The 72,089-nt window shown below is 44.6% G+C and overlaps 1 long non-coding RNA gene and 1 pseudogene across 1 annotated transcript; both read right to left on the bottom strand.

Moving 5' to 3' along the window:
• Positions 1-33,537: 33,537 nt before the first annotated feature.
• Positions 33,538-57,275, bottom strand: LOC125961651 (uncharacterized). The gene is made up of 3 exons (XR_007472626.1): positions 57,207-57,275; positions 53,000-53,101; positions 33,538-33,603 (listed from the first exon to the last, which is right to left on the bottom strand). It is a non-coding gene; the product is annotated as an uncharacterized LOC125961651 (long non-coding RNA).
• A 13,392-nt stretch (positions 57,276-70,667) lies between these two features.
• Positions 70,668-71,791, bottom strand: LOC101269724 (60S ribosomal protein L7a-like; annotated as a pseudogene).
• Between the last annotated feature and the right edge of the window lie 298 nt (positions 71,792-72,089).

The following is a 72,089-nucleotide window of genomic DNA, read 5'->3' as shown; positions in this document are numbered from 1 at the left end:
TGTGAGGAACGTGACCCCGATGACATGGTTGACACAGAGACGTGCTGCCCAGGTTCCCCTCAAGGAAGGATGTGCTGCCCAGCCGTGGGACTGTGGTCCAGCAAACGACATCCAGCTGTCAGCTCCTTCAAGGTGGGCCTCAGCTGCCTCACCCCAGGTCCTGCCCTTCCCAAGACAGCCTGAATCCAATGACTGCAGAAAGTAGGGATAGAAAGGCATAACCATTTTGGCCTAACGGGGGAAACCCTGACAAGCGGGACTGCTTCAGATTTTCCTGTTGGGTTGCCAAAGATTTTGCTGCACCGACGTCACAGTTAACTTCTTCCTCAACGCAATCCTGCTTCCTCTCACATCCTTTTACGGGAGTGGATCACTAATAACATCTTGCACCGCAAACTTCCAGAGACTCTAACCTGCAGCAGTGGTTGCAGGACTGGTCTCAGAAAGCAGGCAATAAAGTGAGGGTTTGGAAGTGGATCACACAACATCTGGCTAGCCATGAGGATCCCACAGCTGGTAGCAAATAGAGTCCAGATGCCAGTAGCACAGTGGCCACTGAACTGTTAAATCTTCTATGGGGAGTGATCTGGGCGTGTGTACCAGTAAGAGCAAATACACTAGCAGGTACAGTGTATCAGGTATCTGCAACTCTGAAGGAAAAGGTAGATGTAAGGATGACAAGATTGAGTAGCTATGGCTAAGTGCCACTGATGTGCTACAGACAGATAAGAAGCAGCTGGGGGTGAAAGCCACGTATGGAACCAATTGTGAAAGCCAGGAGGCTCATAGGATATACAAACATGCTCCTTTGGCCCTGCAATAGCAGGACAAAAAAAGGTTTGGACTTGCCCAGCCAAGATACTGAACTTCATAAAAAATCAAGGCAGCTTTGTGTCAAGGTCAGGGCCTAGGTTAGAAAAATCTTTAATCCTCACAGATGGAATGAAGACATCTTGGTGGATGTCCCCAGGTATTTCCACATCACAGGCTCTGAACTTCCTAAGCCAACAGCCACCCTCAGACTGGCATGCTGGGCACATGAATGGAGCGGCCATGGTGACAAGATGGACACTGCAGATACTTCCAACGGCACACGAGGGCAGTTCTTGCCTTGCACAGTAGAACAGGATGGTAAAAATGACCATGCACGCTGGGACCAGGTAAAGCAATCTTAGTAATCAGTGGGGAAAATTACAATTGCTCTGTGACTTTAAAAAAGTTTTGTCAAAATATTAAAAACAGTTTTAGTATAGGGAAATGAAAAACAGTTGTGCAACTGGTATTTGTTAGTACTTAAAATATTAGAAACACTGAAAATTAAAGTGGTTGATTTCTATCTAAGCACACTTAGCAAGAATAGTTTGGGCAGGGACTTCCCTGGTGGTGCAGTGGGTAAGATTCCGCCCTCCCAATGCAGGGGGCCCTGGTTCGATCCCTGGTCAGGGAACTAGATTTCACATGCATACCACAACTAAGAGTTCGCATGCCACAACTAAGGAGCCTGCGAGCCTTAGACCCTGTGCAACCAAATAAATAAATAAAAAGAATTGTTTGGACAGTGCTTATCTTCGTCTTGTTATTTATTTTTCATATGGAGAGAGCATCTTTTCTATGCCTCTAAGGAGAATTGTATACCTTACTAAGTCTGGATCAGCTTCCAGCATTTTATCCTTTGTACTTTCAATGTCATGAAAAATTTCCAAGAGTTGCTTCAACGTGAGATTTTTGCCAGATCCACCTCCTCTGGAACATCTTCATCTTTTTGCTACAACAATTTCTCAGTTACGTCGCTAAGTCTGCCTTCACTGAGTTCCTCTGCTGCCCATGTAGGGTCTCCCAAAGGGCGGCCATGTCCAAGTTCCCACAGTCAGCTGCTTTTTCTACTACTTTATTCCATTCAAATTTCACTTCCAGGTTGTTATCACTTTTTGGATTTTTTGCTGCACTTTCATCTTTGTTGGCCAATTCCTCTTTCTAATATTCATTCTTATAAACTGTGACATGGGTTTATTCATAGAGAAAGAGGCAACACAACTAGATGCTTGGCTGTGTGTGAGCTGAGCAAAGATGTGCTGTGACCAATCACCACCCGACTTTGAAAGAAGTGATGTGATTGGTTACTGATCATGACAGGATCTTCTATTTACATAGTGACTTGTGAACTAAAGAGCTAGCAATGAGGTTTGTACCCTATGCAGTTATGCATGGTTAATACAAGGTTGTAGCTGAAATTTGAACCACACTGTTAGGGGACTGGTATGATTTAACTAAATAATAGTAACTGAAGTTTGTGCATATTGGAACCGTGCAAAGCCAGGACTAAATGTTCTTTCAACACTTACCAAGACTGATCTAGCTACTGCTACTGTCCAATGTCCAATCTGTCTGCAACAGAGGCAATACCAGCCCCCGATGTGACACCGTTCCTCACCGAGACCAAGCAGCCCTTGATGGCAAGTTTGCCCCTTCCATTTTGGAAGGGTGAGCAGTTTGCTCCCACGTGTTTTGGGTAGAAGCTTTCTTTTCCTGCCTGTAGAGCCTCATCCAGCACCACTCTCTGAGGACTTAGAGGATGTGACTCAGCAGCACCAGATCCCATGTAACGTTGTGTCAGACCAGGGGGTTGACTAAACAGGAAAGGAGGTGTGGAAATGGACCATGACCACGGATTCCACGGATCACACTGCCCAGAAACTGCCAGCCTTATGGGCTTGGAACCACCTGCCGAAGACAGGCCTGGAGTGCCAACTCAGAGACTTTTCTCTGTGAGGATGTGGCCTCCGGAGTACAGCGTGTGCATTGAAACTAAGTCTTTAGATGGCTTTGTGTCCCCACTAGGAAGAATAAAGAAGCCCATATGACTTCACTTACTATTATTGTCAATGACCACTTCTGAGGGACTTTGTGTTTCCTGTCCCCACACTCCTGAGCTTTGTAGGCTTAGAAGTCCTTGACCTCAAAGAGGACTCGCTTTTGCCAGGGGACCCAGCAGGAGTGCATCAAATTATAAGCCTCAGTGGCTGCCCAAGCACTTCGGGCTTCTTGTGTTCAGGGACCAGCAGGCAAGAAGAGAAGTCACCATTTTGGCAGAGGTAATCGACCCTGGTCATCAGGAGGGGATAAGGCTATTATTGCACAATGGGCAGGAGAAATAGGTATAGAACTCAGGTGATCTCCTTGGGTATATCTCGGCATTCCTTTGCCCAATTATGACTGTAAATGGACAGGTACTAGAGCCTGGCCTGAGAAAGGGATAGTGACCAGGGCTCAGGCCCCTCAGTGACAAGAGTCTCGGTCAAGCCACCAGGTAAGACTCCAAGGCCAGAGGAGGTGGTAACCAAAGGAGAGGAGGATCTAGAATACATAGTGAAGGAGGGAAATTTATGTGGGTCAGTTGTAGGTGGAGACCAACGCCAGAGATGGGGGCAGAATTTGTCCCTCAAAAAGTATACCTTAAGAAGAGAGGCCACCAGAATCCCGGAGAAGCTACGTTCTCAATGCGCTTGGAGAATGAATCCAAGCAGCACAAGGGGTGGACTATGGCAGACATGACGGCACACAGCCCAGGACCTCCCTTTGAGAAAGGATGGACATGCTGCCCAGCTGCAGGGAGGGGGTCAACAAATAGCCTCTAGTTGTCAGGGTCGGTACAGCTGCAGAGAGACTCCTCACCTGAGTTCACACCTTTCTCTGGTGACCTAGTAAGGCAGGCGTATAAAGGCCAGCCCTATCAACCTGACGTGGAACACTGATGGGCAATATGCACTTTAGGGCTCCCGACACGGTTGAAGGCTTTGTGGTACTACATCAGATTTCATCTCCTTCTGCCCAATCTGCTTCCTCCCTTATGTTCTGATACCTGATAAATATCTTATACCCCAAATTCCATCTCAGTGTCTATTTCTGGAGAACCCGACCTCCAACAATATATGTCCACATCCTGAGACTTTGTTGAACTAAACCTATGTGTAGTCACCATATTTCAATTTTATTTTAGAAGTAGTTTAAAAAATTTTCATCCTGTGATGGTGAAGATGTTATCATTGCAAGAAAGCTGATAGTCCTCTAAATATAAGAACTCCAGTAACCCAGATTGCAAACATCACTATACTAAGTTGTGAAAGATAATGCTGTATATTTGTACAATGTGTCACAATTTACAAAGCACTTTTATATTTATGGGGTTACTCGTTCCAAACAGCTATTCCATGCACTAGGAAGATATTTGAATTCTCTCGTTAGAGAAAAGAAGTTAAGATGGACTGCAAAATATCTAGGCATAAATCCCAGAGAAAATTTCCCCCTTGTGCTCAAGGAGAAAATACAAAGTTATAAATACAAGACTTTTAATAGTGAAAAATTGCAATAGTGAAAAGTTGGAACAGCCTAATGCCCCTCAGTAGGGGATAAATAAAATGTGGTATAATAATAGATTACAATAGCATACAGTTAGTTAAGACAGATGCAATATAATGTAAAGTTTATAAAATATACCAAATCTCAATATAAATCTCTAAATATAATATCGAGTCACTGAATAGAAAGTTTCAGAATATATATACTGTGATATCACTTAGGTAAATTTTAAAATATTGAAATATAATTGACATACAATATTATGTTAGTTTCAGGTATACTACATAATGATTTAACATTTGCATACATTATGAGCTGATCACCACGATAAGTCTAGTAACCATCTGTCCCCATACAAAGTTATTACAATATTATTGACCATATTCCTTATGCTGTAAATTATATCCCTGTGACTTATTATATAGCTAAAGGTCTGTACCTCTTAAACTCTTTTACCAATTTCGCCCACCCCCTGACTCCCCTCCCTTCCGGCAACCACTCTTTTGTTCTCTGTATCTGTGAGTCTGTTTTTTTTTTTTTGGTTTTTGGTTTTTAAAGGCAGACTGCCACGTGCAGCGCCTCATTTGGATGTGTCTGGAGTCTTGGAAGCTTGACTACCCTACGTTCTTCTACAAATGGACCTTGAGAGCTTGTTTCGAGGTTCTAGCAGGGGAGCGCAGCTACTGGTATACCCTTGACCGAAGAACAGTCCTCCTTTATCGGGGAAGGTCGTCCTCTTTGACGGAGCGCGCAGCTTCGGGAGGGACGCACATGGGGTGGTGAGGGAGGAAGGGGACACCCGCCTAGCCAGCCAGATCACCTGAATCAATCCCGGTGATCAATGGGGTGACAGATGTCGCAGCCAGATCGCCCTCACATCCTATGAGTCTGTTTCAGTTTGGGTTTTTTTTGTTGTTTTGTCTTATTTTTTAGATTCCACGTATAAATGTAGTATTTATCTCTCTCTGCCTGACTTGTTTCACTAACCATAATATTCTCTAGATCCATCCATGTTGTTGCAAATGGCAAGATTTCAATTTTTTTATGGCTGAGTAACTTTACATACTTCTTTACCCATTCATATATCTATAGACACTTAGGTTGCTTCTGTATCTTGGCTATCATACATAGTGCTGAATGGGGCTTCCCTGGTGATGCAGTGGTTAAGAATCTGCTTGCCAGTTCAGGGGACATGGGTTCGAGCGCTGGTCCAGGAAGATCCCACATGCTGCGGAGCAGCTAAGCTTGTGCACCACAACTACGGAAGCCTGTGGGCCTAGAGCCTACGAGCCACAACTACTGAGCCTGTGCTCCACAACAAGAGAAGCCACCGCAATGAGAAGCCTGCACAACGCAACGAAGACCCAACACAGCCAAAATAAATAAATACATTTTATTAAAAAAAATAATAATGCTGCAATGAACATTGGAGGGCATATATCTTTTTGAATTAGTGTTTTTGTTTTCTTCAGGTTAAGTACCCAGAAGTGATACTGCTGGATCGTATAGTAGTTCTATTTTAAATTTTTTGAGGGACATCCATACTGTTTTCTATAGTAGCTGTGCCAATTTACATTCCCACCAACAGTGCACAAGAACTCCATTTTCTCTACATCCTCACCAGCATTTGTTATTTGTTGTCTTTTTTTAAAAATATTTACTTATTTATTAATTAATTTATTTTGGCTGTGCCGGGTCTTAGTTACGGCACGTGGGATCTGTACTCGCAGCATGAGAACTCTTAGTTGTAGCATGTGGGATCTAGTTCCCAATCAGGGATGGAACCCGGGCCCCCTGCATTGGGAGTTCGGAGTCCTACCCACTGGACCACCAGGGAAGTCCCTATTGTCTTTTTGATGATAGCCATTCAGACAGGTATGATGTGATAGCACGCTGGATTCTGATTTGCACTTCCCTGATGATTAGTGATGTTGAGCATCTTTTCATGTGTCTGTGGCCATCTATATGTCTTCATGGGGAAAATGTCTATTCAGGACCTCTGCTCATCTTTTAAATGGGTTGTTTGTTTTGCTGATGTTGAGTTGTATGAGTTTTTGTATATTTTGGATATTAATCCCTTATCAGATATATCATTTGCAAATATCTCTTCCATTCAAGAGGCTGCCTTTTCACTTTGTTGATAGTTTCCTCCACTGTGCAAAAGCTTTTTAGTTTGATGTAGTCCCATTTCTTTAGTTTTGCTTTTGTTTCCCTTGCCTGAAGAGACAGATCAAAAAAATATATTGCCAGGACAAATTGTCAAAGAGCATACTGCCTATATTTACTGTTAGGAATTTTGTGGTTTCAGGACTTATATTTAAGTCTTTAATACATTTTGAGTTTATTTTTGTATATGGTGTGAGAAAGTAGTCCAGTTTGACTCGTTTGCATGTAGTCGTCCAGTTTTCCCAACACCGTTTATTGAAAAGACTGTCTTTTCCCCATTGTATATTCTTGCCTCCTTTGTCATAGATTAATTGACCATACAAGTATGGGTTTATTTCTGGGCTCTCTATTCTGTTCCATTGATCTGTCTTTGTGCCAGTACCATACTGTTTTGATTACTGTAGCTTTGGGATATAGTTTGAAATCAGGCAGTGTGATGCCTCCAGCTTGGTCCTTTCTCAAGATTGTTTTGGCTATTTGGGGTCTTTTGTGTTCCCATAAAAATTTTAGAATTATTTGTTCTAGTTCTGTAAAAATTGCCATTGGTATTTTGATAGGAATTGTATTGAATCTATAGATTGCCTTGGATAGTATGGTCATCTTAACAATATTAATTATCTCAATCCATGAGCATGTATATATTTCCAACTGTTTCTGTCATCTTCAATTTCTTTCATCAATGTCTTGTAGTTTTCTAAGTACAGGTCATTTACCTCATTGGTTGGATTTGTTCCTAGGTATTTTATTCTTTTTGATGCAATTATAAATGGGATAATTTTCTTAATTTCTCTTTCTGATAGATTTCTGTATATTAATTTTAGATCCCATAATTAACGTAAAAACAATACTAAATATTTATACTTATATAGAACTTTTAAAGCATTTTAAACAGACTGATTAGTTACACCCTACAGTCCCTGCAACGATTTAGGTGAGAGTAAAGGCAGGGACGATCCCTTGCTTTGTAGACATTTTTCTTGGATTTAAGATATTTTAAGACTGTATTGGGAGCTGGCAAAGAAAGATCCCATTGAATCATGGTTGGTAAGTAAGCACAGCCTGATTTTTTAGCTTCCAGCTCTTTGCAGAGACCCGTGATCTTCATTTCCCTTTTTCCAGAGCTAACCCATTCTTCCCACGCTCAGATTTCTGATTCTGGAATACAACATGTGCTCTGTGAAAGTCTGGGGGAAAGGAATGCCCCTCACAGCCCTACCCTCCTAGCCCCTCTGCACCTCCCCATCCTCATCACAATGAGGTTTAGTCCTGAGGTTAAGCCCAGTGGCAGTGAGCACTGGGGCTCAGCCTGCCTCTCGGCACCTGGGGCAGGGATGCTCTGTCTGCCACCCCAGGACGGTATGAAGTGAACAGCTTAGTGGAAATCCACAGAATCTTTCTTATTGAATGGAGTTTAGTCAGAAAGGGAGGTCCACTGAAAACCAACCTGGTGAGGGAGGCTCGCGCAGGTTCGTGGCTCTCCATAGCACCTGACACCTGAGTTACTGCAGATATTCCTCCTTCCCTGTTCAGTGTGGGCAGAGTGCTGAGCTCAGGGAGGAGGAAGAAGGTACAAGAACCTCATCTTTTCCAGTTTGGGAAGGAAAGGAAAGACAGTCTCAGTGCCTCCTTAGGCATAAACTGCTGAGGCATGCTGCACTGTGGGAGTATCCAGAATCCATCCCAAACTCTCTAAGATTTGGCTTGATCTGATTTATCATTCCCAAATTCCACTTAACAGTATGTATTTCTTGATAATTTTATTAATTTTTTCACCCCTATCCTAACCGGAGTGCTTTTGAATTGCTTCTCTTCTCATAGGTTGAAACTATCAAGGCATCTAAGATCATCCCAGCTGTTAGAGTTTGCAGCCCAGGGAACAAAGAGAACAAAGGAATATTATGTCAAAATATTTTACATATTGAATTTTTTAAGCAATTATTTGAAGCTTTTGAGACACTAATGTATTCTTTACACCCAAAGGGGTCACAGAGAGCAGAAAAGATTTTTTTATTATTGAGAATAAAGATCAACTCTATTTCACAAGACTGAGACATCTGAGAATTAAGTGAGACAGGGTTTGCAAAGCCCTTGGTAGATGGCCTGGCTCTCAGCAGGTGTTTAATAAACTCAGTTGCCATTCTGTTTTGTGTGGGCCATATTAACTCTTCAGTCCAGTTTAGAAAGGTTCCCGCTCTCTTTAAAACAGTCCTTCTCACAGGTTATGTGCAAATAAATGACCTGAGGGTTTTGTTAAATTGCAGATTCAGACCCAGTGGGTCTGGGGAGAGGCATGACAGTTCAAATTTCCAACCAGCTCCCAGGTGTTGCTGATGCTGCTGGAATGAGATCCACACTTGGGGTATCAAGGTTCTGCCTCATGGATTGAAATTATCATTCCTACTCATTTCTACTCCTACAGTTGTGAGTATGTTGCTTTATCCCATGAATCTTCACCTGTTCACCCCCAATCACCTATTCAGATCCTACATAACTTTCAAAGTGTAGTTGGAGCCGCATTTTTTTATGAAACCTTCTTCCCCAATTTTTGCATTTCTAAAGGATTAATATCACCTGATACCCTGAATCAAATTTAGTTGAATCTTTTTTATTGATATTAATACTGGTGAGAGATTGGTTAGTTCACCTAAAAAGTTGGTGAAAGTGGGAATAACATAATTTAAACATACCTACTTTAAATGTTTAATAAAAACCTTTAAATGCACATTTGTTGCCCAATTTTTTGATGTGAGGCCTACTCCTTTTGTTCGAGTAGGTCTCCTTTGAGATGTGTTCTGCTTCTTCTTTCTTACACAAACCATCCCTATTCATATTGTTTAATTCATTTTTTCTGAAACTTTCACAGATTTCCTGGCCACCTAATCTGACCACATTTTTTTTTTGATTTTTTGGTATAAATTTATTTATTTTATTTTTGGCTGCATTGTGTCTTCGTTGCTGCAAACGGGCTTTCTCTAGTTGTGGCGAACGGTGGCTTCTCTTGTTGCAGAGCACGGGCTCTAGGCGCATGGGCTTCAGTAACTGTGGCTCGCGGGCTCTAGAGCTCAGGCTCAGTAGTTGTGGCGCACGGGCTTAGTTGCTCTGCGGCATGTGGGATCTTCCCGGACCAGGGCTTGAACCTGTATCCCCTCCATTGGCAGACGGATTCTTAACCACTGTGCCCCAGGGAAGCCCCTTGACCACATTTTTAAAATGACTTACCTTAGGTTATTTAACGTGTTTTCCACGGACACTGCAACTCTTTCTTTTTGCTCTCAAATTTCATTGGTTTCATAATTTTTAAATTGAATTAGGTAGTTAGAAGGACAAGCACAAAGACAGGTCTGGAAACAAACACAACCAACTGTTGGTAAGTGTACAGTTCACCTGTGGGAGGAGAAGTTGAGGGATGGGGCCGGGGGCAGGCAGAATAATGGCTCCCCAAAGATGTTCACGTCCTAGTCCAGAAACCTGTGAATATTACCCTATATGGCAAAAAGGATTTTGCAGGTGTGATTAAGGTAAGGACTTTTATTTATTTTTCAAGTTTTAAAAAAATTTTACTTATTTATTTTTGGCTGCGTTGGGTCTTCATTGCTGCACCTGGGCTTTCTCTAGTTGCGGCGAGCGGGGGCTACTCTTCTTTGCGGTGCGCGGGCTTCTCATTGCGGTGGCTTCTCTTGTTGTGGAGCACGGGCTCTAGGCATGCAGGCTTCAGTAGTTGTGGCACTCGGGCTCAGTAGTTGTGGCTTGCAGGCTCTAGAGCACAGGCTCAGTACTTGTGGTGCATGGGCTTAGTTGCTCCGCGGCATGTGGAATCTTCCCGGACCAGCGCTCGAACCCGTGTCCCCTGCACTGGCAGGCGGATTCTTAACCACTGTGCCACCAGGGAAGCACTTTTAGGATTAACTTTAATCCTAAAAGTTAAGAATTAACTTTAATCCTAAAAGTTAAGGATTTTTAGATGAGGGATTATCTGGATGAACTCAACATAATCACAAGTATCCTTACAAGAGAGACAAGAGAATCAGAGTCAGTAGTATATGTGACTATTGAAGCAAGAGGTCAGCGTGATGTGAACAAGGGGCCATGAATCAAGGAATATAGACAGCTTCTAGAAGCTGAAAAAGGCAAGAGAACAGATTCTCCCCTCAGAGCCTCCAGAAGGAACCAGCCTGGCCAATACCTTGACCTTGGCCCAGTGAGACTGATTTTGGACTTCTGACATCCAGAGCTGTAAGATAATAAATGTGTTGTTTTAAGCCATACGTTTGTGGTAATTTATTGCATTGGCCATAGGGAACTAACACAGGGCACAAGTGTACTGCTCTGAAGAGGTACTCAGAGTGCTGTGGGCAGAGTGGTACTGAGGGGATGTGTTGGCTTGTCTGGCAGGTGCAGTAAGTAAAGAGTAATCAAAAGCATTTCTACTGACATGAAAAGCTGCTCAACATCACTAATTATTAGAGAAATGCAAATCAAAACTACAATGAGGTATCACCTCATACCAGTCAGAATGGCCATCATTAAAAAGTCTACAAATAACAAATGCTGGAGAGGGTGTGGAGAAAAGGGAACCTTCCTACACCGTTGGTAGGAATGTAAGTTGGTGCAGCCACTATGGAAAACAGTATGGAGGTTCCTCAAAAAACTAAAAATAGAGTTGCAGTATGATCCAGCAATCCTACTCCTGGGCATATATCCAGACAAAACTGTAATTAAAAGAGAAACATTTACCCCTATGTTCATAGCAGCACTATTCACAATATCCAAGACATGGAAACAACCTAAATGTCCATCAACAGATGAGTGGATAAGGATGTGGTACATATATACAATGGAATATTACTCAGCCATAAAAAAGAATGAAATAATGCCATTTGCAGCAACATGGATGGACCTAGAGATTATCATACTAAGTGAAGTAAGTCAGAAAGAGAAGGACAAATACCATATAATGTCACTTACATGTGGAATCTAAAATATGACACAAATGAACTTATTTATCTATGAGACAGAAACAGACTCACAGACATATAGAATAGACTTGTGGTTGCCAAGGGGGGTTGGGGGAGGAATGGATTGGGAGTTTGGGGTTAGCAGATGCAAACTAGTATATATAGAATGGATAAACAACAAGGTCCTATTGTATAGCACAGGGAACTGTACTCACTATCCTATGATAAACCCTAATGGAAAAGAATATAAAAAAGAATGCATATATATGTATAACTGAATCACTTTGCTGTACAGCAGAAGTTAACACAACATTGTATATCAACTATACTTCAATTAAAAAAACCACTTCTATTGTAATTAATTTGGAATTGTACTTTGTTCACTAAATCTTTCATATGTCTTACCAGATGAATGGTGAGTTTTTTGAGGGCATCAACATGTTCTTTTGCTGGCTTTGCATCTTGAGAGATAGCATTTTAAATCAGCAGCTAATCACTTTAGTTATTTGTAATTTAAAAATTGTCTGGGGCTTCCCTGGTGGCGCAGTGGTTGAGAGTCCGCCTGCCGATGCAGGGGACACGGGTTCGTGCCTCCGTCCGGGAAGATCCCACATGCCGCGGAGCAGCTGGGCCCGTGAGCCATGGCCGCTGAGCCTGCGCGTCCGGAGCCTGTGCTCCACAACAGGAGAGGCCACAGCAGTGAGAGGCCCGTGTACCTCAAAAAAAAAAAAAAAAAAAAAATTGTCTGTGTGGCGTTTTTGTGGCTTAATGTTTAGACTAGTATACTTAAGATTTATTTTCCTGTCAAAAATATTGTATCCTCAAAAAAAAAATTGTATCCTCTACTGTGCTAAAAACCTGTAATCTAGGAGACAGGAGCTGAAGAAAACATAGCAAAGGTTTTGGAGTCTTAGCCTGTTTTCTGCTATTGCCAACACTGTGGCCTTGGACCTGTTAGGGAACCTCTCTTACCTTAGTTTCTTCTTACGTAAAATGGTGATTATAATACTTTCCACCTAACAGTCTTGTTGGGAGGAATGAATAAAGTACCAAAAAATGCTTGGTCCATAGATACACAACAGTGGTAGTGATTCTTACCACTGTATTGTTGCTAGAGATCATACTCTAGGAATGTGTGAAGGAGTGAAAGGACACTGAGAGCAGCAGTGCAGATCAGCAGACCTTTTATATTCTAAAGCCAGAAGGACTCTCTAAGACCACCTAGAACAGGGGTTGACAAACTATGGCTCATAGGCCAAAACCGCCTGCTTCCTGTTTTCATAAGTAGAGTTTTATTGGAATACAGCCACGCCCATCCATGTACCTATCAGCCATGGCTGCTTTTGCACTACAATGTCAGAGTCCAGTAGTTGTGACAGAGACTTTACGACCTGCAGAGTTTAAAATACTTACTTTCTGGCCTTTTACAGGAAAAGTTCAACCACCTTGATCTAGAACACCTTATTTACAGATAAGGGAAAAGGGCTAAATGACTTTGTCCCCAGTCACATTGCTAGCTAGAGACAGAATCAGGACTCAAATGTAGATGCCTTGACTCCTAGTTCAAAGCCTGAATGAGGGAGAGAAAATGACAGTTCTCTGAATCCAGCCCAGAATGGGGTCCTTCGGTGGAGTTTGGCTCTGATCTAGGCTTCTAGGGAAAAGACTGACAAGTGCCTCTCCAGACACTCCCAGGCTGGTTCACACCTCCACATCCTGATATGTGCAACTTATAGAACCACCCTGTAAGAAATGCTAACAGGAGTCCTTCAAGTAGAAAGGAAAAGATACTAGAGTAACCTGAAGTCATACGAAGAAATAAAGAGCACCGGGCTTCCCTGGTGGCGCAGTGGTTGGGAGTCTGCCTGCCGATGCAGGGGACACGGGTTCGTGCCCCGGTCCGGGAAGATCCCACATGCCGCAGAGCGGCTGGGCCCGTGAGCCATGGCCGCTGAGCCTGCGCGTCCGGAGGCTGTGCTCCGCAACGGGAGAGGCCACAACAGTGAGAGGCCCGCGTACCACAAAAAAAAAAAAAAAAGAAAGAAAGAAAGAAAGAAAGAGCACCAGTAAATATAACTACATAGGTAAATACAAAGCCAGTATTATCAAACTTTTCACTTGTAACTCATTTTCCCCCTACATGACTTAAGATACAAATGCAAAAACAGTAAGCATAGATCTAGGTTAATGGGCACATAATGTATAAAGATTTAATTTGTGATGACAATAACAACATAAAAAGGGGCTGGAGTTGTACAGAAGCAGGGTTTTCGTATACTATTGAAGCCAAAGTGGTATTCATTCAAAATAGATTGTTATGTATACACACTACTTATAGCACAGGGAACTGTACTCAGTATTTTGTAATAACCTATAACGGAAAAGAATCTGAAAAAGAAAGATGAAGTCTCTTCCCGAGACAGCAGAAGTCCTGGGATTCATTCTGATTGGACTGGTGATGGGTCCTGGGGGATTTGGAGCCCTGATGTCCAGTCCTGTTCTGGAGTCTGGGTCAGAGCCCCACCTTTAGGGTGGCCGCCCTAAAGGAAGGAGAGTGCTAATACCTGTAGAAGGGGGCCTCTCCACCCTGTCCTCATGTAGGATGCCAGATGGTGAGAACACAACCAAGGTCCACACATTCTTCACTCAGATGTTCCCGAGGGGGGATATTGGTCAAGAAGGGAGTCAGAGTCCAAGATGTTAGACGTAGCTGCATCCTCAGGGAGCCTCTAATCCAACCCCCTTCATTGTGCAACTCAAGAAACTGAATCCAGAGAAATGAATGACTCCCACAGGGTTACAACTTCTTTGTAGCACTGTGCCGGGGAAAGTCCAGGTATTCTGACCCCTTATACAGACTGCTCCACTAAGTAACACTAGCAGAAGGGGTTAATTAGTAGAACTTTCTGAATACCTTAGGACAAAATCTTTCTCAGAAACGGACAAAGATCATAACTTACACTTTCTCTACCTCCCCATATACCCAATAAGATGTTGAAATAGATATATGTGTGTGTACATATATATAGATTATATGTACATGTATGCGTATAGATACAGGTGTATATGTAATTGTATGTATATAAATGGTGAGAGAGAGATCGCATTTTAGACTCATGCCTGTGTAGAAACACTTTAAAAAGCTTTTGGTTTTTTCCTTTAAAACGTATAGAGTTACAGGATAATTATTGTTCATGTCCCCTGCACTGGCAGGTGGATTCTTAACCACTGCACCACCAGGGAAGTCCTCCCTTCTACATTTTAAAGAAAACGTTTTATTTTCAAAAGTCACACTTAAGGTCAAGGGTATTATCTTGAAAATTGCATGAAGTTGACAGTTTTGGATGGCAGATTTGGGCAATCTGACCCAAGTGATTTTCAGTCCCTGCTCTAGTAAATTATCTGAAGGCTGCTTCTTCTGAAATTCACTCTTCATCATTGCTAGGACTTGATCAGGTCACCTTGCCAAAATTGCCAGTTTATTTATTTAAAGAAGAAAACTGTTCAAACTCTTTATCCATTTGAAACCACTCTTCTCTGTTCTGGAGCCCCAGTCTCAAGGTCACCTAGGCCACCAAACTTAGTGTCCATTAGTGGAGGAATGGATGAGTAAAGTGAGTGGACTGCACACTGTGGCATTTTGTGCAGCAGATAAAAACAACAAATGTGATGAATGGACCACAACAAACTTAGCTCTGTAAAACATAGCACTGGATGAGAAAAAAATTAGCAAGAAAAAATAAAATTTATAGCACATACACACAAAGCAATATACTTTATTTTATAAGATAAAGATATATTTAAGGAAATATATGAAACACGAAAGTAGGTACTTAGCGTGGGGAGTTGGGGTAGGGGATGAAGGGGAAGAATAAAACAAGAGAAGCTTTGCTGCAAATGCGATCATGAGGTAGCATGAACAGAGGAGTAAGATGAACTCTTTTGAGGCCTCAAGAGAGGCGCAAATAAATACTAATTCAGAAAGATAATCCTGTAGATTAATGCTTCCCAACAAGGTTCTGCGGAACTTGAACATTCTGAAAGATGTTAATGGGTATTTCCCCAAAGCAGATTCCACAGTCAAGCACATCTGGGAAACTTAGGTTAAACGAAGCTAATCAGGCCTCTTCACTTTAAGTGTTCTCGGAGCATATAATAAACAGTCTAACGTAAGATGGTATGCGCAGCATTCCCCAAACATCTTTGGTCTTGAACTGCTCTTTGCCAAATGCCATTTTGCAAAACACAGAGCTCTGAACATTGACGACAGTTACTTTCTTCTCTCAGGACATCCTTCATAATCCATCCCTACCTGTGCTCCAGGTCTCAACTCTTCCATGAAGCCCCTCTGCAGACCACAATAATCTCTATTCTGATCTTATTGCTGCAACTCTCTGGCCTTTGGACAAAGGCCAATAAGCAATAAGATCAGAATACTTTACTGTTGCTGCAAAATGCTTATTACTACAGCAGTCAGATCAGATACAGCAGGCAAACTTTACTGCTGCTTCTGCACAGACTGCTTTCTTATGGACGGGTGTGACATTTTATTTTATCTATATCTAGATATTGGTTAAGTTGAATAAATTACATGAACGTTCCTTTCAGCCAATCATTTCACAGCATCTAGTCAAATCGGGTTAATCTTTACAGTCTGCCTCTCTTACTGAGAGGTGAAGGTGGATGAGTCCTATTTACAAAGCATCCCAACAGTCATAGAAAAAAAGCTTTCTTCACAAAGTTTTGATGCTTTACAGGGAAGCATCCTGTCCTGTCTTGAAGGATAAGAAGAATCTTGCAGGCAAAGAGTAGGAGATGATCATGACGTATTGGTAAATGTGTAAAACCGGCACTCCAGGTAGGGGAAGAGCACTGATGTGAAGCATTTGCTAATTTCCATGGTGTAAATTCTCCTGCTGCAGCAGAATTCAAGGTTCCAACGTGATGTCACTGAACAGAGTTGGGACTAGATGTGCATGAGCTAGTAAGAGCCAGATCCAGCCAGCACACCACTGGAGGCACCAGATGAAAGCAATAGCACAGGCAAAGGCATGGAGTCTGGAAATGTCTGGTGATTAGGTGGCTGTTGTGTGGAGTGTGAGACAGTAAAATCGAGCAGGACCCTGTGAGGTCTTCCTGAGGACAGACCCTCCCCCCACCCCCCACCCACTCTTCCCCCTCTACCTCTTGTTTGTAGAAAAGCTTTAGCCTCCCAGGCCTTCCCTGAGTTCCAAAAGGAAAAATTTGATCAGAGAAGTAAAAAAAGATACAGAAACAAAAGAAAACTGTCAAGCAAGACAAAATAATAATAGTTTAGCCATAAAATAGTCAAGGACCTTTAGTTCCTTTTCAGGGGCTATAGATAATATCCTGAGCCATATCCTTGAGTTGTTCGGCAAATTCTAAACTCCCCACCAGGTGGAAGAAGTTAACTGCATGCTGACCACCAGTGCGAGACCCCAGACTGGTTGGAACCAGAAGGTTGGTGATTGAGATTCCTGAAACATCACCCTGTTACTTCACCATCAACCAGAGAACTGTCCACGAGCTGATCACATACCCTGTGACCCTCTCCCTCACACTGTCTTTTAAAACCTTTCCCTGAAATCCACTGGGGAGTTTGGGTCTTTTGAACATGAGCTGCCTGTTTTCCTGCTTGGCCCTGCAATAAACACTGTACTTCCCTTCACCACGACCCCAGTGTCAGTAGATTGGCTTTTCTGCGCATCAGGTGAGTGGACCCAAGTTTGGTTCGGTAAAAATAAGGGCTGGAATATAGATGGAAATGGAGAAGCTTGCACAATCTAAACCAGGTAATTCCCAAAGAGAAGACAGGTGTAGCCTGGGATAGGAAAAACAGATCATGAAAGAAGAATTTGGAAAACAGTTTAGGAAGAGATTGCAAATAGCATTGAAAACTTTTGCAATTTTCTCTTTTATACAGTTGATAGTGATCTAAACCATCCAGATTTTAGAAGAATAACTCTAGTGGCAGTATGGAGGAATTACTGTAGGACAGGGATACTGGGAGTAAGGCAACTGGTCGACAAAATTTCAAAATAATCTTGAAAAGAGATCTAAACTGCCAATGCTTGGCATCTTTGAGCCACAACGCAGCCATTTCAGTACTACTCATGTATATTCTACCTGAGGGGTTCTTTAACTCAGGTCTCTGGAAAACAACAAAAGGAAATAAAATAATTTTTAAAACTACTAAATATAAACTATACAAATGCATAGCTTAATCAAATGCAACTGTGTGTATATGTTTTTACATACTACGAATTCTTTTATGAATATCCTGTTCTTCCACAGCAGGGAATACACTGTAGTTTATCTGCTTCTGCTTATCTTCTTATGGCTAATTCTTATTGCCACTTCCTGAGTATCACACTGGTCCCATTAAGCTCTCAAATTTGTTCTATATTTGCTTGATGTTCAATTATACAAGAACTCACCCCCTTTAACTACAGCAAAGTTTGTTTCTGCAGCTGCAGCGCCCCTGCTGCTTGTTATGCTGAGCCAGGTTTCCTTGGCATTAGTGCTGGAGCTGAACTCAACACCTACCCTGGAGATGTCACACTTTCTCAGGCCTCCTGGACTAAGCCACATGGCCCGGGAGCTGATGGCCCTGGGTCTATGTCAGCTGACTGGTTGGAAGGCTCCCTGATGAGTTCTAGTTCCCTTGTCAATAGTGGTCCATGAGATGGTGACGTAACTGCAGCGTCTGTGCTTTTGCCACAGGCTTTAATGATTGTTTTCTAGGCACAAATATTTACCCCCACGGGTGGTCCTGTGATCTATAAAGGGAGGTGTGAGTGTGACAATGTCTGCAGAATCTCATACCAACTCTCTGTCTCTGTCTCTCTCGCGCTCTTATTCTTTCCTGTTCCTCCTATATCTGGCATCAGAACAAAGCATTTGTTACCAGGGCTGGGACCACCATTGCCCAGCTCCTTTAACTCTTGTACCACCAGCAGGTGGGGACAGCAGCAGCGGCAGGAGAGCACGGGAGGTGAGGGAGGGGTGGGAAAGTCCGCTGCTGCTTCTCATACCTGCTCAACCGAATCCTTGGAGCCAAGAAGGCAATCTGCTCACTTCCTCCCAAACATGCTGGTATTAATGCCGACACACGTCTCTGGCCACACTGGAATGTGCTGGTTAAGAGTGTGGGCCCTAGAGTCCCACTACCTGATTCAAACCTTGCTCTATCACCTGCCAACAGGATAACCTCAGTAGGCTTGCCAGATTTAGCAAGAACAAACAAATGCAAACAGGACACGTAATTTAACTTGTCAGGTAAATGATGAATAACTTTCAGTATAGGTATGTCCCATGCAATATATATACTAACCTATTTTTTTTATTTATGAAATTTAACTGTATTTTATCTGGCAACCCTAGACTTCAGGCAAGTTACTTAACTTCTCTGTGCTCAAATTCTCTTACCCGGAACTTGAGAATAATGGAACTGTCCACCAGAAAGCATTGTCTTGAGGATTAAATGAGATAATATATGTAAAATGTTAGGAACTTGCTTGTTGGCACACACTAATAAATGTTATGTGGCTGGGACTTCCCTGGTGGCGCAGTGGTTAAGACTCTGCCTGCCAATACAGGGGACACGGGTTCAAGCCCTGGTCTGGGAAGATCCCACATGCCGCGGAGCAACTAAGCCCGTGTGCCACAACTACTGAGCCTGCGCTCTAGAGCCCGTGAGGCCACAATTACTGAGCCCGCGTGCCACAACTACTGAAGCCTGCATGCCTAGAGCCCGTGCTCTGCAACCAGAGAAGCCACCGCAAAGAGAAGCCCGCACACCACAACGAAGAGTAGCCCCTGGTCGCCGCGACTAGAGAAAGCCCACGTGCAGCAGTGAAGACACAACACAGCCCCCAAAATAAATAAATTTATAAAAAAAAATGTTATGTGGCTATTAGTCAATATATTATGATGGAGTGCATGGACTTGGGAGCCATACAGACCAAGTTCAAGGTGAACTTGGGCAAGTTATATAACTTCTTTGTGTCTCAGTCTCATCATCTACAGAATGGGGATAATTATGGTTCTTACCTTACGCTGTTGAGAGGAGTAAATAAGACAGTACATGGCAATCATTTAGCACAATTCCTGGCTCACAGCAAATATAACAAATAGTAGTCTCTGTAATAAATAGTCATAAGAACACCCTCCCCCGTCAATCTGTGAGCCCTCTTTGCTGTGCAGTGTCTCCATCCTATTCCAGTGGGCACTGATTTCTCTTCCTCTGAATTTCTGTAGTCCTTGCTGATTTTACCCCAAACAGAACCCTCAACTATACCCTGCCTTGCACTGTTTGCTAACTATTCCATTTATGGATGCCATATTTCATTGGTCAGATCCTGGAAGCCTTTTCTTCCAGCCCCTCCCTTGGGTGCTGGGCACCATTTTTAGTACATATCTGTTTTTTGTTTATTTTTGTTGTTGTTTTTGTTTTTGTTTTAGCCGCACCGCATGACATGCAGGATCTTGATTCCCTGACCAGGGATCAACACTGTGCCCCCTGCAGTGGAAGCTTGGAGTCTTAACCACTGGACCACCAGGGAAATCCCCAGTACATATCTGTTGACTGATTAACTTTTTAGTGCCATCATCATGGATGTGAGGCCCAAGAGGAAGAGTCACATCTGCATTATCCAATGACCTACTTCCTAAAATCGACAGGCAGAGAGGGGAAGTCCTGTTTGAAATGTCAGTGTACTTTCCCCGCCCACGGAACCCTGGAGAAGGATGCCAAGTGGCAGGGCTGCCATTGTCCTGAGCATGCTCAAGCAAGGGGCTGAGGTGCTTACCTTCTCTGAGTGTCTGTCTAGGTCTCTGGATCCTTCTCTCAAATCCTGCAGATGGGGCCTGAGACATGAAGATGTTCAGCATGTGGTTACTGAATAAATCAACCATTATGCGTTGGAAACACAGCCCTAGACCTTAGTAAGGTACAAAGTCAGGAGTTTTCCATACATCCCAAACAGGATAACAATAGTAAACCCTGTATACCAGTGATTCTCAGCTTTGACTGAATATTATAATCACCTGGGGAGATTTAAAAGCTGCCAAGGTTCTGGCTTAGTTGATCTGGATGGGGTGGGGCTGGATGTCTGGAGTTTTAAAAGCTCCCCAAGTGATTCTAATGCACAGCTGTGGCCAAGAAACTCTGCTTATACTGCTTTAAATGGAAACTAATGACTTGCCTGATACGTGATTTTTGCAAAGTACAGAATATTTCTAAATTGCCTACAGGTTGACACCTAAACACATACTTTGTTTTTGCTTCTGGACAGTAGATAAAACAACTCTAAAATGACTTGATGTTCTTCCAAATTACTGTGTAATTAGTTATCACTGAACGAAGTTCTTGTAAAGCTTTGCCAGTAGCCTATTCCTATATCCTGTTTGGCGAGCAAACTGGGAGCCAATTTTCCATTGTGGGGTAAACTCTGGTTTGTGGGAACTGATTACTAAAATCACTTGGTGGCCCATGAAGGCAGGAGCAGGGATCACGAAACTACAGACTGTTAGAGCTGGAGGGGACATGGGAACAGAGCTTTCCTAACTTCAACGTGCACAAAAATCAACTGGGGTCTTGTTAACGCCCAGATGCTGACTCAGTGGGGGCACCTGGGATCTGCGGTGCTAACAAGCCCTCAGCTGGTCCCAGGACCACATTTTGATAGCAAGACCTTGGAGTAAATCTGCCTTACAGAGCTTTTAAAAATTTCCAGTGCCTAAGTCCCACCCCAGATCTAGTGAATTAGAGGCCCAGGGTTGGGGTGTGGGGCTGAGCATCTGCATTTTTCCAAAGTTCCCTAACTGATTCTTTCTTTCTTTCTTTCTTTCTTTCTTCTTTTTTTTTTTGATGTCCCTGAATTTTTTTTAAGTGTTTTTTTAAATTGAAGAATAGTTGATTTACAATGTTGTGTTAGTTTCAGGAATACAGCAAAGTGATTCAGTTATACATACGTATATATCTCTTTTTTTCAGATTCTTTTACCTTATAGGTTATTACAATATATTGAGTATTTTTCCCTCCCCAACTGATTCGACGTGCAGTTAAGGGGAGCACGATACCTGACTCCAAAATATTCCACTTTGGCATGTGGATTATTTTGAGCTGAAGGGATTCAAGACCAAGCTGACTCAAGAAAAACTTTTCTCTCTCCCTTAACTTCCTAAAAGTATTCAGATAGGAGTCCTGGCTCAGAGAGAGCTATTACCAGAGATAACTTTTATCTAAATGACTGACCTAGCTGTATGGCAGGCAAACATCTAATTACCAAATATCTGCTCTTCTTATCATCCTGTGAATTCATCCTCCTCCCCTTTGAAGACACAGGCCCCATCCCATTCCTTAGCTCAAGATGGCATACAAACCTCAACTGTCCGGCTTGTCTTTGGGTCTCACACTCTTATAGGGCTCCCCTACATATGTAATTACATTTGTTTTTCTCCTTTTAACCTATCATATGTCAATTTAATTAATATAGACCAGCCAAGAGAACCTAGAGGGGTAGAGGAAAATTTTTCCTCCCTACAGCAGCCAAGACTGAGAACCACCCATCTGGCAGCTGAGGAAACTGAGGTCCAGAGAGATGGAGTGAAAGAGGCAGTTGAAAGTCCCACCTTTTAAAACAGCACCCAGGATTCTGCCTATAAAAACCTTCTTCCTCAATTCTACAGAGACAGGAAGTAGATTAGTGGTTGCCAGGGGCGAGAGAGAGAAGGGAAATGAGGGGTGACTGCTAATGGACACAAGGTTTCTTTTGGGGGTGATAAAAATGTCATAAAGTTGTACAGTAGTGATGGTTGCACAACTCTGTAAATATATGAAATGCCACTGGGTGGTACACTCTAAAGCGTGAATTTTATGGTATGTGAATTATATCTCAATAAAGCTATATAAAATTTTTTTAACTTCTGCTTCTCCTCACCCTATCATTTTCCTTCATCTGACTAAAGAGATTCTAAGAGCAGTTGATGGGGGTGGGGGAAGGAGAGGGTGCACAGGTGTGTATAAATCAACTCCTGATCGGTCGCCAGCTAACTCAGGGGTGTTTCCAGCTGAGCTTCCTTACCCCTTAAAAGCCACCTTCCTTCCCATATTCCATTAACTGCCATAGTTTCATGGCATCCTGGGGTCTCTGTTCTGTACGGGCTTTCAGTTGCAGGGTGAAATTTGGGGTTAAGTCATAAATGGTTCAATCACTGTTAGGTCACCTGCAGCTCAAAGGTGACCCCCTACACTTAGGGACAGAAGATTTTTCTCCTATGCAAATTGGGACTATAATAAAATAATTTCCTTGAGATGGCTTTTCTCTTCAGAGACAAGGAAATAGGAAGTGAAACTTTTTTCCATAGAACCCATCACTATCATTGTAATATATTTAAGGTTCACACATATTTATGTTTCAGAAGATTAAGTAGATCTCAATAATAAATAGGTTTAAGGTGATAAACGCTCAGCAACCTGTAGGTAATTGGCAGGCAAAAGTGTTTAAAAGGATATATCCGGGCTTCCCTGGTGGCGCAGTGGTTGAGAGTCCGCCTGCTGATGCAGGGGACACGGGTTCGTGCCCCGGTCCGGGAAGATCCCACATGCCGCAGAGTGGCTGGGCCCGTGAGCCATGGCCGCTGAGCCTGTGCATCCAGAGCCTGTGCTCCGCAACGGGAGAGGCCACAATAGTGAGAGGCCTGCATACCACAAAAAAAAAAAAAAAGAATGAATTATATTGACTTGGAAAGACTTTCATATTGGTTGTTGCTGAATGAGATCTAGAGAGGTGAATATAATTTCATTTAAAAAATATCATGAACATTTTCCAGTACAAATATGTAAATATATCTATATCAGATTTTATGAGCACTGAGAAATAAGTGATAACACAAAGCTGTTAACATTGATTTGTGGGGAAATAGGGAGGGGATAAACTTGATTCTTATATCCAAAATGAAGCAAGAGTCATAATGGAATTTTTTGAAAATAGATGTTATTTTTTTAAATGGTAGATTACAAAAAATCTTTACTTTTTTTTTTTTGGCCATGCCATGGCATGCGGGATCTTAGCTCCCCGACCAGGGATCGAACCCATGCCCACCCCCCAACAGTGGAAGTGCAGAGTCTTAACCACTGGACCACCAGGAGAGTCCCGAAAGGCACTTTTTTCCTGCATTGGAAAGTCACATTTGTGTTTGGGTAAAGGATCTACATAATTAGATTCATTACTGCTCCTGGAGTTTTTAGAGTTACTCACTGCTATTTACATTTATATGTGAGAAAATCAGATCTTCTGTGATTATACATGGTTTTCTCTCCCACGTCTCATGATCGCATTCCTTGGGGCTAGTGGAAGAGGATTAATCCAAACCATGAGGTGCTCTTGAGACACTGCCAGCTCCTAATGTGGGCCCTAGCACCAGGCCCCGATATACCCTTTCTATTTTTTAGGAGAATCCTCAATTTGTGAAAGACTAGATGGGAAGCAGGACACCTCCTGCCACTACAGAAGCTGGAGGGTGGACATGTGACCCAAATCAGCCAATCAGATGCTTATTTCAGGACGCCATCTCAAAGGACTGACACAACAGTGCAGGGACATTATTCAATATGGCAGCAGCAGGGTTGAGAGTCCACTGGGTGGTGAAAATAGGTTTTGGTATCTGCAGCAGCAACCCAGCACTTCAGGTTTTTCCTGTGGTGTGGCCTCAGCATGTTTTTCCTGCTGCTCGGCTCTCATGGCTATTTCCTGAGCCTGATTCTCTAGCCCTCCAGTTGATTATGCGAACACAATATTCTTCCAGTACATTCCAGTAAAGAGGTTATCGAGAGTCTGTTTCTGTCGTAGACACTGTGATGGGCTCTCTAATTTCCCTTTCAAGTCTGAAGGATTTATTTTGTCAGCTGTTGAGTGGGTTGCTGGCAGGCCGTGCTCAGCTGTCAGCCTGCCTCAGAACTGCCTCAGCTGAAGAGAGGCTCATAACCCAAGGTCACACCCCTTGCACTGGGGCAGTCTGAATCCAGAGATTGGTCAACATAGGGCAGAAAGACCTGGCCCCTCGTCCCAACTCAAGTGGGATTGCCAGATAAAATACACAACGCTCAGATAATTTCAGATAAACAGTGAATAATTTTTTCAGTATAAGTATGTTGCAAGTACTGTAGGAGCCACACTTAATATTAAAAAAATATAGTCACTGTTTATCTGAAATTCAAGTTTAACTAGCCATCCTCTATTATTATATGCTAAATATGGCAACACTAAACTCAGGGCAAGTCTGAAGGACCATCCCAGCCTCAGAGCACTCTGTGGGGTTGGCTGAGGATCACACTGAGACTGCATTTCAGCCCAGCTCCTCCCCCTGCCCCCTCCTGCTTCCATCTCTTCTCTTCCTTAGGTGGTGATCCCAAGACCACTTCCTGATACAGCTGCTGCAAGATGATCTCTGTCTCAGAGTCTCCCCTCAGGCAACCCAAGCTGTCACAGTTTCTCTTCCTTGCAGTAGGGTGACCAACTGTCCTGGTTTGCCCAGGACTGAGGGAGGTCCTGAGATGAGTTGATCACCCTAGGTTTGGAATTCTAACAGATATAACTGTCAATAGCTTGGGCGACCAGAAAGTGTCACTGCTCCTTCCCCTTTGAGGTGCCTAACAGTCTATGGGCCTGGGCTTTTGCCTTATTGTCTGAGCCCAGTGCTCCCATGCCCTGTCAGGACCAAACGTTTGTTCTGAATCCAAGCCTGTTCCACCGAGGCCCTGAGGTCCTGCATGAGATCATATCCTGTGCTGCTAGAACCCGAAGCTGTTACTTCCTGACTTGGGCAATTGTCTGGCAGCTAGGCTTTCCTTGTTCTAACTGCAGGATTGGTCCATCCATCCCCTGCCACACCACTATTACACGCCTCCAACTACACTTGAGATTTCTATTATTAATAGCTCAGATGTTCAGACTTCCCTGGTGGTGCACTGGTTAAGAATCTGCCTGCTAATGCAGGGGACAAGGGTTCGATCCCTGGTCTGGGAAGATCCCACATGCCACGGAGCAGCTAAGCCCATGTGCCACAACTACTGAGCCCACGTGCCTAGAGCCCATGAGCCACAACTACTGAGCCTGCATGCTGCAACTACTGAAGCCTGCACGTCTAGAGCCTGTGCTCCGCAACTAGAGAAGCCACCACAATGAGGATCCCACACAACGCAAGGAAGAGAAGTCCCCACTCACCACAACTAGAGAAAGCCTGTGCGCAGCAAGGAAGACCCAATGCAGCCAATAAATAAATAAATCTTAAAAAAAAATAGCTCAGATGTTTTCTCCAGGGCCAGTCTCTCTCTTTCCAGAGCTGACTTTTTTCTCTCTTTTGATAGCCCATGTTTCTGAAGCCATATGCCTAAGCATCCCTCTCTATTGATCGGAAACCTAAGAGCAAGCTGAAAAAGCATATAGATTCATGTTGTTTCCAATAATATTAATTGAACATTCCCTCTATGCCACACTGTACCAGGAACTTCATTCATTCATTCACTCATTTGAAAAATGTAATGATTATCAGCTATGTGGCAGGTACTATGCAAATGACATTAGGGATATAACAGTAAACAGGAAGATGAGGTATCTGCTCTGGGGCTTCCTTTCTAGCGTGGGATGCAGTCAATAAGCAAGTGCAGCCAGTACTATCCCAGCCTTGCTCCCTGGGATCCCTTACAGTATTTCTGGGTGCCTCTGCCCTGGCTCCCGTGTGCATTCGCTGTGATGGTCACGCCTGCCAGTCTCCAGCAGCCTGCTCTTGGGCAACTGGAGGGAGTTAAACGTGATTGGGAGTTGACCCCTCCCCTAGTCACCCTTAGCCAATGACTGATTGGAGCAGGAATGTGAACATGCTGCTCATTTGCTTCAAGGTGGGATAAGCTCAGAGGCAGGATTTGCACTGCAGAACTCCCCTATAGGACAAGGTTGAGGCTGGAACTGTCCCTTATTTGAAATTTTTGGGACTTTACCTTATGGAATCTCATCTTTATTTGCCTTCTTCCCCATCCCCATTCTGCTTCCCCCACACCCTTACTCATTTCCCCTGAGAGAATTTCCTTAATAAATCACTGCACTTGAATCCTCTTCTCAGGATCTATTCCAAGTGAGCCTGATCTATGAAAGCAAGTAAGTAAATAAGTAATGATAAGCTGTGATCAGTCTATGAGGAAAGGAGTACTGTTATAGAGAAAAATGGAGGGACTTATTCTAGACAAGAAGACAGGACAGGCCACCCAAAGAGGGGACATTTCAGCCAAGAAGGAGCCAGATACATGAAAAACCAGGGAATGTGTATTTCAGGCAAGAACAAAGTTCTTAAGGTGTGAAAGAACTTGGCACTGACCACGTTCTAGGAATTGTCCAAAGACTAGTGGGGATGGATGGCAAGGAGCAAGGGGGACGGGGCACAGGAAGGCAGAGGCCAACTCACATGCTGCCTTGTAGGCCATGATAAGCACTTTGGAGTTTACTGTAAGTGAGATGGATACCGCTGGAGAGTCTTCAGCTGCGGTGTGATACATCTGATTACCTTTTAACTTTTTTTTTTTGTGGCTTGTGGGATCTTAGTCCCAACCAGGGATCGAACCCGTGCCCCCTACCCTGGAAGCATGGAGTCCTAACCACTGGACCGCCAGGGAATTAACCTGAATAACATATTAAAACAATTGCTCTGGCTATCTGGTATAGATGATGGGTGGAAGTAAGAAAAGCAGTTGGGAGACTATAGCAACAGTCCAGTACTCAAATGAGAGCTGCTGTCGACTGGGACTAAGGAGGAGGTAGAAGTGGAGACAGAAAGGGTATATTTTGGAGGCAGAATTCTTTAAGATTTTTTTTTTTGACATGGACCAATTTTAAAGTCTTTATTGAATTTGTTACAATATTGCTTCTGCTTTATGTTTTGTTTTTTTGGCCTCGAGGCATGTGGGATCTTAGCTTCCTGACCAGGGATCGAACCCACACCCCCTGCATTGGAAGGCAAAGGCTTAACCACTGGACCGCCAGGGAAGTCCTTTGGAAGCAGAATTGACAGGGCCTGTTGATGGGTATTAGCGAGAAGGATTATTTAAGAACAACCCTCAGGTTTCTGTCTTAGTAATTGAGTGAATGGTGATGTCTTTCATTAAGATAAGGATCACTGGGAAAGAATCAGGATGTGGGGACAGAGAATCCCACACATGATCTAATTCTCGCAAAAGCCCTTTAACCAATGTGAAAACTGAGGCAGGGAGAAGTAGCTGTCTCCAGTTTACAGCTAGTACATAGTAGTGGAAACCCTGATCTGAACACTGGCCATGGCAACTCTGGGCTGTCACAGCAGGCCACCAGAGTCTTATTTGCATCAGAGGCCCTCTGTCCCCAGAGAGTAAGACTACAGGAGGGCTCATGCTAGATGCTGAGGTTACGAGATGCAGGAGGGACTCCCCTGGTTGTCTAGTGGTTAAGATGCCACTCTCCCAATGCAGGGGGCCTGGATTCCATCCCTGGTCAGGGAACTAGATCCCACATGCTGCAACTGAAAACCATACACGTGGCAACAAAGGTCCCACATGCCGCAACTAAGACCCAGCACAGCCATATAAATAAATACATACATAAATAAATATATATTTTTTAAAAATAAAAGAGATGGGGGAGATGAATCTACCCTAATGCCTCAAAAGACTGATCAGGGAGCTCACCTTGAAAGGTTTTTTAACTCCTATCAAAGGCTTGGCTGAAAGAGCATCAAATAAAATCACCTATTATTTGGGACAGAAAAGTGATGCCTCTTCCCAGTGTCAGGGGCAGCTATGGGGCTGGAGGGGTTGCAGGCAGGCCTGGCCGGGACTCCAGTGGACCTCTCCTCGGCCATCAGCTTTAGCGTTACAAAGTCCTTCCTCGCCCCGCCCCATGCAGCTCTCGCTCCAGCCAGGATCAGCTACCTACTGCTTTCTGAAGGCAGCAAGCTCCTTCGTGCCTTTGTCAAATGGATCACTGGTCCCTCTGTGGGGTGCTGGGAATGCGGTTCCTTCCCAACCCTATACCTGGTGGTAACACCTCCTTCACCTCTAGGATTTAGCTCTAAAATTAGCTTCCTTGTGAAGTTGTCTCCACTTCCCCAGGCTGTGTTAGTCACCTGTCTGTGTTCCCGCAGTGTCCTGTCGAGGCCTGTGCTATGGATTTAACTATCCGCATTTTGCAGGCGGGGAAAATCTGAGCCTATATAACAACTGAACAGAGGGGAGAGGGGTGGGGCTGGAGGTGGGCACTAGAAAATTCTGTATCACTTGAGCCACGTGGGGAAAGAGAGTTTCCAGATGACCCCAACAGGCCTGGCTGGGCGAGGATGGGGATCCAGGAATGATGGCAGAGAAAGTGGAATTAGGGAAGGCCTGTTGGAGAGGCTGTGACATGGGTTATTTTATGCTCTTTCCAAAACCTTTTCCCACAGCGGTCCACAAATTGAAATTATTCCTTGTTGTGTCTTTTCTCTGGAACTTCTAAGAGGACTGTGGACGTGAGCACTTCACTTTGTCTGCCTTACTCAGGAAGACCCTAAGTGTGGCTCTTCACCAAAGTGACCCCAATTCATCCTGTCTGCGCACAGCACTGTGCAAAGTAAATTAAAGAGAACTATCCCCTGCTTTATATGTCGTGAGTTCTTGCCAATATTTGCATTAATAGAATCTCCCATTTATGCAGCACCTTGCAATTCACAAGCTGCCAAATTGTTTCATTTCCATTTTCACAAGAAGTCAGGGTAATTCTGCTGTAAACTCATGTTACACGTGAGGAAATTGAGGCTCCCATAGTTCAGGTACCCCAACAGGAGGTCACAGACCCAGGACTAGAACCCAGGTGCCACCAATTGTAAGTCCAGGACTTACCTAAAGCATGACTAATAGATGCTCCCTGGGCTTCCCTGGTGGCACAGTGGTTGAGAATCTGCCTGCCAATGCAGGGGACACGGGTTCGAGACCTGGTCTGGGAGGATCCCACATGCCACGGAGCAACTGGGCCCGTAAGCCATAACTACTGAGCCTGCGCGTCTGGAGCCTGTGCTCCGCAACAAGAGAGGCCGCGATAGTGAGAGGCCCACGCACCGCAATGAAGAGTGGCCCCCGCTCGCCGCAACTAGAGAAAGCCCTCGCACAGAAACGAAGACCCAACACAGCCAAAAATAAATTACTTAATTAATTAATAATAATAATAATAATAAACCATATGCTCCCTGAGGAAAGGTCTTGCTTCCACTCTTCCAAAAGCCTGAGAAAATTCTAACTGCTTGACCTTCAGAACTCAGGAAGACCTTTTTGACTGTGGTTTGTGTCCTGGCCAAAAAAAGCATTATTACAGGGCTTTGTGATGACAGGGGCAGTTTGCAGCAGGCCCTAACCAAACCAGGAAGAGCTCCATCATAGGTTGATAAATAACCCTGCTTCCATAAAAGAGAGATGATTCCAGAGAAAATAAACACTCAGCAAATTGCTCCTTGTAGTAGGAATGTTCCAGTGTGTGGGTATAATAAGGAGCATTTCATAAGGAAGGAAGAGAATGCTGTTGGGGGATAGGAATAGGAGATATTGTGAAAAAGAACCGAGAAGAAATACCAAAGAGCAAAAAACGGGATTGAACCATTGGCAAAAAGAAAAGGATGTAGAATGTGGTCCAACAGAAAGGCCTTGAAATGTCAAAGATAAACATTTATTTAACAATCTGAAAGTAAAAATGAAAGAAATGTGAGGTTCTGGATTGAATCAATATGTACTGAATCCCACAGGGTGATTGTGCCATGACAAGAGAGAAAATGACAAGAGAGAAAAAAGACCATTATAGTTATATTTACTGAGTTCTTTGTGATATGTCAGGTGCTGGCCTAAGGCTTTAAAGATATAACCTCATTTTAAAAAGATATGATCCCATTTAAGGGCACAATGACCCTTTAATTTTGCAATTGTACAGATGAGAAGCTAAGGCACAGACAATTTATCTACCTTACCCAAAGTCACTTAGCTGGTTGATGCTGAAGTCAGGATATGAACGTGAGGCTCCTGAGCTGATGCTCTTAACTCTGTGCTGTATCATTTGGTATAGGTGGCCTGCCTTGACAACTCAAGGTTTACAAGGTTAGTATTCAGATTAATCTTTAAATCCAATGAATTCTACAAATTGATCCTAGCAAATGTGTGTGGGGAGAGGGGGTGGAGAGAACTCTCTGGAGAAGGAAGTGATAAAACACAACTTAAACTAGGTTAAGCTAAAAGGGAGATTTTTGGCAGCCAACTGAGATGGCTTCCAGAATGAAGGATGAATTTGACAACTAAGCTGTGGGGCTCAGGAAACAGAGAGTCTCTGAGATTTTAGGTCCTGGAATCAAGGATTTGAAAGGTCTCAGGATTCTTCACCTTTCACCCTGTTTCTCTCCTTGGGTTGATATCATTTCTCCCATTGCAGGAAGTTTCCTTTATGGGGTTGAGGTTGGCCTCTAGTAGCCCTGTGCTCCCAGCCTAGCAAGAAACTCCACAAGTGGAGAAGAAAAAGCCCTCTTCTTTACCTCTTGTTCCCAAGGTAAAAAAAGTTCCCAGGGAAGAACCATGATTGGCCCAGCTTGGGTCATGCATTCAACCCTGGGCCAATCGCTGTGGCCTAGGGGCAGGGTTCTATGATTGTCAGCTCCCACCCACTAGGGTCAGATGGGGCTTTGGTGGAGCTTTTCTCAGAAGAAGGGAGCTGCTATTCTGGAGAGTTAAAACAATAAATGTCCATGTGAAATTGGACTACTGCTAAGAAAATTACAAACATCAGAAGAGATGCAAAAACAGCCAAGATCAAACATATGATATAGCAAGGATAAAATACTCAGTAAACTTTGGAAACACTATATAATGAAAGCAGGATTTAGGCATGACGAGCAGAGATTTATCTAACAAAGTAGAGGGTCTAAAAAGCAATTTAAGAGATGAATTAAGATGCCAGCTCTGAGGAATTCCCTGGTGGCACAGTGGTTAAGAATCTGCCTGCCAATGCAGGGGACACGGGTTTGAGCCCTGGTTCAGGAAGATCCCACATGCTGCAGAGCAACTAAGCCCATGCACCACAACTACTGAGCCTGCACGCCACAACTACTGAGCCTGCATGCCACAATTACTGAAGCCCACGTGCCTAGAGCCCGTGCTCCACAAGAGAAGCCACCGCAGTGAGAAGCCTGCACACCGCAACAAACAGTAGCCCCCACTCACCGCAACTAGAGAAAGCCCGTGTGCAGCAACAAAGACCCAGCGCAGCCAAAAATAAAATGAATAAATAAATAAAAGCAATCATTAAAAAAAAAAGGGAACAATTCTTTTTTTAAAAATTTATTTATTTATTTTTGGTTGTGTTGGGTCTTCATTGCTGCACGCGGGCTTTCTCTAGCTGAGGCGAGCAGGGGCTACTCTTTGTTGCGGTGCGTGGGCTTCTCGTTGCGGTGGCTTCTCTTGTTGTGGAGCACGGGCTCTAGGCACGAGGGCTTCAGTAGTTGTGGCACATGGGCTCAGTAGTTGTGGCTCGTGGATTCTAGAGCACAGGCTCAGTAGTTGTGGCACATGGGCTTAGCTGCTCCATGGCACGTGGGATCTTCCCGGACCAGGGCTCGAACCCGTGTCCCCTGCATTGGCAGGCAGAGTCTTAACCACTGCGCCACCAGGGAAGCCTGAGAACAACTCTTTAAAAAAAAAAAAAAAAGATGCCAGCTCTGAAACCTTTAAATAGTTCTATTATTAAGGTAAATGCATTCTGGGAAAGTTGACTAATGCAGGATCATGCTCCTAGTTTGTGCCCACTAAATTATTAATTCATTTTGATGACAGGTTTTATTAGAAATTATTGCCTGCAACACTTACATATTTATAACATATTTTTAGCAGAATAATTTGCATATGTAAAGTTATGCATAAGTGCAACCAATAACAGTTTATTACAGAGTCATTGGGCTTATATTTACTCATTCATGTATGCATTTATTCATTCATCTGCTAGTGACTAATTGAGTGGATACTTTATTTCAAGGACCCTGTTGGGCACACCTGGTTTCTGTCTTCAAGGTGCTTAGAGTACAGGGGAGGAGACAGAGCTGTAGGTAAATTGTGCCTGGATAGGTGTAGAGTGGACACTGGTGCACTGGCAGGTCCCCCCTTCAAGACTGAGACACTTTGCTCCCATGTATAGGGAGTGTGTTAATGTTAAAGGCTCATAGATGAGTCCACCCTTGGGAATTGCCCTTGACCGTTGGGAGCTGCTTCCTCCAAGATTATGTCCTCTAAGGCTGGGACAGTCCACATCCCATGACTGGGCAATGACTGGTCATTGAGAGGGTACAATGGCCAGCCTCCTTGCCGCCACTGGTGCTGGCACTGAAGGGTTGCCCCAGCCCTCAGGTCCTGGTGGGATCAGCTGAGGCCTCTGCTGCAATTGCATCACAGTGCAACTCCTTACTTTGCCCAGTCTTGCTTTGCTCACTTCCCTATAGGCATTGTTCCTGAGAACACTCTGTAAAAAACTCTACGTGCAGGTTTCAATTTCTGATCTCTTTTACAGGGAATCCACCTAAGACAAGGTGTAACTTAGAAAACTCTAATCAGGAAAAGTCATGTTCACAAAGTTGCCAGAGCCTGCTTTCCAGTTAGAAGACACCAGTCACCTTGGAGCAAGTCTTTGTTTGGAGAAGAATCACCTGGATCGTTTCCCCACTTTGTGTAAATGTAGGAAAGAAGGTACCCTTTGCTCCGGAGAAAGAAAGTTATAGAATATTCTTTGTAGCATGAGAAAGCCTGGCCCTCTCAAGTGTCATGATGTATAGGGCCGGTTTGCTGGGGAGAAAGGGTATTTTGCATAGGAGACCAGGAGCCTCCTGGGAAGGGAGGCATAGAGAATTGGACCCTCTCCCTTGTGAGGTTCAATGTTATTATAACCTCTCTGATAAATGGGATGGTCCCTACTGAGGTCCCCTGGTGAGAGAGGAGGAAAAGGCTTCAGCGAGGAACTTACCAGGAGCAAAGGGGGAGTCCCTGGGAAGCCCCTCATGTCCCAGCCAGCCTGGTGGGGAGGGTAAGCTTTGAGAGAAAGAGAGAACACAAGATTGTAAGTTAAAGAGCCAGAGAAACATTTTAACTGAGGACAACACTGAAGGAATGAAGTCATCTTTTCTCAGAGGACTGCTTGGCCAATGAGGAATATTAACTTGCAAGACCATCATCTCAAACACCGTTTTACAAAGCCAACTTTCACTAGCAACCCTGTAGGGTAGTAACAGAATCAGCCACATGGAAAATAGGGGCATACCAGGACACTGATGAGGATTTCCTGTTGCCTTTTTCAAATGTGGGTGACCGGAGTTCCCAGTAACTGGCTAAGGGAGGCTGTGAGCAATTTAACACTCAGAAGAGACGTGATTGTATTGGTACTTTAATCTGGTGAAAGGGGCCGTGCAGGGCACAAAAAATTCCCAAACATTATGAGTTGTACTTTAAGGAGGAATGACTACTGTCAGGGAGGAAGCCTTCCCAGAGATGAGCTAAGCGAGGTCTTGCAGGCTGAGTGAGAGTCTGAGGGTAGATGATGAGATGCGGACATTGGTCAGAAGAGCATCTGAGACTTCCCAGGACAAAAGCACCAAGGAGAGAAGGCACACCGTCTCCTGTAAACAACCTGCGTAGATCTGGAGCCCAGGAGGCACTGAAGGAGGAACTGCAGGTTGGGTGAGACAGTCAAAGGCCCTAGAAGCCAGGATAAGACATTGAAACATGCCCAGGTTACCAAATCTTGTCGAGAAGGGCTGGAATTCCTGATTTTTATCAGACAGACCCAGAGTTTTTTCAGTTGGCAATTTTTCCAAATTGAAAAAAAAAACAAACAACCATTGTGGGAGCTAAAACAAAACATCCTTAGAGGAGGCCACGGGCCTCTAGTTTGTAACTTCTGCTAAACTGAAGGGAGCTTTTAGACAGAAAAGTGGAGAGATCAGACTGGCATATTAAAAGTTCACTCTTGGCACTATGATTAGAGAGAGTAAGAGACTTGACAGGAAGACTGGTTAACCCAACAACAAATATTTTGAGACTCCTGTGTATGGCGAGAGCTAGAGTCACAACAGTGGGTTGTGGACCTGAGCTTGGTGTGGGAGACAAATCTCAGCAGCAAATACACAAACGTGTAATTAGGCACAGTTACAAATGTGTGATTATTCCAGGGAAGAAAAGGAGAGGGCCTAAATCGTGGGGAAATATGGAAGAGAACACATCAAAGAGATATTTGGAAAGTTTGGTAACAACTTTAGACAGGGAAAAGAGAAAAAGGGAGTTTCAAGGTCTTACTTGGGTGAGTGGGTAGATGCTATTTTAGAAAGAAGCATAAAAACGATCACGGGGAACTTTGCCACTACTGAGAGTTCTATAAACAGAGTAAGTATGGTTTAGACAGACGGGGCAAAAGAATGAGAGCTAAGACCTATATTTTCATTTTTATCCTGAGGCTTCCAAAATGTCATATTTGCTTCTTTCTGAAGATAATACCTGCCCTGCTTATCTCACAAAGCACTTGGATTAGTCAGGGTTCTCCAGAGAAACAAAACCAGCAAGAGTAGAGAGAGAGAGAGGAGAGATTCATTGATTTAGTTAGTATAAGGAACTGGCTCATTCAGTTATGGAGGCTGACCAGTCCTCAGGTCTGCAGTCGGCAAGCTGAGGACCCAGGACAGCGGATGGTGTATTTCTAGTCCCAAAGCCAGCAGGTTCAAAGCCCAAGAAGAGGTGATGTTCAAGTCCAAATGCAGGGGAAAAACTGGCGTTCCATGTCCAAGGCAGTCAGGGAGAGGAGTTCCCTCTTAGTTGAGGGAGAGTCAGCCTTTTTGTTCTATTCAGGCCTTCAAGTGTTAATTTCATCCAGAGACACCCCCATAGAAGCACCCAGAATAACGTTTGACTACATGTCTAGGCACCCTCTGACCTAGTCAAGTTGACACATAAATTAACCGTCACAGAACCTTTGAGTATAAAATGAAATAATTGAAAGGAAACTACCTTAGGTAAGTCAAGGGCCATACATATATAATGTAGTAAGTAGAAAAAAAATTCATTGTCTATAATGTATATGTTGTATATTCTCTGTTTGCCCCTCCTGCCCTATGCCTGGCAGGCTGGTCTCCGTCTACTGTAGTATCTGGACTCCCTGACGCTCTGGTTTCTGGTTGGGAGGTACAGCAATAGGTTGAGAGTAAGAGGAAAGAAAGACTGGGTGGGCAGGGCATTTGTTTCCGCATTCCCTCTTTGTCCCACCTGTGACTTAGCCCCCGCTGGCATCTCCTCTTCCTTTGACTGCAGCTTCCTCCCCTACCCCATCAGGCCTAGGGGTGCTAACAGCTTCTCTCCGCTTGAATCTCTGGGTGCTTCTCCATCCCTTATGGGGCTCTTACCCCTGCCAAAGAGCAAGCGTCTAGGGGCTGTATTGATAATGTTAACATTAAATTCATATCTAAGCTCTCAGAGGAAATTCTTGTCAATTCTATTTCTAATCTCAAATCAATTTCTTGCCATCTTTTTTCATTTAACTTAATAATGACGGCTTTAACATGAATATGTGTTTGACTCTCAAGAAACCGTCATATGTACAGGGAAGAGTGAGCTGCCCACTGAAGGGAATGCATGATGCTTAGGGATGGAGGGAGAGCTGTTTCTGGATCCAGGTGATATTCAAAGACAGCAAAGCAACTGAGAACTGTACTCATTTGAATAATCAGAACTTCTTCAACTACTGGGTCACTTCTTCCTTGGGGTAGGGGCTGAGTACAGGCCCTACCCCAAGGAAGGGCCTTTCCTTCCTTGATGGTGACATTCTTGGGCTGCTCCAGCCATAGCATGTGGTCAGGGTCTCAGCTGGCTCCTTTAGGGCCTTGAGGACCACCTTGCACATGCGCGCCTGATCCCGAGGACAGGCAGCTGCGTGCGGGAGGTGGCAGGAGGTGTGACAAGCCTGAGCTACCGAGCCGCCCACTGGCCAGGAGAACTGAGCCTGTGACAGATCGGTAGATCCGTCTGTGACACCAAGTATGGCACCAGGAACTGCAGCTCTGCACCGAAGGGTGCTGTCTTCTTGCCCTGTTTCTTGCCACCTTCACTGCCAATGCCCTAGCTCATGCCACCATCTTCTCCCCACTGGGTGACTGCAGTGGCCTCCTAACTGGACTTGATGCTCCTGTGCTGGGTATTTCCCTTGGTCTTCGGGATACCCTTCTAAGCTCTTCTCTATGATATGGGGTTGGGATAATGCAAACGAAATCTCCCCACCTCCCAGCTAGCTGGCTTCCTGTTAGGTTCTGCAAATGTGAGGCATTAAAAGGAGAAAGAAAAGTGGAGGGGAAGGAGAAGGGACTTCTTCTTTCCTGATTTTCACTTCCTGCTTTTCGGCATTGCTCCGGTAGCAGCATATAACTGGCCCCAGCTTCCAGAGACTTTGAGTGCTCCCAGCATGCCCCAGCTGCCAACAGTCAACAGTCAGGCCCCACTGCCTCACCTGTGGAGCTGTTGCCCCGGCAGGGCGGGCGGGGAGGTCCCCTTGGTGGAAGCCCGATAGCCAGCACTTCCTCCTCAGAGGTCTGAGCAGGGCAAGCCTTCCTTCAGAGATCCAAGCACCAGCCCCCTGGGCCCCTCTGCCAAGCTCCTAGTACAGGTAATACCACCTGTTCTCCAGCCTTAGGAGGCAGGAGTTTCTTCTTGCAAGTATTAATCCCTGGGTTACTACCTTCTTCCTTTTTTTATTTTCCTTTTCCTCTTTCAGCCTTCTAATGCCTGTGAAAGCAATTCTTTATAGTAAAGCCCCTCTATTTGAAGTAACGTGTTTGATTTCTGTTTCTGGCTGGTCGCTGGCTGATACCCCTTCTTATCTATTTTCCACTTAGCAGCCAGTTATCTTTTGAAAATGTGCTTCAGATTGCATCACACCCCTGCTGTACTAGTCAAGATGCTTGCTTCCAAACCACAGAAACCAGCACTGGTTGCCATTTAAACAGAAGAAGAATTTACTGAAAGTGACTGTGGAACTCAGAGCATCAAGAACAAGGCTTGCACAGTGAAGCTCCTGGAACGGTTTGTTGAGGATGTGGCCCCTGATTCCTTTTCACAGGACACTTACGGGCATCCAGGTGCCAGTAGACATTGGTCACCATATGCTGGACTCTGCTGCCCTTGCACACTCATCCCCATGCACTCCTGACTGTACCACTGTCACCTTAATAATTTCTAATTGACCTTGCATCTTTGAGACACGCCCTCACGCTTCAAAGTCCCAGGTAGGAGCATCAGCTGGCCTTGTGTATGCCACAGAAGAGGAGAGAAAATACTTTCTCTTGCCTTCGATTTCTATAAGCCTTGGAACTAGGACCCTGCCTCCCATTAGTTTTGTGATTCCCCAAAATAAGAAGGGCTTTTGAATGCTGGCCAGCCAGTGACAAATGTCTGCCATACTGCCTAAAACCCTCCAATAGCTTCCCCTATCTCTTAGAGTAAAATCCCCAAATCTGGCTTTCACGCCATCAAACTTTCTGACCTCACCTCATGTCACTCTCCTTTGCTTCATGTACCAGTCCCATGGAGTTTCTGTCTGTCCCTAGAACATGCCACACTCATTCCGACCCCAAGGAATCACTGTTCCCTCAGCCTGGAAGACCCTTTCCTGCTCTTCTCAAGGAACTTCATTCTCACTTCCGAGTCTCAGCTCAAATATCTCTTCCTCAGTGAAACCTTCCTAAAAGAGCCTCCACCGCACACGTCTTTCCTTTGTAGCGTTTGTTTGTACCTGATATTTTCTTGTGTGTTTAATTATCTGCCTCCTCTCTCCTTGTCTATCAATTGCTGCAGTATCCCAGCACCTGGGAGAGCATCTGGCTCAGAGCAGGTGCTGAATGTTTGTTGAATGAATGGATGGACGGATGGCCCGATTTTGTTTATTATAGAATTCTACCTGATTAAAAAAAAAGCGAAACAATTTTGTGATGGAAGAAACAGCAAATAGGATTACATGAAAGCTTTTTAAAATAATTAACTTTTTGACATTTCTTATGGAAGTTTTACTAAGGAGTTAGGGCTCTGAGGTGAGCCCTAAGAGGCTGTTTTGACCTTCTGGAGAAGCTGTAGGTTTCCTTCTAATGGCTGCCAGCTGGGAGTCCTCCATTTTGTGACTTAAAGCAGAAGGTAAAGTTTAGGTAAGGAAAACCACAAAGCACACCACATCTTACTGAGTATGAAAGAAGCCATATAGTATAATTGTTATAGTCTTGGGTGTATGATAGACCTGAGTTTTACTCTCATGTCTGATTCCTATTAGCTGTGTGTTTGCTGGCTCTGCCACTTCTAGCTGTGTGACCTTGGGCAAGTCAGTGAACTTCTCTTTGCTTCAACCCTATATCATAGGGTTGTTGTGAGGATTGAAATGGGTCAATATATACAAACCACTTAGAAGAGTGTCTGGCATTTAGTTAGCTTTGATAGAGCATACTATAAGCATAAGCTGTTATTATAGTTAGAATCGTGTTTGTCTGTGATAAAAGAAATTTTAACACGATAAAAGTTTATTTATCTTTCATATAAGTCAGAGATAGGCAGCCCAGGGTGGGTACAGCAGTTCTGCGGTCATCAGAGAACAAAGTTCCTTCTTTCTCCACCACCATCTAATACATGCCTTATATCTTCAAAGTCCAAGATGGCTATTGAAGCTCCTGTCACCACATCTGCATTTCAGGCATCAGGAAGAAGGAATGGAGAAGGACCTTATGGCAGAGTCAATACTCTTTACAGAATCTTCCCCAAAGGCCCACATAGTACTCCATTTGCGTCTCATTGACCAGAATGTAGGCACATGATCACACCTAGCTGCAAGGGGCACTGGGAAGTGCAGCTTTTTCACTGGATGCATGACCACCCCAAATAAAGTTGGCATTGTGTTACTAAAGAAAGGGAAAATGGATATTGCACCTTGTGCAAGTTATTTAACTTCTCCAAATTTTAGTTTTGTCATTTGTAAAATGGGAACAATGGTTCATACCTCATACAACTCTCTGGAAGTTTATATGAAATAAAGTCGAAAAACTACTAGCACAGTGCCCAACGCATACTAAATAAAGATTAGCTGTTATGAGAAGGAAAAAATATATCTCTGAATACTTTTAAAAATAAGCTAGATAAAACCAAATGGCACAAAAAGAAGAAAAAAATATCCCTGCCAAAAAAGTACTGATTAACTTCAGAAAGAAACCTACCCCACCTGCAGGTTTCTTCCACCTTTTCATGGCTTTGGCCCTCTTTTTCTCAACTGATTCTCAGCTGACAAAGTTCCAGTTTTAAATATCGCATCACACTGCTTTGCTACTAACAAAGGGCCACTGTGTCTGGGTGGGGACATCCCAAACTCACTCTCCTAAATCTTTCTGGTTTCACCCACCGTCCAACTTCTGTCCATCTGCGTCCAGTATTATAGACCAGTGGATTACGAACCTGGCTGATCCTAAAAATCACTCACTTGCAGAGTTCTGTAAAAATACAGACTCTCGGTCCCCACCCCAGCACTCAATCCAAAAAACTTCTATATCTGCCTTACCTGTGTCAAACTGACCCCGGGTTTTTTTGGACTAAATGACTCAGCAACTTGAACATTTACGTAATACAAGGGAATGTAGTTTGAAACATAAACATGGTTTGAATGCTACTAGGAGCCAGGCACTGTTCTAAGCACTTTGCATGGACTAACTCATGTAGGTACTATTATTCCCCTTTATACAATCAGGAAACAGTCACAGAGAGGATAAGCAACTTGCTCAAGGTCACACAGCTAATAAATGGGGGAACTGGGAGTGGGGATTCAAGCCCAAGCACTCTGGCTTCTGAGAGTCTGTGCACTTAACCTTTATCCTCCACCACCCTCCCATCTCCCAGGTTCGTATTAAACAGTCATGGCACTTCAATACATATTATGTAAAAATTTGAACAGACTTCCTCCTAGCGTCTATCAGTAAATTGCAAGAAATTCTAATTCATGATCATTTATCCTCCCAAGCACGTGGGTCACAGATAAGCCTGATATAACAGTATTTCAAGGCAGCCATCCATCAAAAATGGTGTTGACAGGGCTTCCCTGGTGGCGCAGTGGTTAAGAATCCGCCTGCCAATGCAGGGGACACAGGTTCCAGCCCTGGTCCAGGAAGATCCCACATGCTGTGGAGCAGCTGAGCCTGTGCGCCACAACTACTGAGCCTGCACTCTAGGGCCTGCAAGCCACAACTACTGACGCCCGTGCACCTAGAGCCCGTGCTCCGCAACAAGAGAAACTACCACAATGAGAAACCCGCGCACTGCAACGAAGAGTAGCCCCTGCTCGCCACAACTAGAGAAAGCCCACGCACAGCAACAAAGACCCAACACAGCCAAAAATAAATAAATAAAATTTTTAAAAAATGGCCTTGACAATGTTCACTGCAGCTCTATTTACAATAGCCAGGACTTGGAAGCAAGCTAAATGTCCATTGACAGATGAATGGATAAAGAAGATGTGGCACATATATACAATGGAATATTACTCAGCCATAAAAAGAAACGAAATTGAGTTATTTGTAGTAAGGTGGATGGACCTAGAGGCTGTCATACAGAGTGAAGTAAGTCAGAAAGAGAAAAACAAATACCCATGCTAACACGTATATATGGAATCTAAAAAAAAAAAGTTCTGAAGAACCTAGGGGCAGGACAGGAATAAAGACGCAGATGTAGAGAATGGACTTGAGGATACAGGGAGGGGGAAGGGTAAGCTGGGACGAAGTGAGAGAGTGGCATGGACAAATATACACTACCAAACGTAAAATAGATAGCTAGTGGGAAGCAGCCGCATAGCACAGGGAGATCAGCTCAGTGCTTTGTGTCCACCTAGAGGGGTGGTACAGGGAGGGTGGGAGGGAGACGCAAGAGGGAGGGGATATGGGGATAGATGTATACATATAGCTGATTCACTTTGTTATACAGCAGAAACTAACACACCATTGTAAAGCAATTATACTCCAATAAAGATGTTTTTTTAAAAATGGTGTTGAAACTATATTTTTATATGGTATATGTTCACTATGACCGATACTCTTTATGTGAAGAAATATATCCACACACATATATATACACATACTGCGTATGACTATAGAAAGTCTGGGAGAAAACACAGCCAGGTGTGACAGTTAATTCTGCGTGGTAACATCACTCTTTAATTTATCTGAAATAAGCATTTGAATTTTATTTAATAGAAAAATTGTGAAAATTTACATATTTTGAAGCAAAAGCAATGGAAGACAATGACTATATCCCGTCTGTTTTCTCAGAGAGTCTTACGAGCTCTTCATTTTAACATTCCTCCTATAAGACCCTTTAAAAGGAAATCTGATGGAAGTATGGGATTACAGGTGTGTTTGCATGGTGGCGGAGCTATTGGTTTCAGAGTCTAGCAGATACAGGTTTAAATCCCAGCTGTAAAGCTTCCTGGCGGAGACACAGATATAAGACAGGTCACCGATTGGTCCATCCTCACTCAGGCATCTGTGTAAAGGTCCAGGGGCCGAGGCATTTCGCAGAGCTGAGCACATATATACAGTGGGTGATATAAGGTAGCAGCTGTGCCGAGCAAGCGGCTGTCATCATCAGAACATAACTCGGAATTGTTAAATGCCAATCACAAACCCAGCACCTTTTTTGGCTCATAATAAAGATTGTAAATAAATTACTACTTAGAGTTGAGAATCCACTTTTGTGAAGAGATCCGAGGAAAAGGAAAGGTCAGGCTGCCCTCGGGAATCCAGCTGAAGTTGGTTTAAGGTATTGTTTCTAGTTCAATGCATGTATGTTACGCGGGACAGGCAATCCCTCTAAGCCTTGGCCTACCAGCTTCTGAACTTTCTGTTTTCCAAAACACAGATTTCTGTGTGGTCATACCCTGTTGTTCCTTTCTGCTGCCTCTGTGGTCGGCTGCTTCCATCGTACCCCTGGCCGCGCCCACCTCTTGTGCATCGCTGGAGACTCCTAAGCCCTTCCCTCCTCACTCTGCTTCCATCTGGCTGCCTTCCCTCCAGCACTGCTAAACCTGCTGTCTCAGAGGTTAGGGTGACATCCTTATTGCCATATCCAGGGTTCAGCCTAATCTTTCTGGACCTTCTTGATTCATTGTCACTCTCGCCATGGGTCCAGGTACCTTCCTTTCAGTCTACAAACATGCCCCAATCTCCGGTAGCCTTAAAAAAGAATAAGAAAATGGGGCTATCCTGGTGGCACAGTGGTTGAGAGTCCGCCTGCCGATGCAGGGGACACAGGCTCGTGCCCCAGTCCAGGAAGATCCCACATGCCGCGGAGCGGCTGGGCCCGTGAGCCATGGCCACTGATCCTGCGCGTCTGGAGCCTGTGCTCCGCAACAGGAGAGGCCACAACAGTGAGAGGCCCGCGTACTGCAAAAAAAAAAAAAAAAAAAAACAAAGAAAAAAAAACATATTACTAAAAATCTTCCAGATACATGTTAACTATTTTTTAAAAACATATTTATTTATTTATTTGGCTGCGCCGGGTCTTAGTTGTGGCATCTTTTAGTTGTGGCATGCGGGATCTAGTTCCCTGACCAGAGATCGAACCCTGGCCCCCTGCATTGGGAACATGGACGGAGTCTTAGCCACTGGACCATCAGGGAAGTCCCAACTATTTGCTTTTATGCTAGAAAAATGAGAAAGAAAAAATGTGTTTTCAAAACCTTAGGAGAAATTCAGAACATTCTCTGCAGGCTGATATAGATTCCCACAGGCACCGTTTATTATCTACTTGTGGGCATCTCCTTTGCAAGCTATTACTTGCAAGCACAGAACCCAAAGAATGTTTGCATTTTTGGTATCTTTGTGATCATTGCTTTTGCCTCTGACATTAGTAATTATTAAGAGAGATTCACCATTCCTAGAACCAGTTATTGCCTAAAAAGAGGCACTGAGCAGTAGTACCAATAATTAAGTTTTAAAGAATCAGAATCTTCTTTCTTTTTAAATAGATAATGTATTCATACAGTCCAACATTCAAAAGATCAAAGAGTGTACAATAAAAATTTTTCTTCTGCTTTGTCCTTTAAGAGATCCTCTGTTTATACAAAAGAATACGTGCACATATGCATCTTTTCCTACTGCCTGCTTTTTTCTAGATCCCACTATACACCCTATCTTGCACCTAGCTTTTTTCACCTAACAATCTATTTTCACCTAACAATCAATACATAAAGAAAATTTCTCACTTTATTTGTTACATTATATAGATACACCACAATTTATTTAACCACTTCCCTACTCATGGACATATAGGTTGCTTCCAATATTTTGAAATTCAAACAGTGTTGTAAGGAATAACCTTACTTACATCATTTTGCACATGTGCCAGAATATCTGTAGCATAAATTCCTAGAAGTGGATTAGCTGAGCCAAAGGGTATGTTCACTTGTGATTTTGTTAGCTATGGCCAATGTTCTTTCTAGGGAGGTTGTTGTAGCAATTTGCCCTCCCACCAGCTTCCTTGCGTCTCCACCAACAGTGTCAGCTGACTTTCTAGGCTTTGCCAATTTGGAAGGTGACGAATAACATCTCCATGGATTCAAGCTTGCATTTTTCTTATCATGAGTACAGTTGCACTTTTTTTTTTTTAAGTCCTCAGTGCTATTTATACATTCCTCTCTCTCCGTATAAAATAATGATAACAACAACAATAATGATAGCAAACACTTATGGAGTGGCTTACATCTCCCACGTATATTACAGACAGCTCATTCATGCCTCTCAGCAGTTCTGTGTTGTAGGGACTGTTACGATCCCCAAATTACAAATGGGGAGACTGAGGCTTGGAGAGTGGAAGGGGCTGGCCCCAGAGTCTCATAGCAGCAAGCAGCAGGGCCAGGGCTTGAACCCAGGCTTCTCTGACCACAAAGCCCCTGTTCTTAAACACAAGGCAGCTTCACCTACTACCCAACAAACACAACAAAAGTAGAGACCTTGGGGCACTGACTCTCAGATTACCTCCCTGAGATTCCAAAGAAGTCAGAGATGAGGCACTGACTGGAGCCTCCCGGAAATGCAGCCACGAGAGCTGAGTAAGTGGGCAACTGCGTGGACACTAGTTCACAAATGGCAACCTCAGGCCTACAGGTAAGGAAGAAGTGAAGTTCATCCAGTCAGCAAATACTTACTGAACATCTACTGTGTGCCTGGCAGTGTTCCAGGCACTCAGACACAGCAGCGAACAAAACAAACCAGGTCCCTGTTCTCATAAAACTTACGTCAGACAATAAATAAACAAGAAAAAAAAAAAGGATAGTAATAAGTACTATGCGGCGAGTTAAAACCGTGTGATCTGGTAAAGAGGGGCTATCTTGGATCGGTCAGTGGGCGAAGGCTTCTCTAAAGGAAGTGCCAGTTACACTGAGAAATAAATGGTATATGGGGGAAGCAGCTATTGAAGTTCGGGGGAAGAGCATTTCAGACAGAGGAACAGCCAGTGCAAAGGTGCCAGGTTGGGAGCAAGCTGGTGTATCTGCAGACGGGAGAGCCTAGAGGCAGGGGGAGGCGAGGCTCTGGCAGAGGCGGGGGTGACAGGTGTGACCAGATCTCACCTCAGGGCTCTCTGGATCAGGAAAGAAAACTTGGCTTATACTGTGTCCAGTGGGAAGCTATGAGAGGTTTAAACTGGTGGGTGGGTGGGGGCTGGGGAGAGGAGGGTGTGTATGTGTGTGACATAATCTGATTTAATTGTTTTTGAAAACAATCACTCTGGCTGCTAGGAGGAGAGCAGATTATGGTGCAGCGAGAGAGTAAGGACGGAGACCAGTTGGAGGCTATTGAGGGAGCTTGGACCAGAGATCACAAAGCCTTAGACCACATTAGTGCTACTCAAACTTATTTTTTTTTAAAAATGGTTAAGATGGTACATTTATTTTATTTTAATTAATTTTGGGGGGCGCACCGTGCAGCTTGTGGGATCTTAGTTCCCAGACCAGGGATTGAACCAGGGGCCACGTCAGTGAAAGCACTGAGCCCTAACCACCGGACCACCAAGGAAGTCCCAGTACCACTCAAATTTTAGAAGGCATCAGAATTCTCTGGAGGGTCCCATCCTCAGAGTTTCTGATTCCGGAGAAGGCTCCAAGATTTTTGCATTTCTAACAAGCTCCCAGGTGACACTGATGCTGCTGGTCTGCCAATGGCACATTGAGTAGCATTGGACTAGACTGGAGATGGAAGAAGTGGATAGATTTCAATATATTTTGGAAGCAGAGTCAACAGGATTTACTGATGGATTGATTGCGTCTGGGGGACAAGTGAAAGAGAAGAATCAAGATGACTTGGGGTTTTGGTTAAGCAATGGAGGAAACAATTACAGGCATATACTGAGAGTAGAAAATAGAAGGAGGGGCAGATGGAAGGGGAGAAAAACAAGAGTTCTGTTTTCGGCATGTGAAGTTTGAGAGGCCTGTGAGGCATCCAAACGTTTCCACCGGGTGGTGAGTTCTGGTGTTGGAGCGAAAGGTGAGGACTGGGTAGACCTCAGCATAAAGATGAAATTTAAAGTGATGGGACTGGATGAGATGGGCCAGGGAGAGATCGGACTTGGGGAAGAGAAGGAGCAGGGAACTTAGCTCTGGGCATCCAACACCTAGAGATCAGGAAAAGCAGAGGGATCAGTGGGCAGGAGGACAACCCAGAGACTTAACGTCGTTCATGCCAGGGGCAGAAAGCCTTTTAGGAATAACGGAATGGTCAGCAATGGGGCTGGAAGCAAGGTGTGGTATGAGAGATCCAGAGAACAGAGGAGAGCACCCTCTGGGCAAAGAAAAGAACCAGCAAAAGTGACTGAGGGGAGTGAGTGTGAGTGCGGGCTAGGGTGGTGGCCGTTAAAAAAAAAAAAAAAAAAAAAAGTGACTGAGGAACTTCAGAATCTGTAGCTCTTTGTATCCTCAGATGGATCCTTCGAGAGTTGTGATTAACAATCAACTCAAAGCAAAAGGCCCCATGCTTTTATTTTTGGGAAAGTAGAGAAGTGAAGAAACGTCAGATATATTACAGCTGTCTCTCCAGCCAGCCTCCTGTCCTGGAGGGGTGGTGCCTTTGAGGAGGGAAAGAAACAGACTGAGTTCCGGGAACTGGGCCTGGAAAGGAGAATATAAGTAGGAAGATGTCTTGGGATTCCAATATGACCATAGATGGCTTCTCAAACAGACAGGCTGTACCATTCTGGAAACTTCTCTACTTCCACCTCAAAGAAACAAGCATCCCTTCTCCCATCCGAGAGAGGTTCTTCAGCCAGTGTTTGCGAGCCCTGGCTCCAGTGGCTGTCTCCTCCCTCGTCTGTATTTTGATGGCTTCCTCTAGCCTGGCTCCTTCCCCTCAGACTACAATAATGCCACTCCAACCTAAAAGAAAGCTCTGTTCCTCCACCCTTCCTCCCCTGCAGCTACTGCTTTCATTGCTTTTACCCCAAACTTCCTACACCAATGCTCATGCTTCCTCACTTTCTTTCTCGTCTGCACCCACTGGAATTTGGCTTGGGTCCCTGCCACTCTCTCCAAAGCCATGGCCACGTCCTAGTCATCCAACCTAGGGCCTGCTCCCCCAGGCCCTTACCTCAGGCCATCTCCCTGCTGCATTCGCACAATGGCCACACACTCCTTCTGGAAACTCTGGCATCCTCCTCTCGCCAGCCCACACAGTGCTCTCCCTTCCCTCAGTGTGGCCTCGGGGGGCCACTACTCTGCGTTCTGTAACTGGTGGTCGCATCTCCTTCTCTGCCCTCTCCCGGATGATCTCCTCCAGACCCTTCCACCGTCTCCTGGCTGTGATCTGATGACTGATGACAACTTACACTGGTATTTCCAGCTGCCCATGTGAGATTTTCTTCAGGCATGTCAAAGATGTCCAAAACAAAACCTAGATCCACAGTTTGCACTTAATAAATGGATATTAAGTACATGTTTACTGAACGAACTGTTTTCTCCTTGCCCACTCCTGCCTCCTACATGTTAAAGAGAAAACAATAAATAACAAACCAAACAAAGATACGTCTTCCCCTTCTGTCTGAACTAGTGGAATCACCTCACACCCTCCTCTCTCATACATCTAATTGCTCACATGATCTTGATTCTATCTCCAAAATGTTTCTGGGATCATTCCTCTTTTCTCCTTTCCGTTCCTACTATGTTGCAATTATCCTCTTCCCAGCTGCCTAACAGTAGCCTAACTCAGTGGTTCTCAAAGCTGGCTACACGTTAGAATCACCTGGGAGATTTTGAAAATCCTCATACCCAGCCTCCACCCCAGATTAATCCAATCGGAATGTCTGAAGGTGAAGCTGGAGCACTGGTATTTCTAAAAAGCTCTACAGATAATCATAACATGCAGTCAGGTAAGAGAACCACAGATAGTTTCCTTCGCCAGTATCCAGTATTTCCCTCCCTACCACCACCCCCCAATCAGATCTGATCTTAACATTCTTCTGCTGTAAAACTTCAGATGACTTCCTATGTCTTACAGCAGGATTCTTAACTTGGAATCCAGTTTTAAAGGATCTGTAAACCCCATTAAATTGTATGCAAAATCTAGTATGTATGGAGAAGACTCCTCCGTTCTCAAAGGAGTGTGATTCAAGAAAGGTAAAGGACTATTAGCTGGGTAGTAGTTAATAGTGATTCAACACTTACTGTGTGCCAGGCACTGTGCTAAGCACTTTACATATACCAGCTTGTTAACATTCAAAACTAACCCGTCAGTATGAGCATTACCCCCATTTTACAGATGATGGTTAAGTAACGTCCCCAAGTCAACAAACCCTTGGAGTCTGGACTTACTTGCAACTGGAGCTACTCTTTACCACCTCCCTGGTTTGCGGGACCAACCCACACCCTTTAGTGGAGCAAAAAAGACCTCCTCTATCTGCCTAATTAGAGGCATCCCTTGTCCCCCAGCAGGCTCCAGCCGCCCACTCCTCTCCACTCTCTCGGTCATGCCTCTGTCCCCCTTCAGGCTGTAACCACTCCCTGGAATGTCCTCCCTGCACTTCCCTGCCATGTAGAATCCTAGTTACACTTCAGGGCACAGTACAAATGTCCCCTGCAATTCTCTGAAACCCTCTCTCCTCTCTGACACTTTCCTAGAAGACACTGATTACGGTGCTTTCAGCATCGGATGATAGATAGTGGTGTTGACGTCTCTCCCCTGCCAGGCAGTTCTTTGAGGGAAAGGACTGCTTCTTGTTCACCTGCAGCTCCCCAACATCTTGCAGTGCCCTGGCCTACGGGGGGGGCGGGCTCAATGAACATTTGCTGAAAAATAACACAATTTAAGTGTCCTTTCTACTTACTAGGGAGTACCCAGGTTCTAAATACAGGGAGTAGGGCTTTGTCTTGTGAGAATGACGTTGGGGAGGTTCTTATGTTGCCAGGATGTCCCTACCGATCTCATCGGGTTATTGTTAAGATTAGATGAAATAATTCTTTAGAAGCACTTGCATTGTTAAACACACTATGAAAAAGAAGGCCTGATTATTAACTAATTCTCTGCTCACGTCCAGTGGCTAACGGACCATTATGAATGCCAGGAAATACAGATTTAACAGCCACCAGCTATATGCCTTAAAAAAAATGTCTGTCATCACATTGGCATCTCCTGCTCCGAAAAAAACAATTTCCTCATTGCTGTGGCATTCTGCACAGCTGAAAGAGCCACACCAGTAATGCCCGATTGAATTAATACTTACTATAAATTAGTTTTATAAAACATGTCTCAAGTGTCTTGAGAGGTTCAAAGAAAATTGCTTTTTACAGGGGTGAGGGAAAAAGGCATCAGAAGTGCAGTTCTGCATATGTGGACTATTATGAAGCTTCCTGATTTTGGTGGTATCCTACTGAGGGAACCCTAAAATAGAGCACTTGGGAATGAATGAGATAAAATTGGTCTTTTAATGAAAATTATCAAATTGTGTCAAATTCATGAGGTTTGATCCTAATTTTGAATGTTCTCATACTTTCTAAGCACTCTTAAAGGTTACCCTAGCTTGCCCCGCTTGCTAATGAAAGACTGGGATATTTCATTTGTGGGGAGTGATTTCCAAGCCCAGTTCTACAGGCTGGTGGCAGAGAAAATTGTTAAACTGATGTTAGCATAATATACCAAGCATAATAAAGTGTGAGTCATTTGGCAACTCACCAAAAAAAGAAAGAAAGAAAGAAGAAAGAAAATTTAAAATTTTAAAGTCTACAAGGAAAGGATGAAAGGAGACCTCACCTGAGTCCCAATCAGTGGACAGCTATATCTAAAAACTTTATACTGTGTCTATAAGTCTGTGCTCACATGCACGTACTCAATGTAGAATATTAAAAGAAAGCCTCAAATTGTAGGCAAGGATTGGAAAGACCCTACCAACTCCTGACCTCATCTAATTCTTCTTAGACAAGAGTATGATGAATGTAATAGTTAAGAGTTCTGGCTTGGATGAACCAGTTTGCAGGGCAGAAATAGAGACACAGATGTAGAGAACAAACGTATGGACACCAAGGGGGGAAGCGGGGGGAGGGGTGGTGGTGGTGGTGGGATGAACTGGGAGATTGGGATTGACATGTATACACTGATGTGTATAAAATTAATGACTAATAAGGACCTGCTGTATAAAAAAATTAAATTAAATAAAATTCAAAAATTCAAAAAAATAAAATTAAAAAGATCATTATTACTGGAAAAAAAAAAGAGTTCTGGCTTGGAAGTCAAACTGTTGGGTTTCAGTCCCACTTCTTTTTTTTTTTTTAATAAATTTATTTATTTTATTTATTTATCTTTGGCTGTGTTGGGTCTTCATTGCTACACGTGGGCTTTCTCTAGTTGTGGCGAGCGGGGGCTTCTCTTGTTGCGGAGCACGGGCTCTAGGCATGTGAGCTTCAGTAGTTGTGGCACGTGGGCTCAGTAGTTGTGGTGCACAGGCTTAGTTGCTCCGTGGCATGTGGGATCTATCCCGGACCGGGTCTCGAACCTGTGTCCCCTGCATTGGCAGGCAGATTCTTAACCACTGCGCCACCAGGGAAGCCCTCCACTTCTACTTCTGATGGTAGTAGAGATCTCTATTTGTCCTGTAGTAACCATTCTCCCTTTCTTCCCTGAATTTTTAATGGACATGTGGCCAAGGTGAAGACTACATTTCCTAGCGTCCTTTGCAGTAAGGTATAGCTATGTGACCACATTCTGGCCAATGGACTGTGAACATAACTTCCAAATCATCCCCTTAAAAGGGGCAGGTTTCCCCTCCATTTACTTTCTTCCTCTGTTGAAATACAGAAGTAACATTGCTCCTTGCTCCATCTTTGACATGGAGGAATAGGGTACCCCCTCTGATAAGGCAGAGCAACATGAAAGAGGCCTGGTCCCCAACAAGGTTGAGCTACCTTATCAGCCCCAGCCAGCTCAGGATGAGACTGACATGAGAGAAAATTAAATGTCTCTCTTGTCTAAGTCATTGTTACTTTGGGCCTTGTTAGTAGCAAAATTGATATCCTACTAGAGTAACTGTGATTAAAAAGCAAGTTACTTGGGGCTTCCCTGATGGCACAGTGGTTAGGAATCCACCTGCTGGTGCAGGGGACACGGGTTTGAGCCCTGGTCCGGGAAGATCCCACATGCTGCGGAGCAACTAAGCCCATGCACCACAACTGCTGAGCCTGTGCTCTAGAGCCCGCGAGCCACAACTACTGAGCCCGTGCACCACAACTACTGAAGCCCACGTGCCTAGAGCCCATGCTCTGCAACAAACGAGGCCACTGCAATGAGAGGGCTGCACGCACCACAGCAAAGAGCAGCCCCTGCTCCCTGCAACTAGAGAATGCCCGCGGGCAGCAACGAAGACCCAATGCAGCCAATAAATTAATTAATTAATTAATTAAGTTTTTTTAAAAAAGCAAGTTACTTAACCTCTATGGACTTCAGTTTTCTCATCTGTAAAATACGGAAAATACAATGACAACAAGAAAAACAATAATAAAAATACCTTCCTCATAGGGATAGGGCATGTCAATTGATTAGATGAGTTTCTGGCTCATGGCGAGTACTCATAAGTGTTAGCTATTATTACTAAAGTAAAATTATCGAATGCCTATTATATGTACGGCATGATTGTAGCCTCTAGTAGTTGTAAGTTCATCCTCTATACAGCCTTCCTCTTCTCATTGGTATATGAATATCTTTGTTCAACTATTAAACACTATTATAATTATATTTGGTGTGTATCAGTTGTATCCCCTGAGTATCGCATGGTATATTTTTTTAAACAGCTATCCTGTGTAGATTTCAGAGTATGACTTTCATTAGTTACGATCCAGAAGAAGCTTAAAGTTAATCATGAAGGGTGGTATGTATAGACTCGAGGGAATTCAGTGATAGGCAGCTTTGAGATTCCATTAAAATCAGGATTTATGTTTATAATAGGAAGCTGAGAGGTCACACGGATAAGCTCAATATATTCAGAGCTGATTTCCTCTCCCAGGCCCTCCCCAAACTCAATCCTCCTCCTTTATTATTACAATCCACTTTAACCACCAAAAAGAACTCAGCCCTAAGCACTGAAATCAAAAACCTGTATGTGTCCCCAAGCCCTCGGGGCTGAGCTGCTTCTGGTGTGTGAAGCGATGCAATGCTCCTCCCAAAGGCACTCATGTTTGCAACCTGCAAAGTACTTTCTGGAAGGAAACAGTGAGACCTAGGGCCTCTCTTTATAATATAAAAGTTAATATAATATCCCGGCTGGACTTGGGCTGAGGTTGGCTGGCGGGAAAGAACAGAAATGTCCCCCAGGGGACTCAGGGTCAGAGTGGGGTTCTGTTCTGGACAGCTGACTCTGGGAGCAGTACCAGAGCTGGTGCCCTGTGGTCCAGCCACTTGACTCCATGGGTGAGCCCAGGGAAAATGGCTAAGAGTGTGGGGTCCTCTTGGCTGTGGAGTGGTCACATCTAAGCATCGCACAGGGCATCGCCCTCCTCAGCCTGAGACTGGGAGCCTCAGCGATGCCTCATTTTCTACTGTGTTCAGGGTCTGGCCTAGACTGCTGTGGCTGGCTGGCATTCGTGCCTCAGTTTCTGCAGTAGGTCCAGGGATGAATGGAGCCTCCTGAGGAGATGAGGCCTCCGCACTAGATGACTTTCTGCTTGGGGCCCTTATACCTTTAGCCACTGCAGAGGAGAAGGGCTTATCAGTAGACATAATGGTAACCAGGACTGACTCCTTAAGACCCAATGAGCTCCCCTGGGGTTTTGTAAACGTATTCTAAGAAGGAACCCCAAAAAGAAAAGGAAATAAAAGGAGGAAGGGAAGAATGTATCATCATATTTGCTTGAATGCACATTTTTAAATATCTCTGGAAGGATACATAAGAAACTAGAAACAGTGGTTACCCTTTGCAGGTCCGGGTGGGAATTGAGCAGATGGGAGAGAAGTGAGAGGAACACTCTTCACTGTCTTCCTATCCTGTCTTGAATTTTGAAGCATCTGTGAAACTGAAGTCAAAAAATAAAATAGAATAAATTAAAATAATAGTAAAGTAAAATGATGTCTTCAGATAATGTAGGGAGGCTGAGCAAGGATGCCTAGAGAAGAGAAAGGAGGAGGGAAGCAGCTACAGACCCCATTCCCATTGCAAGTCTGGGGTTCCCACAGCTTTGTCACAAGAAGGGGGCGTGGGAGGACCGGCTGTCTTTCAGCTCTGCAGAGCCAAAAAGAGAGGTGACCTCATTTTGGACCTCGAGCTAGTAAAATAGCTACAATTATTATCTTGTCTCTGCTGCCTCTGAAATGGCCCTTGCGTCTGGGCTTTCTTCATCTCTCACCTTGGTTTCTCTGACAACCTTCCAGCTGGCTTCCTTGTGCCAAGCTTCTAATCCCTCAAATCCAACCACCAATCTTTAAATTTTTTTGCGGAAACGGAAACCTGATTGTGCCCCTCCAGGAGCCCTCCGTGGTTAACGTCCTCCCGCAGTTGCCCATGGAGCACATGATAACACCTAAATTCCTTCTATATTCTTGCAGGATCTTGCCACTCTCGCACTCACCCTGCTCTACCCACACCTGGCTGCTTGTGGATTTCTGGATGGCCCATCATGTCATGCTTTGTGGCTTTCCATATTCCATCCCTTCCCCCTGAAGTCCCTCTTTGTGTTTTGTCGCCCTGGAAAACTCCATTCTTCTGTCAGGATTTGGTTGAAATGTCATCCTGTCTCTGTGACCCATGATGGCCCCTCTTCTTGCCCCCAATCCTGACCCCGGTCACCCCAGAACACATTGAACACATGACTATTAACATTTACTTTAATCTATTTGTATTATTTCTACATTTTTATCAGACTCTCAGCCTCCTGAGAGCAGGAGTTATGCCTTATTCTTCTTTGTATTTCCAGTAGATGGAAGAAACTGGGGTTATAAATGGATGAAAATTTTGTTCTGAATTAAATCCTCAGGATTGGCCACAGAGAAGAACTGTTAAGGTACCCTGAGGTTAAGCTTGCCTTCCAGAATTCTGTAAAGTTGGCTCTGTCCCTGTCTAAATGATGAAGCTTAAACACTGCAATTGGCTCCGTCCCTGACTAAACAATGATTGGAGTTTAAACTCTAACCAAATAAATCCTTAGCTCACTTTTTTTTTAATGCTTAAGTATTGAAGGAGATGTGGCCTTATATCAAGGAACAGAGTGGTTTTATGTACTGTGTGAATGCTCTGAAAGTCAGGACATGTCTCATTCCTTAGTAACAGCACAGTGATACTGTAGCAACAGGTAGGGTCCAATAGCAACCATGTGTGGACAGATTCACTTTGGGGGAACTCCAAGGAGTAGACTAGTGGTGTTTTCAGTTCCAGCTTGGAGAGCCAAGTGTGGTTCTCACATGGTACGCCTCTCTGTAGCGTAGTTATGGTGACTGTCAATGGAATTATAAACTGCTGAGATGAAACCCCACAGAACTTTTTATATACTTTTTTTTTGGTGATTTTTTTAAATGGTACTAAAATATACATAACAAAATTTATCATTTTAACCATTTAAAAGGTATAGTTCAATGGCGTTAAGTACATTTGCAATGTTGTGTAACCACTATCCATTTCCAGAACTTGTTCATCACCCCAAACAGAAACTCTGTCCTCATTGAACTTTCCATTCATCTCCCCCTCCAGCTCCCAATAACCTTCATTATACTTTCTGTCTCTATGAATTGGCCGATGCTAGGTACCTCATACAGGTAGAATCATATAATATTTGTCCTTTTGTGTTTGACTTATTTCACTTAGCATAATGTTTCCAATGTTCATCCATGTTTTAGCATGTGTCAGAACTTCATTCCTTTTTATGGCTGAATAATATTCCATCATATGGGTATACCACAATTTGTTCATCCATTCCTGCATTGATAGACATTGTTTCCACGTTTTAGCTATTGTGAATAATGCTGCTATGAAAATGGTGTACAAGTATTTGAGTCCTTGCTGTCAATTCTTTGGGGTATATACCTAGACGTGCAATTGCTGTACAATATGGTAATTCTATGTTTACCTTTTTGAGGAGCTGCCAAACTATTTTCCACAGCAGCTGCACCAGTTTACATTCCCACAAACAATGCACAAGTGTTCTTTCTTTCTTTCTTTCTTTTTTTTTGCGGTACACGGGCCTCTCACTGTTGTGGCCTCTCCTGTTGCGGAGCACAGGCTCTGGACGCGCAGGCTCAGCGGCCATGGCTCACGGGCCCAGCCACTCTGCAGCATGTGGGATCTTCCCAGACCACGACACGAACCCTTGTCCCCTGCATTGGCAGGCGGACTCTCAACCACTGCGCCACCAGGGAAGCCCAAGTGTTCTTTCTTTATATCCTTGCCAAGGCTTGTTATTTCCCTTTTTTTTTTTTTTTTTTGGTTATAGCCATCCTAATGGGTTTGGTAGTTTTGATTTGCATTTCCCTAATGACGAGTGATGCTGAGCACCTTTTCATGTGCTCATTGGCTCCTTGCATATCTTTTTTGAAGAAATATCTATTCAAATCCTTTGCTCATTTTTTTAATTGGGTGTTTATTTTTTTCTTGTTGAGTTGTAAGAGTCCCTTATACATTCTGGATATTAATCCCTTTCAGATATATGATTTGCAAATATCTTTGCAAAATTTTAAGATTTCATCCAAAAGAAAGTAGTAATGTTATACTTAGTAGCCATCAAAGTGGTGATGCCCAGGCTTTCCAATGCTAAAATGAAAGCTCTGTTACCAGCCGGGCAATACATTTCCCTCCCGTCAGCACCTCAGAAATGGGGGCAAGCAACCAACAGCAACAGGTGGCAAGAATGAGAGCTCAGCAAGGTCAGGGTGGGAGGGGAAGGATGACCAGAGCTGGAGTCTTGTTTTAGGAACTCAGAGGGTCAAGGGAACAACCTGGGTTCTCCCTACCTGTGCCCCCTGCTGCCACGGATGTTGACTGGGAAGTCTCTTCTGACTCCTTCTAGAGCCTAGTCAGAAACATCCCTTACTGAATTTGCCACCCGGAGGCACCCCCCTCCCCTGCCTCACCTCCCCACCTTGTTCCCCAGCCAGGAGTCATGCAGTTATTTTAGGCCAAGCTTTCTTTTCACTTTGCTTCTGGGGCCTCATTCATTCAAGGCTGACAATGGAGCTGGTAATGAGACAGCTGAAAGTCCCTGTCTCTCCCAAATAGAGTTGCAGTTAAGAACAAGGGCTCAGGTGTCAGGTGTAGTATCATTTTTTTTTTGGCTGCACTGTGTGGATTGCAGAATCTTAGTTCCCCCGACCAGGGATTGAACCCCAGGTCATGGCAGTGAAAGTGCCAAGTCATAACCACTGAAATGCCAGGGAATTCCCAGTAGCGGCATGTTTGAGCTCAGTTTTTGAAGAAACTGGCTGCATTCGAATCCTGGATCCTCCGTTTACGAGCCCTGTGATCTTGGGAAATCACATCTCTGTGCCTCATTTTTTTCATCTGCCAAAGGGGGATAATAATAGGATCTACATCAGAGGGCCAAGGTGAGGATTAAATGACAAAGTTCCTGGAATGTGCTTAGACCAGGGATGGCACATTGTGAGGGCTTAATAAGCATTAGTTATTATTATCTTCACTCCCTCCAACGTTCCTCTTAAGCTCTGGAATTGGCACTTTCCTGTGAGTGACACTAAATGTTGTTCCTCCTGTGAATTTCTGCTCTGCACCTGTCCTGGATGGCTGACTGCATGTTCTACGAATAGGTGATGATGCTGCCAAAGGGGTCCGGGACTCACCACCGATGACATTAGAAACTGAGTCACAGTGCCCAGGTACAAAGCGAGAGAAGAGGGTGTCCCAGGGAAGGTGAATCACTCAACGCCACCCTCTGCAGAGCATCCACAACACTGTGACATTTTCCTTGACCACCGACAATAACATCGTCCTCACCTGGGAACTTGATATAATTTCAGTGTTCTAGCCCAGAGCCAGTTATGGCAGCAGCAACCCAGCCACGAATAGGTCTGGCGTGCCCGGGAAGAGATATTTGAATGGATACCCTGACTCAGCCCAGAATCACTATGGCAGAGCAGCTAAGAGTGTGGGTACTGGGCTCAGGCGGCCTAGATTCTTACCTGGGCTCTGCTATTCATCAGCTGTGTAACGTGGGCAAGTAGCTTAACCTCTCTGGACCCCAAGTGTTATAATCTGTAAAATGGAGATTAGGGTACTAATCACTTCATGTTCTTTTATGAGGATAAAAAGAGTCAATACATGTACAGGACTTAGAACAGTGTCTGGTGTAGAGTAAGCAGTCTCTTAAAAACGTATGTGATGCTCTGAATTCATCAACCACTAAATGCACAGTAATGGAGGAAAAATGGAACTATCAAAGAGAGACAGATGGAGAGGGTGACCCCAGATCCACCAGGCAGCATGTCTGGCTGTGCGGTGAGGGAGAAGATAGCGCGGGGCCACGCCTCAGTGCTGGCACTCAGTGGAGAGGTTGGCCCTCACTCTTCCAGGGAGACACCTGCACAGCTGGGTACGGGGAGGAAGCCGAGGTTAGGAAGGATAGAGAAGCCTCACAGGGGCTCTTTAGGGGCTAGGTATTGGGAGGTACCCCCGGATGGGGCATTCATTCCATTCAAAACATCTTGGAAGAAGACCAGTTTATATTTGCATATGACTTAAGCAACATCAACTTCATTGTTTCCACCAGCCTTTAGCTGGGAGATGACATTAACACAAATTCAGAAACTCTTCCCTGGCTCTCTACACCTCTGCCACTTCCAAACTGGGTTAGCATAAGGCAGTAGCCAAGGGTGCTGCCTTTTATGCTCCTCAACAGGCGCACGGGGTCTGCTCTTCTTGCCTCCACTTGGTGTCCCAGGAACACCTCCGCTTGGCCCCGTGCTTTCCAGCTACTGGACTGCCACTTCTCAGGTCTCAGACCCCTTCTGGTTTTGACACTTTGGCAATGACTGCCTTCCTGGCTCAACTGGCATCTCCTGGCACCCACTCTTGTTAAATCTATCGGCCTGAAGCAGCAGTACACCCTGATGCTGCAAAGCTCAGGGCTTGAGAATCAGGTGAGAGTTCAAAGTTGCTTTCAGTTCCTACTGGCCATGTGAGTTCCTACTGGCCACGTGGCAAACGACTCCATTTCTCAGAGCCTTAGTTTCCCCATCAGCAAAATGGGAATCACCGGCACCTTCCAGCACTGTGGTGAGGTTTACAGGAAATAAAGAAGTGTTTAGTGCATACCTGGCAGAGTGAGTGCTGAATAAATGCGAGCTCTTCTTAGCAGGCCTTGGATGGCACATCTAGGCCCTGTTTTGTTGTTGTTGTTGTTGTTTTGCAGTACGCGGGCCTCTCACTGTTGTGGCCTCTCCCGTTGCAGAGCACAGGCTCCGGACGCGCAGGCTCAGCGGCCATGGCTCACGGGCCCAGCCGCTCCGCGGCATGTGGGATCTCCCCGGACCGGGGCACGCACCCGCGTCCCCTGCATCGGCAGGTGGACTCTCAACCACTGCGCCACCAGGGAAGCCCTGCAGCTGCTCTTTTGAATCCCCACTCCTCCTCCTTCCTTTCTGCCAGGCACCAGGTTTTAGGATTAGGGTAATTACTAAGGTGTTGACAACTGGGTGGGGCACAGGTACATTTGGAATTACAAATCAGTTTGTGACAGACTACTTCAGCAATGCAGATTGTGGGGAGCCATTGGCCCCAGGCAACTAATTGCTGCTGTCTTGTGAAGTAATTTGAGTTGGCGCCCCAAACACCGGTCTCTGTTTCTGGCAGCGGAAGTGCGCTGACCTGGGCAAGAACTCTAAAGGAACCCACCCACAGGAAGGGGCGGATCCGGTCCCTTTCTGTTCTCCACGTTGCAGCTGGATTACTTGCGAGGGCTGGGGACAACTGAGCCAGAAGCCGGAGGTACTAGGATATGTTTTTTGGCACCAGGGTAACCAGACCTTAACTGACTGTTGTACCCACTCTTGCAGGGCAAAACAAAACAAAATCCACCACCACCAACCCAGGTGTCTTTGGCCCACACTGAGCACGGCTACTCTGACGAGGGATGCTGGTATTTGGTGACCTTTGACATCACTGGAATGAGCTCTACTTGTCTTCCAGGCAGAAACAAAATAGAGCTTGGGTCCTCTAGCCCAAAGGAAAACAGTCTGTATCTCTTTGAGGTCAACCTCCTCCCTTTTTGCCGAGCACAAAAGGGTCAAAGGTGCCCACGCTTATCGCTCAGCCAAATCCAGCTTTTCTTTTCCGAAAGCAAGCTTTCAGAACTGGCCACTCTCCACTTGTTACAGGTGAACCAGATTATTCTTCCTGGAGTCCCCTGGGGCTACTGCCCTTGGGGCCCAAGAGCCCCCAGAGGTCCTTCCCACCAGGAAGTATCAAGCTCTGGCTTCCCGGTTTCCTGAAAGTTGGTGTAACGCGGCTGTGTGCACTACATCACACTTCCTGTGTGAAATCCAAACTGGAGCTTTCTGTTGCATGGGAGGAGACAGAGGAAAAGGAAAATTCCCTGTAGCATTTCTAAGTGGGGCTGTAATTATATACACAGATGTATTATATCCTCTAAAAACAAAACTTGTGACTTTTTTTTTTTTTTTGCTTCCAGTTAACCTTCCCTGAAAAATCTCCTAAGAGAGTCCTTGATATTGGTTTCCCCTCTTTCCCTTTCCCTCATCTTTCCTTAGAGCCTTCTCCTTTGCTCCCCTCCACAGACAGTTTTGGAGGCTGGCAAATCATCCCTATCAGGCAATTGCAGAGATCGGATATGGAAGTAAAGATGGTTGGACATACAAACATTGCCACAGCTTCAAATTTCGCATGGTATTTTCTATCAGCCAATGCCTCTCTATGGGAACAGCAAGAGAAATCTGAGCCACTGGCTTATGACTCTTTTCAGGTCTTTAATCCTCAAGCCCACCAGCTCTCTGCAGGTCTCTTGGGGCAATCTCAGAAGCAGCCCATTTGACCCAGGCCTCTCTGCTCTGTCCCTCCCACAGTGGTCCAGCAGGACCTGGAGTGACCTAGAGTGCTGACATCAGGACTGGAGCAGTTAAAAAACTATGGATAAGCATGAGTATACAAGGGCCCTGGGCTGGCAGGTCCCTAATGACCAGGCAGCACACAGCTGAGCCCAAGAGAACTGGAAAAGGAACAAACAAACGAATCCAGAATCTCCCCATCCACAAGTCCTTAGGCATGTGGAATAAAATTTATATTTTAAGGCAAGACAAGAAAAATCTAAACATAAAAATTCTTCTCTGGGGAATTTCCTGTCGGTCCAGTGGATAGGACTCTGTGAGTCCACTGCAGGGGCCATGGGTTCAATCCCTGGTGGGGGAACTGCGATCCCGCATGCCACGTGGTGAGGCAAAAAAAAAAAATTCATCTCTGCCCTTTGGCCTCCCCTCTCCCCTCACTGTGCATTGTGTATCTGCATTATACTTCAACCAGACCTCCCCCGTGAGCAGCAATACCTACTCAGCCATAAAGAGCAACAACAAGACAACTCCTTAAAAGATAACATTCTTTCTTGATCTTATGAGGGGTCACATGACCCACCATGATGACGTGACGCTTAGATCTGGATTATGTAAACCGTCAATAATACGTCATTTATGTACAGCCCTCTGTCTCAAAAAACGTATATAACTGTGCCTTGACTTCTAACTGGCGGAACAGTTCTCAGAGTTTTCTGATGTGCTCTTCCCGCATTATAATCCTCAAATTTGCCTCCAATAAAGTTTTCCATTTCTTTCTTAGATCGACTGATTAATTTTTCATCGACAGGTACCTTCTTTAAGAGGTGGGTGAGTAGAAACTTCTCTCCATAGAGGGGCTGGGCTGCATCTGAGGGGCTCCCTGCCTTGAGGGGAGACTCAAGAATCCCCTTGGCATGCAGGGAAGCAAGACCTAGAATTTCCCTGGGGCTTCTCCTGAGTCACTCATTCTGCCTCAGCTTTGGCATTGGAGCGGAGGCACCAGAATGGTGTGAAACCCCTCCCTCATCTGCCCCTACCCAAGAAGGAGAAAGCTTTCCTTCTCTTACCTATGGGAACCTTGGACATAAGTGGTTTTAATTTATCTGTTTTCTTTTTCTGTGAGTGCTGGGAGCCACAAAAAGCAAAACCAAACCAGGAGGTTTGTTGTTATTACTATGGAGAATTTTTTTTTTTTTCACAGTTAAACAAAGGCAGAGAAGAACCTCTCTAAACTTTTTGCTCAGAGGACTAAACTTGAACTTCCATCCTTGAAGGATTCTTGGAATACTGTTCAGGTAAGCACAGAATCCCCACTTACACCACAGGGTTTTTAAACTTTGCTGCCCAGCCCCTCCACGCATGCCAAATAGACACTGTGTCCCAACCCAAGAGGCTGAAATGCTCATGAAGCTTAATCAAAAAATTATCTGAGGGCTTCCCTGGTGGCGCAGTGGTTGGGAGTCCGCCTGCTGATGCAGGGGACACGGGTTCGTGCCCTGGTCCGGGAAGATCCCGCATGCCGCAGAGCGGCTGGGCCCGTGAGCCATGGCCACTGAGCCTGCGCGTCCGGAGCCTGTGCTCCGCAACGGGAGAGGCCACAGCAGTGAGAGGCCTGCGTACCGCAAAAACAAAAGTTATCTGAGAAGAAACAGAAAGAGTAGCAAGGCCGCAGAGGGCTGTGATAAATCACACCAACAGCAGCTCACACTGTTTTGCATGCAGGCACTGTGCCCACGCTGCTATCCAGGTTATCCCACTTGACTATCACCACACACTAGGAAGGAAGCATTCTGTTTAGCCCATTTTACAATTCTGGAGAATCAGAGGCAGGGTAAGAAAGCGGCCCAACGCTCTGTTCCTAGAGTCACACAGCCAGGTTCAAATCCTGACTCCATCAGTACCTGGCACTGTGACCTTGGGCAAACTACCTAACTATCCCTTGCCTCAGTCTCCTCATCTGCAGAAGAGGGATAATAATAGTACCCAGAGTTGCTTCGAAGAGTAAGTGAGGGGGGCTTCCCTGGCGGCACAGTGGTTAAGAATCTGCCTGCCAATGCAGGGGACACAGGTTCAAGCCCTGGTCTGGGAAGATTCCCACATGCTGTGGAGCAACTAAGCCCGTGCACCACAACTACTGAGCCTGCACACCACAACTACTGAGCCCGTGTGCCACAACTACTGAGCCTGCACTCTAGAGCCTGCGAGCCACGACTACTGAAGCCTGAGCACCTAGAGCCCGTGCTCCGCAACAAGAGAAGCCACCACAATGAGAAGCCTGCGCACCACAACAAAGAGTAGCCCCTGCTCCCCGCAACTAGAGAAAACCCGCGTGCAGCAACAAAGAACCAAAGCAGCCAAAACTAAATAAATAAATTTTATTTTTTAAAAAAAAGAAGAGTAAGTGAGGTAAGAGACACAAAGTGCTTAGGGCAGTGTTTGCACACAGTAAATAAAGTTTTATCATCGTGGCCTTGTTCGTTCAGCTGGCAGGCCAGAATTAGACCCAACTTATCTGGCCACCAAGGCCTCTCGCTCCTGACCGTGCAGGTAGCTTCTAGGAAGCAAGAAGCCAGGGCCCGCTGACAAAGCCCCAGGGCATAGCCTGACTTGTCTAGCTTCAGGTGCCTCCTGCTCAGGCAGGTCCAGGTCTCCCCTTTCACGCGAAGGTGGAGCCACAGCTCAGACACATCTGATGTCAGCGGTGAACCTCAACACACAGGCAAAACCTGCGAGTGCCCATCTTTCCCCTCAGTGGCCAGCTTGTGACGCAAAACCCTGCTCCAAGAACTGATTTTGGGAGTCCTTCGCTGTACCTTTCACCCTGGTGTCCTGCCAAGCCCTGTGCTTGAGGCGGCCTCATTCTCCAGCTCTGGCCTCTCAGGCACCACTCTTTTCCATGAACAATTCAATGAGTTCTTTCTTCAGCCCAGCCATGCGTCAGCGAGGCCCGACACGGGCTTGGCTCACCACCTCCAATCAGTGGGATTGCTGGACTTCAATCACCAGTAAGGGTGGCCCCCTCCCTGCTGGGGCTGCTCTTTCCAGGGTGTTCCCTTGGCTGGTACCCTCACCCTGGTAACTATTCTTTTTTTTTTTTTTGCGGTACGCGGGCCTCTCACTGTGTGGCCTCTCCCGTTTTGGAGCACAGGCTCCGGACGCACAGGCTCAGCGGCCATGGCTCACGGGCCCAGCCGCTCCACAGCATGCGGGATCCTCCCGGACCGTCCGCATCGTCAGGCGGACTCTCAACCACTGCGCCACCAGGGAAGCCCTGGTAACTATTCTTGAGGGATTTCTGTGATTGTTATTAAAGCAATCTCTCCTTCCCCTCCTCCATCCCCACACCCCACTGTCAGGTTGGGCTTCCCTGATCTCAGGGAAATAGACCTAGAATTCAAGCTCATGTTGCTGCTTCATGGAGAGGCTCAAGGGACACCAAGGAAAACCCAGCCTTTCATGGTGGTTGTGAGGCCTGGAGATATTTATGCAAACTGTTTAGCACATGCCCAGCAAATTATAGACTTTCATTAAATAACCTAGATGCTATTGTTATTATTTGCTGTGCAATCAACCTAAAAGCAGTCCCACTAAAACGGAGCGGGAAGACTGCAACTGCACCTCCCAGAGTGTTGCCCTCTTACTGCGATGGACTTTTCCTTCTCTAGGCTGCCTCTGAAGTTCAATGCCAGTTGGGTTCCCCTACAGGAACTTCTCGTCATGGGAGGGGAAACACACAGGTGATTTGTTCCACAACTTGCTTAGGGTCATCCTTTCTTAGAAAATAAGGCAAAAAAATTGAATGGGTGAGAGGAAGCACTACGTGTTTGGGAAGCGTCTATAACATTGTTGGTTGCAGAAAGTAGGGGTGAGGTAGAAAGGGGGCAGAGCAAATATGAAAAATGGGAAGGGTGTTCCAAGGGCACCTTCATCTGCTTTGCAGTACTGTGTAGGACCAAGATGACAGCTCCATTCCCTCTTTCATCCTCGGAAAGTCCTATGAGGTGGGATATTATTACCCCATTTTCACTTGAGAACACTGAGGGGAGTGGTCAGATAACTTACCTGAGGTTCAACAGCTGTTGAGAAGCAGCATTGAGCACTGAGATTCACCCCAGGTCAGCCTGAGCCAGAGCTTACGTGCATCCTTCCCAGATTGCTGTCTTCTCCATAGTGGTCCTGGGGTAGGGAAAGCAAGAAAGATCTGGAGTGAAGTAGCCTGATTTCCATTTCCTGACCCAAGCTACAAGAGGTGGGACAGCACTGCACTCACCCCCAGCACAGGGCCTGGCTACGGTAGGCTCCCAGCAAACACTGAGTGGGGCAAACAATGAGAACCGAGTCCAGGTGAACTCTAGCCAGGCCATGGAAGAAGGGCAGACAAATACCCACACTAGAAGTGCCATTTGCATCTTTTCTAAATGCTCTTTATTTGCTTCTCCCACAAGGATCTTGAATCAGGAACCCAGAGAAAAATGCAATTATATAGTTTGTTTGGGAACCATTACTTTTTATTTATTTATTTATTTAAAATAGACAAAATAACAGTGCCCATGAGATGCCTATAAAAACGGCGTTGACCTAAATAATGTATATGTAATTTACAATGATTTCTCTTTCTTTCTAAGATTCTTAGAATTAATACTTACATTTGGGGGCTGGAAAGGATCTTGGCATTTTTCTGATCAAAAAACCCCATTTCTCAGATGGGAAAGTTGACACAATATCATGCGGCTTGTCTAAGGCCAGCCTCCATGGAGCAACAGAGCTGGTTAAAAGGCCAGGGCACTTCCTACAGGTCACAAGTTTTTAAATTGTGGAGAAGAAGCCACCAGCAGGTAGTAAAATTAGTTTTATAAATTGCAACCAACTTTTATCTTTATTTTTAAGATATTTTTTAATAGATTTCATTTTTTAGAGCAGTTTTAGGTTAACACAAAAATTGCACAGAAGGGACATTTTTAATTGATGAGCTGATATTGATACACGATTATTAACTAAAGTCCATTGTTTCTGTTAGGGTTCGCTGTTCGTGATACTCTATGGGTTTTGACAGATGCATACTGTCATGTGTCCATCATTACCATATCATACAGAATATCCTTGCTGCCCTAGAAATGTCCTGTGCTCCGCCTAGTCATCTCTCCCCCACTCCTCCTGGACCTGTAATTCAATTTTTTATACACAAGATAGAATAGAATAAAAAAATCATAGTGCATACCTCATGGTATGGATATTAGTTCATGAAACTTTTAGATATTTGTAAATACATGTGTATTTGGGTTAAAATGTAAAATATATTTCTTACTATGGATTGAAGAGAAAAAGTGTTTGAGAAACACTGCTCTAAGCTATCTTTTACTTAAAATTCTGGGGAATAAATCCAGAAAATGAATACACAGATGGAACATTTCTTATATGAAACCGAAGCAAGAAAAACACATAACCAAGGGACATTACCAAAATAAACAAGCATAAAAAATGCTCTGAAGAGTGAGTACAAAGAGGTCAGAAAATTACTGTTTTTCCCCAAATCAGTTTTGATTTTAGTTTTCACTGGGCCTGCAAATCATTCAGATTTGAAGACTTTAAAGTTCTCAGAATATAAGCTACAGTTAGTGTGTAGGGGGGAAGGGGTAGGAGCAAGGGCTGCCTCCTTGCAAACCGATTCTGTTCAAAGTTTCCAAAACTGTTAGGTCCGTATGGTAATCAACAAAGAGAAAAATTTCTTTTCCGGAGGGTTTTTGAGGTTTGTTTGGCTGTACAGCTTCACATTTCTTCCTTTTTCATCAGAAAAATCACAGAACAGGGATGCCGTTGTATTTAACTTCATGTCATATCAGGTGTCTGAAGATTTCTAAAAAATTTGAATTTATGCTTGAGTTAGATTCCTCTATTTTTAAAAATCTCCTTTCCATGTATATCGATGCTTCATGTGTCCAGGAGACATGTGGAATCTAGATATACCAGGGTGTCTAAGAGAAAATCCTGATTTCAAAATCAGAATCGCATTGGCTCATTATGTGGCCTGCAGGTAGACTAGGGTTTGAGTCCCAGGTTCTACTAGTGATCCCTGCGTGACCTTGAAAAGGAATTCTCTCCTAGGGTTCTTTTTTTTAAATTTATATATATATATTTATTTATTTATTTGGCTGTGCCGGGTCTTAGTTGTGGTATGCAGGATCTTTTTAGTTGTGGCATGTGGGATCTAGTTCCCTGACCAGGGATTGAACCCAGGCCCCTTGCCTTGGGAGCACAGAGTCTTAACCACTGGACCACCAGGGAAATCCCAGGATTCTTTTTTAAGAGTGACATATAAAAATTCCATATTAAATGATGCTAAGATTATATTAAGTGCTTCTCCTTGTATGAGTAATGTGCTGGGCTAAGCCCTTTGCATGTGCTTCTAATCCCATCAAGAATCCTATGACATAGAAATTATTGTACTCATTTAACAGTTGAATAAACTTAATCTCAGAAAGCTTAAGGAGCATGCCCAACACCACCCAGAAAGATAGTGGTTAAGCTAGATTGGAACCCATGCCTGAAAGAGCATGGGCCTATCCTTCTGTGCCCCCAGGGCCTAATACAGTGCTCCGTATGTAGAACATGCTCAGTAGATGTTTCCTGAAGGGATGACTGATGGATAAGCAAAAGCTCAGCAAAGATTTGGGGGTGGGATAAGTAAGATACTACTACTAGTACTGCAATAATAATATATTATGCAATATAATAACATAATATACTACCACTACTCTGTATCTGTCATTCATTGAACACTTATTTGTGACAGGCACTATGTTAAAGGCTTTACATGCATTCTATTATGTACAGAATGTACATACAGGAATTAACATAGCATATGATGTCAATGTTACTAACATTATTACATATGACTATAATGGGAGCTATCAGCATTATAGCAAAAGAGATGAAAGTTATGATCTCTTCCAACACACACACTTGGTGCTTCTCTTGGAGCGGTATTAAACAGGTCCAACTGAGGGTCAGCTCTTTCAGCAGTGAACCAGCCCCAAACCTGGTTTCTCCTTCCGTCTCTTTTTCAGGTGGGTGCAATTATAACACATTAAAGAAACGAGACATGGAGTGAGCAAAAATTTTGCTGAAAGTCATCATTAGCTAGTAAAGGAGGGACAAAGATGAGGTATAAATTCAGGTGACTGGACACATTACATGCTGGAGTTGATTCAGCGAAACAGTTTCCGGGCTTCCCTGGTGGCGCAGTGGTTGAGAGTCTGCCTGCCGATGCGGGGCACGCGGGTTCGTGCCCCGGTCCGGGAGGGTCCCGCGTGCCGCGGAGCGGCTGGGCCCGTGGGCCGTAGCCGCTGGGCCTGTGCGTCCGGAGCCTGTGCCCCGCGGCAGGAGAGGCCGCAGCGGTGGGGGGCCCGCGTACCGCAAAAAACAAACAAACAAAAACAGATTCCTTTTTGTAGCCAGGATGTGCGTGACTGTAAGAAACATCAGTCCAACTGAGGTAAAACGGGGTACTTACTGAGAGTACACAGAGATCTCACAGGATCCAAGGACAGAAAACGAAGTGTTGCTGGGCTCCATTCAAATTGGCCAGAGAACTGGGGAGCCCTCAGGAGCAGGGTGACTCTTCCCTGTGTCTCTCTGTCTCTGCTTCTGCGCCAGCTTCCGCCTTTCCTCCATTTTGCCTTCCTTTCTCTGCTCCTTCACCCTGCCAGAGGCACAGCTTGGCCGTTCCTCCTGGACTTACACCATGGCTGGTAAGCTCCAGGACCCACCCTCAATTGACTACACACACTGAAGTCCTTCAGAGAGGAAGGAATAGCCTGGCTCTTCTGAGAAAACCTGGGCCACTCAGGTCGTTTCTGAGCAAATGATTGGTTCTTGCTGGGTCAGGTGTGTGCTCACCCCTGGTCCAATCAGCTGTGCGTTTCCCCACCCCCATCACCTCCACCGCCCATCCCTAGAAGTCACATTATCTTACACTGTCTTGTGTAGCTATATCTTCCAGAGAGCTGTGGCTGGCAAGGGTGCTAAATTGCCAGGCTGGATGTTATCACATAAAGAGAGAAGCTATTTATAGGGAGACTGTACTTGGAAAGCCTTTATGATGTATTTCATTTATGAAATCTAAGCCCCAAATTTCCTGGTCAAAAAAATTCAATTCAAGGGAACTCCCTGGCAGTCCAGTGGTTAGGACTCCATGCTTCCACTGCTGAGGGCCCAGGGCTCAATCCCTGGTCAGGGAACTAATATCCCACAAGCCTTGAAGCACGGCCAAAAAAAAAAAAAAATCAATTCAATTTAATAAATATTGTGTTGGGCTCTGAAGATAAGACATATATGCCCATAAGATATGTCCACAAATAATTATAATACAAGACAATTCTATGAAAGTTTCTTAGAAAACTTTTAAGAAACTGGGGCTTCCCTGCTGGCGCAGTGGTTAAGAATCTGCCTGCCAATGCAGGGGACAGGGCTTCGAGCCCTGGTCCGGGAAGATCCCACATGCCGTGGAGCAACTAAACCCGTGAGCCACAGCTACTGAGCCTGAGCTCTAGAGCCCACGAGCCACAACTACTGAGACCACACTCCACAACTACTGAAGCCTGCATGCCTAGAGCCCGTGCTCGGCAACAAGAGAAGCCACTGCAACGAGAAGCCTGCGCACCGCAACAAAGAGTAGCCCCCGCTCGCTGCAACTAGAGAAAGCCTGCGCTCAGCAACGCAGACCCGATGCAGCCAAAAATAAATAAATAAATGAATAAATTTTTTTAAAAAAGAAAACTTTTAAGAAACTTACAAAATTACATGAAAGCTTTATAAAGGATTATAAGGGTTAAGAACAGGCCTCCCTAAGGTGTGCTAATTTGGCATGTGGATTAGTTTGTGCTAAAGGCAATGGAGACCCTGTAGGCTCAAGAGAAACTACTGCCCCTCCCTTAACTACCTGGAAGAATTAAAATTGGGATTTTTCCCAGAAAAAGTTATTACCAGAAATAAATTTTACCTAAGCAGCGCCATCTATATGGCAGAGTAAACATCTAATTCCCAGCCATCTGCTCTTCTTATCATTCTGAAATTGCCTTCCTGTCCTTGGAAATTCCAGGCCCCGATCCCATTCCTTAGCTCAGGATGGCATATATGCCTCATTTTATCTTTCTGTCTCTGAACCTCTCATGTATGTAGGGTTTCCATATGCACAGATGAAAATTTGATTTTCTCCTGTTCATCAGTCTTACAACAATTTCATTCTTAGACCAGCCAGAAGAACCTAGAAGGGTAGAGGTAAGCTTTTCTTCCTCCCAGACAGCTTTTTTTTTAAATACATAAATTTATTTTATTTATTTATTTACTGGCTGCGTTGGGTCTTCGTTGCTGTGCATGGTCTTTCTCTACTTGCGGCGAGCAGGGGCCACTCTTCATTGAGGTGCGCCAGCTTCTCATTGCCGTGGCTTCTCTTGTTGCAGAGCATGGGCTCTAGGCACGCGGGCTTCAGTAGTTGTGGCACACAGGCTCAGTAGTTGTGGCGCACAGGCTTAGTTGCTCCGCGGCATGTGAGATCCTCCCGGACCAGGGCTTGAACCGATATCGCCTGCATTGGCAGGCAGACTCTTAACCACTGTGCCACCAGGGAAGCCCCCAGACAATTTTAAATCTCCTGGGGGAGTCAGAAAACTTTCACTGAGTAAATGCACTTTGAGATATGTCTTGAAGTGTTCATTAAATTTTTATAGAGTGACCAGGAGGACATATGTGAAGCAGTGGGAAAAGGATAAGCAAAAACTTGGAGAAGGGAAACTATGTGTGTGCTCTGAGACAGCAAAAACTACAATGTGGCTGAAGAGCAGGGTGCAGGAGGGAGAAAAAGAAACCAGCACGAATTGACTGGTCTCAAGTATATGCTGGACATTTTCAGATGTCACCTCATTTAATCGTTTCAGCAATCCTTGAGGTGGTATCTATTGCCCCTATTTTACCAAGTGCACAAAGGCCAAAGCCATTCCCTCCATTGTACCGTGGTGAGGATGAGGTGGAGAGGATGCAGAGAGCAGAGGGAGGGAGGTTGCCTGCCAGGTAATGAGCCCACACTCGACTCCGGAGGCACTGGGAGGGAAGTCATGCAAGAATTCGGAGCCAAAAATGGCCTGATTGCCTCTGAATTTTAGAAAAATAATGCTGGTGGTAATGGAAGAATTAAACAGAGTATTCTTTCTCTCTCCTTCATTCATTTAATTCAAAATATATATTGAAAACTTCCTTTGGGACAAGACTGCGGTGTACCAGACCTGTGGGAAAAAATGTCTGGGGCAAGATACAGCTCCACATCTCACGAAGTTTACAGTTTCTGTGTGTGTGCATATAATGCATAGCTCATACATACTATTTTATTTCATTTTATTTTATTTGGCTGCGCCACGTGGCTTGCAGGATCTTAGTTCCCTGACCAGGGGTTGAACCTGGGACCCTGCAGTGAAAGCACTGTGTCCTAACCACTGGACCTCTGGGGAATTCCCATTTGAGCTAATTTTTCTTTGTTTGTTTGGGTTTATTTTTGGCCAAAGAATTTTTATTACTTTTATGTACAGAAAACTCAATAGTGTACACTCACCTGGCCAGTTTGGTAGGCAGCTCCTTGGCCTTTGCCTTTTCCAGCTTGGCAATGTGAGCCCCTGATTTTGGATCAAGGATGTTGCTTCCCCAGTGAAGGCAGAGGTTGTCATATCATCATCGTAATCAGTCCTGATGGCTTCCGCTAGCTTAGCCAGAGCCCCTTTGTCTTCCGAGTTGACTTGTGTGAAGGCAATGGTGGTGCAGGTCTTCCTGTGGACCACATGTCCCAGCCTGGCCATCCCCTTGATGATGCAGTAGGGATCCCCCATCTTACAGCACAGGGCAGGCAGGAAGACCACCAGCTCAATGGGATCCATGTCATGTACAATCACCACCAGCTGAGCCTTCTTGTTCTCCACCAAGGTGGGGACAGTATTAACCCCTGCTTGAAGGACAGGTGGCCTCTTGGTGGGGACATCCCCTTTGCCCTCAGCTTTCTTCTCAGCTCAGGCCAGCAACCTCTGCTTCTTCTCTTGCTTCATGTCTGGTCTGTACTTGTGGGCCAGCTTATGCAGGTGAGTAGCTGTTTGGCGGTCCAAGGCCTGGGTGAACTGGTTAAAAGCAGGAGGCACTTTCAGCTGCTTATAGAGGATTTGCCACTGCAGCTGGATATAGCGGGGCCGTTTGACAAAGTGGGTGAGGTCCCTTTTGGGCTGGATGTCCTGTCCAATGCCAAAATTCTTGGGCCTTTTTTCAAACAGGAGATTGATCACCTTCTTGGCCTGCTGCTTCTTCACGGCAGCAGGGGCCGGGGCCACCTTCTTCCCCTGGGCCTTCTTTCCCTTCAGCATCTTGAATGGCTGGCAGAGAGAACTTGAGCTGATTTTTGTATATGATGTAAAGTAAGGTCCAACTTCATTCTTTTGCATGTGGATATACAGTTTTCCCAGCACTGTTTGTTAAAAAGACTGTCTTTTCCTCATTGAATGGTCTTAGCACCTTTGTTAAAAAGCGTTTGACCGTATATTCAGGGTTTATTTCTGGGCTCTCTATTAGCTTCCATTGGTCTATATGTCTGTCCTATGACAGTACCATATTGTTTTGATTATTACACCTTTGTAGTAAGTTTTGAAATTAAGAAGTGTGAGTCTTCCGATTTTGTTCTTTTTCAAGGTTGTTTTGGCTATTCTCTTGAGATTCCATTTGAATTTTAGGATGGGTTTTTCTATTTCTGCAAAAAAAAGCCATTGAGATTTTGATAGCAATCACGTTTGAATCTGCAGATTGGGTAGTATTTACACAGCATTTTGAATGCACTAAATGTCACACAATTTATACTTTAAAATGGTTAATTGTACATTTTGTTAATTTCAGCTTGATTTTAAAAAAAAAATTGGGCAATTTTACCTGAAGAGCAGGTATGAGGCTGCTGGAAGGTAAAGGAGGTTGCGATCAGAGGGA

The sequence above is a fragment of the Orcinus orca genome, chromosome 17 (genome assembly GCF_937001465.1).
Source record: "Orcinus orca chromosome 17, mOrcOrc1.1, whole genome shotgun sequence".
NCBI classification, from domain to species: domain Eukaryota; kingdom Metazoa; phylum Chordata; class Mammalia; order Artiodactyla; family Delphinidae; genus Orcinus; species Orcinus orca.
This window is presented reverse-complemented; position numbering and strand designations above follow the sequence as displayed.